Source organism: Schistocerca piceifrons, chromosome 1 (assembly GCF_021461385.2).
Source record: "Schistocerca piceifrons isolate TAMUIC-IGC-003096 chromosome 1, iqSchPice1.1, whole genome shotgun sequence".
Taxonomy (NCBI): Eukaryota; Metazoa; Arthropoda; class Insecta; order Orthoptera; family Acrididae; genus Schistocerca; species Schistocerca piceifrons.
Window position 1 is genome coordinate 321,918,008 of NC_060138.1, and position 72,025 is coordinate 321,990,032.

At 42.1% G+C, this 72,025-nt stretch overlaps 1 protein-coding gene across 1 annotated transcript; it reads left to right on the top strand.

Annotated features, from left to right (window-relative positions):
• The first annotated feature begins 26,022 nt into the window (after positions 1 to 26,022).
• On the top strand, positions 26,023 to 60,474 carry LOC124717436 (lazarillo protein-like). Its single transcript, XM_047244250.1, has 6 exons — positions 26,023 to 26,130; positions 31,496 to 31,627; positions 42,225 to 42,358; positions 52,457 to 52,545; positions 53,330 to 53,419; positions 60,347 to 60,474. Exons 2-6 carry the CDS (start codon positions 31,502 to 31,504, stop codon positions 60,472 to 60,474), a joined length of 567 nt encoding a protein of 188 aa, XP_047100206.1. The 5' UTR covers positions 26,023 to 26,130; positions 31,496 to 31,501.
• The last annotated feature ends 11,551 nt before the right edge of the window (positions 60,475 to 72,025 follow it).

The following is a 72,025-nucleotide window of genomic DNA, read 5'->3' on the forward strand; positions in this document are numbered from 1 at the left end:
ATGCACGCTCCAAGGAATAATAGGGCTTGAAACAACTTTGCACTGATAATCATCGTATATTAAAGTTTAGGAATCGGTAAGATAAGAAGAGATATTTCGAGATATGTACTGAGTTATATAACTTATAAAAAATTCTGAAAATATCGCGGAGAGACCGCTGCAAGAGACATTACACAGTGTGAATGGCAGTTCACGGTGCCACTAGAGAACGTCACAAGCTGTGGCTTTACATTAGTTATATGTGTGACGACGGCTTAGGAGTGTAAAGTGGTACGCACTTACGTAAGATGTAAGGTTAAACACACAACTGTTAAAGAGCTGTATGGAAATGGACAACAATGCTTTCGTGGATTCGTTATTATGCAAACGTGTATTAACTGCGCTCCATATCAGAAGCAGGAAACTTCCGCCGACGAATAGGAGTGTTACGTTTAATCTCCGTAACGAGCAGCAAACACAGCAGTGCAGTTACTTGACATTTGTGGTCAAACATTGAATGAAACAATTACGGATGACACGTTGTACACAAGAATAGCTTGATTCCACCAAGGTGATTTGTGTATGTCTAGTTGTCCTCAAGGGGAAGGGCGGGATGGGGGGGGGGGGGGAGGGAAGGCTTGTTTCCCCCTCTCTATCTGGAGTCAGGAGTACGGAGTTTTTTATTCACTACAGAATTCTCTTATCTGTACGCTTTATTCTCTGGGACGTAATAACTTTTTATCACCAACAAAATTTCTTTCTTGGGACAGGACAACGTAGCACGCCTCGAAACTGACCCACTCATAAGAAAAAAGGCCGACTTGGAGTTTCGCACCCCCATCCCACAAATAAAGTGTTCTGCGAACGCCCATGTCTGTAAGGAGAATTAACCTCAGTTTCTCAAGAAAATCGGCACGAGTGACGGGCTGCATGGGAACCTGGAAGCATGTGAGGATCAAAAGTCTGCGGAGGGAGGCAGAAACATCAATGACAGTTAACGCCCAAAAAAGAAATGCGGATACTTACGTAAATTTCTCGAGTAAAAATGAAATATTATTTCCAATTAAATTAATTTCTAAAATTATGGACACTGATATGGTAATTTCAATAGGGACGCATAAATTACTGAAGAGTACCTGCAGTATTGAAACGTTGTTTACGGACAACAGAACTGAAGGATAATGTAAGAAGACAGTCATAATACAAGAGAAAGATTAAGAAAACAGAAAAAGGAAAGGTACCAGCAAAAGAATTTTACCTCTTACAGTACCAGGGAATACAAAGCCAGGAGCTTTTTTTAATTTTTTAATTCGCTCCTATTGACCTAGTTCGACAAGTCGGAAGTGGTTCTGAGGAACGCCAAGCCTACACGCGGATCACTACCTTTCGAAGATCAAAATTAGACTGTTTCCAAGAAATACCATGAAGGTTTCCCCCAGAAAAAATGATAAACTCGACCGAGACAAGCTAAAGAGCAACCAAGAGTTCACCCACAAGTTGGGATTGTTTAAATCCGGGGAACTGAAGATAACTACGAGAGGCTATATACTCAGAGCAGCTAAGGAGGCTGCCCCAGTCACGAAATCAAGGAAGCATGCAGCAGTACTGCTAAGACATGTTGCTTGGCAGAAATGGAATTACCAGAACAATGAAGCTAACGAGGGTCAGCTTCCGAAATGCAAGAAAATCTGCATGAAAAACCATCCGCTAGGCGAAGCGTGCGTTTCGTAACAATCAGTTGCTGCAGACTGAGCAGGACATCCAAAAAAATAGCACACGTAACTTCTATAAAACCTGTAAACACAATTGCGAACAAATACAAGTCTCCGAGCCTTCAGTTCAAAGACTCCAAGGGGAAATTAGCCCACAGTGACGAAGATAATTTCCGGATTCTAGGAAGCTATTTTGGATTTCTCGTCAACTCCGAAGGTCCACATCCGTTTATGAACACAATCCTAACAACCACCCAGATTCGTCTCCACCTAAGAAGGAGGAAATCAGGAAGATCATACTAGCATTGAAGAACAACAACGCACAGATGAAGATCAGACAATTGCTGAACTGCGGTAGCATGCGGGTGATAAAGCAATCGATGAACTTATTGCAGTTATTCAAGAGATTAGGGAAAGCGAAAAAGTTCCAAATGGGTGAACCTCTGCTGTAATTCATCCACTACACAAGAGAAGGGACGGTACAGATATGAGCAACTATCATGACATCTCTCTCTTGCCAAGAAATTACAAGATCCTCCAAAAAACTCACAGAATAGCGTGGAGCAATAAATCTATTCAGAACTAGGGGAGTACCATGTGGGTTCCTGCAAGGGACGATCGTATACTGAACTAATAGTGAATCTGAAGTCCATTCGCTCACGTCTGAAACTCAGGGAATTCGTAAGGATTAATTAGGTAACTGTTCAAAGTGTATGCATCGTCTCCAAGCGTTCAAATCTTGTCTTCAGTAAAGTGGTCAAACGTTTCATTAGTCATATGGTGGTAGTCTTTTGAATTTATTTAAATGGTCTCTTAAGGGTTGGCAAGTTTCTAAAAACTTCCCCGCAGATCCACCTCATTAAACTGGTGCACCCACGCCTTTTCTCCAAGTCTGTAAGTAGGGTGAACGTTCTTCTGCAGCCCTGACTAGCATTCCTCCGCTCATCAGCCACATTGATTGAACTCTCGTTCAGATTTAAATCAGCATGGAATGACGTTCCTGACTGTGTCATCCAAGCACAGTTTGGCTCAGTGGCTAGGCTGCCAAAGGTGGCAGACTTGTGTATAGAATTTTACACTCTGTAAAATACCCTCATACCACACATATTTAATCACGTATTTTTCTTACTGCTGTATCTGCACAGTAAGTGTACTTTCGTTATTTGCTATCCTTTTTGGTGATGAACTTCAATTATCAGCATGTAGTTTTATTAGAGATATTAGATATTTTTCTTTGTTGTTTAGCCGCTGAGAATTTTCCAGAGTTCACTTCCACTTTCTCGTGAGGAAAACAGGTCATTGGGCATTCGTGCTAGCCAAATTTATGTAAGTTTGATCTGAGAATGAGCCTTCACTCATGACGAGTTATGCACACTGGGCCACACATTTGCTTCGTGAGCAATCTTTTTTGTAGACAACCTGCAAATCCCCACATTTAGGGATGACTGGCGCGCTGATTCATTAGTAAATGGATTGTGGAGAAAATCAGCTATGATCTTACTAACGGGATCGTTCTATTGTGTCCCTGATGCGATTTAACTCTAGATTACTATACACTCGTAAAATTTACGATTGCAGTTGGTACCATTTCGCGGTTCCCGCCTATCAGGTATCATCGGTATAAAGTGTAAAACAGGACATTTTGTTCTTATGTTGTATGTAACATGCCATTGGAAACCTATAATTGTAATTAAGTTGTTCATAAACTGTAAATTATGCGTTCTTTGAATAAAATACGTAGTAGTAAAATTTACGATGGTTTAGTAACAATGTAACGTTTCCGCTCTGTTAGTGTTCTAGGGTTCTATAAACAACAAAAATTAAGTCCGGATGCCCAAAAGGGGATTTGAATTCTGCTTTATGAGTCCGCTGCTTTTTTCTCTGTAGAAGAGCAAATGACACATAGAAGTTCCAGTGAAAATAATTAATACGAAGAAAATGACCATGACATGTGCGAGTGGGATCCGTTCTCTCGGTTCCATATGAACTTAATTGTGTGTAAGTTAGTTCATCTAGCGGTTTTGGTGAGCGAGTTTGCGAGTACCTAAATACGTGACATACATGACTGTATCTTTTGATTGCATTGACTTAGTAGCTTATATTTCTCACGTCGCCAATGAACCGCAGGTCTACGTATTGACATTAGTTTCAGCTCGATACCTCTACTCTTTCCTGACAAGACGGCAGGCAGACAGACAGACATCAAATGGCGGAAAATATTTTTATGTGACATAATTACAACTATCCAGTTTTCCGACTTTTTGCCTTACTTGCATTGCAAACCTTTCTTTCTGAAATTTTCCTGTTCTTATGTCAACGGGAAGCACGTTTTAGGTTTTGATGAGTTAATTTGCGATTACCAAAATCTGTGACATAAATCGCGGTGTCTGTCGTTTATAACGATTTAGAAGCTTAAATTTTTTACTCTGGCAGGGGACCCTAGTGTCTAACATAGATTTCAGCTCTTTCCTGAGAAAAGGGATTCTTACCAGACAGATAACAAAGTGATCCCATAGTGGATCTGTTTTTACCTACTGATGTCCAAATTCCCAAAAAAATAATAAAAAAACAACACCAAGTTTTTTCGTGGTTCAATTGCGAAGATGTACCGGGCAGATCGTAAAGCATTTATTACCGGTAGACGGTTGAAGCATAGAGCTATGTGGTTAAAAGTACGTAGCAAGTTCTAAACAATTTGAAAGGAGCGAAATACTGTACTTTAAATGCTTGGCGATCCTGCAGACGGGTCTGCTTAATTCCAAGACCTACTATATAAACCGCGATCTAATCACTTTTCACAATCATCCTTCATTCCCTTTATGTCCTTTTTCTTTTATGTAAACTTTCTACGGCGGTCAACGATCTCAAAAACGAAGAACGAAGATATTACCACTAGCGGAAAGAATGGAAGAGTTGAATGAAGAAGCTGCTCGATTTGGAAGCAGCGTGGAAGCACCGTTAATTTGCGTACATAGTTGCTTGACAGTTCACACAGCGAACGTTTTTTTTAAAATGAAACTGATTGTATTTGTTCAGGTCACTGATGAATCCGCACAAACCGTTTCGCAACTTTTAAGGTGCATCTTCTGGTGCAAATATAAATGCTATGTCATAGGTTAGATTGCCGCAGTGTAACAATTGGTGTGGTTAGGTAAAGTTTTTATCACTCCTCATTTGATAAAAAACCATCGTCAGTTGATAGAACACCATCGTCAATGTTGGATATCTTGTCAGCGTTAAGTCGCGAACTGTACAGTTTCAGATTAAACCATGCTACCATCGGCCTATGTCAAAGGAGAAAAATGCGACAACATAGTAGCTGACAACATAAGCTACGCGTATCCCGTGTGTTGTCGTAGCGTGTGCTGTGGCACCCGCCCTGATTCAAGGTTACCAGTTACAAATTTTATCATAAAAACCTTCGAGTTCAAGCTTGATATCCATTGTCATACCGTAAAACTGTGTAACACAATGAAGTTTATATTTTCACTAATATGAAATAACTGCTCTCTCACTACATTAAAATTCTGTCGATTTGACAAATACGCTACTGTAAGCGGAAACTAAGGTTAGGCACATTTTGACGCGATTAGCAGAAGAGGTGCCAAACTTAAACAATTGTAGCTAACCGGTTGCTGAGAATTCGCTGTTGTCATAATAACTAGTTATCACTACTGGCAGGTATTTTAAAAACTTCCAATCCTGTGCAACATTGTTTACAAAAGTGAGCACTGACCATGTCATGCTCGTCCCATCAGGGAAAAACCGACTTATTTATTTATTTATTTAAGTACTTTTCGTTCTTTACCCTTAAAAATACAAAGGACGGTTCGATTTATGATCAACTGCAGACTCAGGATCTTTCTAGCCTAATACCCGCTAATTGTTAGAGGGCTGCAGGAAGACCCAGTCCGGATTATAAAGGGAGTCCATAAATGTTTACCCTGGTTTCAAAATAAATATTATTTATATTTATGATACTAACGTTTCTTTGTTATTAAAGGTCTACTAGGGAACTTATGAAGCTTCTGTACAGCTATAATTAAATAATTAGTCTCTTTCAAATGTTAGTAAGACAACGGTGAAGTTAAACAACGATGTTGGTGTGTTCACATCGACATTCTATAGACTCAAAAGATTCTTCTTGTTTTGATATACTTCACTAATCCTTTCAGTAATCACAATTATGCTCTGGAACAGCTATTGGCCAATGTGCAGCATCATTCGATGAAGAGGAGTCGAAGATGGATGCATTAGAAATACGTTCGTTCTCAGTAATGTTGTCATCATTACTGTCTTCATCATCACTTACGTCAAAGTCTTCGGTAAAATCACATATAGTAGACTTTTCACCTGTGTGTGTAGTCTCCAGGAGACAGATTCAATGGTTAGATCATTCTTTCCTTTGCCATATTTAATTTCTCTACTAGCGGAAAGATACTTGGATAAAGATTCAGCGAGAGTTTCACACTTCAGTTTTTCTTTTCTTAGCTTTCTTTTCTGAGAGCCAGGTGGGTGAATTCTTTTCACTACAAAAATATTCATGTGACAGACCATGGCCTACTCGTCCATTAACAATCATTTGTTGTGTCTCCTTTTAGCCTATAGGCTCATAGTATAGAGTAGATAAGTACGATAGAAATCATAAAAGCTCACGGGAGCAAGATATTTGGATTTAGAAGGCAGTGAATTGTTGATCAACGGGACTTGTGTGTTACGACGGGTCCTATATTTCATTTACAAGCAACAATAACGGAAGTTAATCTATTGAATGTAACACAGCAGCAGCTATATAGACCAGACGAATCCCTAGAAATGTTTTCCAAACAAAACTTTACCTTCCTAACCGACACCTGGGAACCAAACCCGTACCTTCACTAAGCTGGATGATAGCAACTCGGGACGGGCAAATCACTGCAGAGTAATTGCTGTAGCAGGCGCAACAGTATCGGGAGGGTAGGCATCAGACAACTCTGACCTTGAGTGTCAAAGTTCGTATCGCCATAGTGACACTGACTTTGCTCTGCTTAGCTTTTCCGTGTCTGAAATTGCAAGCCTTGCAGAAACCGAATCCAGGGGTAATTCGAATTCCCGTAGGCTGCATTTCTGAATGAGGAATGAAAAATAGAATTTGAAGTTGGAGATTAATACAGTTCTTTTATGGTAGTTAAGAACAGCCAATGAAGTAGTATGTACTTATTTTACAGACGGGTGGAATAGCCTTGCAGAAACCGAATCCAGGGGTAATTCGAATTCCCGTAGGCTGCATTTCTGAATGAGGAATGAAAAATAGAATTTGAAGTTGGAGATTAATGCAGTTATTTTATGGTAGTTAAGAACAGCCAATGAAGTAGTATGTACTTATTTTACAGACGGGTGGAATATTTGTCTCTGAAAAAATTGGTATTCGGATTGAAAATAAAGAAATCGTTTCTTAAAAATCTGACTGCGAGTTTAAAAATATTGTCTAACAACTTCTAAAAACTACTCTGCAATCCTCCTGTAGGCAACGGACCACTTATCTCCTCCTTCTGCTGCAACTGCATGATCAGCAACGTGCTAAAATATTTCAAAAGCAATACTGCGATCCTTGCAGAGTGCAATGCATGAACTAATTGCAACAACTATATCCATATTTTCTTATTTGATAGAGAAATTAGATGACCAAGAGGGGTTAGGTCAACTAGCCTTAAATGGTGTAAAAGATGAAAGGAACTAATTAAGACTTTAATTTACTATATTTGCAAAATAGATTTTTAGACACTAACCATCTTCACACAGCCTTCAATTATTCCACAACGTCTGTACTCAATAAATATATTTCAGGCCACAACGAAGGTATGAGTATTACTCTGAATGTATGCATACACAAGACTGACAAAATTCCTCTAGTGTACAAGCAACCAACAAACTACGTGTAGCAAAAAGGCAAACTACCAAAAATCCTCAATTAATACCAAACTCTCCTCTGCGCTACTTGCACGATCGCGGCAGGTTGCGAGCTCTCGCAGCTTCTCTCCACGGCATGCTGCGTCCGACCACTCCCGACAACTCCTCGCTCACTACTACACGCGAAAATAATATCTCAGACTCAGAGTTTGTGTATGCACACACCAGAATCACAGAAGTCCAACTTTCATAACGCCCACCATAACTTTTTGGGATGAATCTTGCCTAACATGTTGCCGAGGAGCAAACGAAAATTCAAACGTAACAAAATTGAGAAAGATAGAGTCATATCGTATCTAAAAGTGGTAGACTACACAAGCATAAGTTATAATATAATAGGAAATTGATAATCTGTTCAATGTAGTTAAGAAAAAAATAATATATAAGTAGAGGCAAAGGTGGAAAAATGGGCCCCTGCTGGTATTATGGGCCCCCTACATATTTGCAAGTACAGGCCATGAATTCTAGCGGAGAGCACATGAACTACTAGAACTAGTTGCCAAATTTCAGTGTAGAGTGCGCAGACGTAGTAGCTGTCATGGTTTGTGAGTAGTCGTGCTGTGAATTTTTTCGCTGTCATCAAAAGTTTGAAAGATTTGTTTTTACTTGAATAAAACTCAAATTTGTAACATGTTATTAGTAAAACTAAGGTAAGGTACGTATTTGGCTTGTTGTTGGGATTCCGTTTTACATTAATTAACGTCGGTTGCGAACCAAACTAACCGTAGGCAAAATCGTTTTTCCCAAGATGTCGAGGGTGGATATATGGACCCCTTTTGCTGCTGGTATTATGGACCCCGTAAAATCAATCAGATTTTATGGGACCATTTACAAATATTGCTACTCTTTATGTTTCAGATGCCTCGAAGACATCTTGTGCCACCAAAAAAATCGAAACGGCAATCGTGGGACAAAGCAAATATGTCAAATGCTATTGTAGCTATTAAAGAGAAAAAAAATGGGGTTGAAAAAAGCGGTTAAAGTGTACTCTGTCACTCGTTCTACGCTCCAAAGGCTTTCACGAATCGATAAACCGGTCGAAGAAATAGTTAATATTAAACTGGGCCGTCCACCGGTTTTACCACAGGGACTTGAGGACGAACTGGTTAAATATCTTCTCATTATGGAATCCAAATTCTACAGCCTTACCAGAAATGACGTCAGGCGCATGGCCTACCAGCTTTGCACGAGAAATAAAATCCCTCATCCATTTGTAAAGGGCGAAGTTTGTGGTCGAACTTGGTTTGACCATTTTATGTCACGACACAACAATATTCTGTCTATTTTGAAGCCATCCACAACTTCGATTTCACGTGCTAATGAGTTTAATAAACAAGTTGTCGACAATTTCTTCAGTTTACTTGAAGCTGCGTTCAGTAACTACAAATATCCAGCAGACAGAGTTTTTAATGTAGACGAGTCAAAAAAATGGCTCTGAGCACTATGGGACTTAACTGCTGAGGTCATCAGTCCCCTAGAACGTAGAACTACTTAAACCTAACTAACCTAAGGACATCACACACATCCATGCCCGAGGCAGGATTCGAATCTGCGACCGTAGCGGTCGCGCGGTTCCAGACTGTAGCGCCTAGAACCACTCGACCACCCCAGCCGGCAGACGAGTCAGGTTTAGTGTCGTTCAAAGAAAAATTTCTCGTGTCATCGGCCTGAGGGGAAAAAGGCAAGTTGGTGCATTGTCTGCAGCTGAAAGAGGATCATTGTAACGTGTAAAAAGATGCTTGTGAATAGACTAGGCATTGGCTGTGAAAATCATCCCACTAGTAGACTAATTAACAATGTTCAGAGTGAATCTTTCTTTCATTATACACAAAAATTAAATAAAGTTATTTTTGAAATTTTTGTTTCTTTTTATTTCAAACTACCTTGGGGCCCATATTACCAGCACAAATTCGTGACCCAACAAAATGCAGACTATCAGGAAAATAAAATTTTGTTTTAACTATTAAAAAGTTAAACCAAAACATGTCGTAACTATTTGCAGGACATACTAGAGAAATGCTTTATGTTAATTTCAGGTGATTATACTAAAAATAAAAGGTGTTACACAAAAAAACAAAGTGGGGCCCATTTATCCACCTTTACCTCTATCATTTGTGCATGTAAGCACCCATCTCCAGCTGACATTGATAGTACTTAATTTGACAGGATAACAAAGTGTTATTTATAGTTAACCAAGAGTGTAAAAAATTGTCTTTCAGTTGTGTGGATACAAATATTACATATAACTGCAAATAGTGCAAGGAGAGAGAAGATATAAGGTATAGAAGTATCATTGTGCTAGTGAGCACTTAAATCTGCCTGACATTCGTAGTAGTTCATTTGTCAACACAACAAAATGTAATTTACAATTATTTAACAGAGTAAAAATCATCTGTCAACAGAAAACCAGGTAAAGGAATACATGTTTTAGGTACAGCAGACACAGGGACAAATCGCACTACGTCCACTGACAGCCACACCAAAATGTTAATATTTTCATTTGACGACACACAAGTCTGAGGTGTAAGCAGACTCAGGGATTCATTACATACAATATGTCCACTTACTGCCACACCAAAATGTTAATATATTCATCTGACGACACATAGGTTTGAGGTGTAAGCAGACTCAGGGACTCATTACACACAATGTGTCCACTGACAACAAAAACCAAATGTTTGTGTAGGTCACTCCTTTTCATTTAAGATAAGGATACAGTGCAAAATCAGTAATAATTGTACAAGGCACAAGTACGCCTTGTTGAGTATCAAAGAATTCATAAAGATCATAAAAGCATTGACGTCATATCCCTTTGAGAAAACAGGTTCTCATAATTGACATAGAAGATCAAAATTCTCGTATATAACGCAGTAACAGAAACAAATCATAGTGAATTAATGAATCATAGTAAGTTATATGCATCTGAATATAAAAGTCAACATTATTGTGAATAAGTACATAAGTTCAGTGCTCAGTAAACGACTCAATATATGTATGGGCACAGACAATTACTTAAGTGTGGCAAGTTCCTAGAAGTACACTTGTAAAGATGAAGTTTAGGCCAATCACAAAGTCGCAAACTTGATCTATACAATTTATTATTCTGATTTTCAGTACACAGCGTACCACATAGTATATGTTTTGATCCAGAACATACAAAATGTGTGACTTATCACTTCACTGAATGACCTGTAGTTTGTTCAGAGACATTAATGATGACATGCCTAAAAATGTTACAATTAATCATAGATCCAAGAGTTGATATATACATGGAAGTTACATGTCATTTAAGTTTTCACACAAAAGAAAATTAGCCTTACTCAAAGATACATTTACATGTACAGTAAAAATTACAGGTCAATAATCAAAATATGGAGTTCATGTAATACAATTTCTGTGGGAATTATTTAAGAAAGAATGTACGTGAGTATACATGCAATTCCCTCTCATACAGTATATGTGACTTGAGCGCCAGACAGTGTAAGTTAGTAATGAATGTTATTTCTTATGACTTTTTATTCAGTTTAGTTCTCACAATTTATTATACAGGGTGAGTCACCTAACGTTACCGCTGGATATATTTCGTAAACCACATCAAATACTGACGAACCGATTCCACAGACCGAACGTGAGGAGAGGGGCTAGTGTAATTGTTTAATACAAACCACACAAAAATGCACGGAAGTATGTTTTTTAACACAAACCTACGTTTTTTTAAATGGAACCACGTTAGTTTTGCTAGCACATCTGAACATATAAACAAATACGTAATCATTGCCATTTGTTGCATTGTAAAATGTTAATTACATCCGGAGATATTGTAACCTAAAGTTGACGCTTGAAACCTCCGACGTTCAGTTGCGTGTTGTAACAAACACGGGCCACGGTCGGCGAGCAGCATCTGCAGGGACATGTCCCTCTGGAAACGCGTCGACGTATGTGGTATCAGCATGATGGTGCACCTGCACATTCCGCAATTAACACTAGGCTGACCCTTGACAGGATGTTCGACGGGCGTTTCATAGGACATGGAGGACGCATAAATTGGCCAGCCCGTTCTCCTGATCTTACACCTCTGGACTTCTTTCTGTGGGGTACGTTAAAGGAGAATGTGTACCGTGATGTGCCTACAACCCCAGAGGATATGAAACAACGTATTGTGGCAGCCTGCGGCGACATTACACCATATTTACTGCGGCGTGTACGACATTCATTACGCCAGAGATTGCAATAGTGTGCAGCAAATGATGGCCACCACATTGAACATCTATTGGCCTGACATGTCGGGACACACTCTATTCCACTCCATAATTGAAAACGGAAACCACGTGTGTATGTGTACCTCACTCCTCATGGTAATGTACATGTGCGTCAGTGAAAAAGACCAATAAAAAGGTGTTAGCATGTGGACGTAATGTGCTGTTCCAGTCTCTTCTGTACCTAACGTCCATCACCGTTCCTTTTGGATCCCTACGTAATTCGGTGCTCTCCGATACACACGATCGAACAGCGAAGGAATGGTACTCAAGCGTCAGCTTTAGGTTACAATATCTCCGGATGTAATTAACATTTTTCAAAGCAACATACGGCACTGATTACGTATTTGTTTATATGTTCAGATGTGCTAACAAAACTAACGTGGTTCCATTTTTAAAAAAACGTTGGTTTGTGTTAAAAAACATACTTCTGTGCATTTTTTATGGTTTGTATTAAGCAATTACACTAGCCCCTCTCCTCACGTTCGGTCTGTGGAATCTATTCGTCAGTATTTGATGTGGTTTACGAAATATATCCAGCGTAACTCACCCTGTTCAGTCACTGAGTAATGAACGTGTAACACAGTATATGTCAGAGATGTTGGGTCAAATACCGCTCTGTGTATGCATCTACGCTCGTGTCCAGCGTTGATCGCTGGCACCACTGTTGATAGCTAACGTGTACGGAATTTAAGCCTTAGTGAATCTCAAATTTATTTGAAGTATATATGGATGTAGTACAATAACACAGTTCGCTGGGACGTGCCCTTACTAGTACCCTAATAATAATCCATGTGAGAGCTAATAGTAGAAAGTAGGCCGTCTGTAGGTCACGCAGCTCCTACTAATTCCGCTTGGCGGACAAGTATTGAGCGTGGAGGATTATCAATCGAGCACCTCCCTTGGCAGTTCCCACTGCCGACAACGGTGTCGAATATCGATTTTGGTGTTAAAGCTGTTCATGTTGGTGATGATGATTGTTTTCATTAGTGAAGTGATAACTGTTACTAATGACGCCAATGCAGACAAGAGAAAACGTCAAATTTTTATTGACTACATTACAAAGATATGTCTTCTTCTGTTACTTCGCCATTCATTTCCACATCCTCAAGATCTAGCTTCTTTTCTCGAGCCGACGCGGAACTTGTCTTCATATCTATCTATGAAAGTGAATACAAGTGATTGTTAAAATGTGGATATCGGTTTAAATTACGGTACATTACAATAGTACATACAGTGCCTTGTAAAACTGTAGAACAAGAGCAAAAAAAAAATAATTTGTTATGCCTAATACCTGAGCACTGAGCTGGCATGGAGGACACACTTCCCGAAAACAATGGAAACCCCTTCATCCTCTTTTCACAACACAAAACAAATGGCGACCACTTACTTTTCAAGTTATGCATACGATTACTAGTACCTTTCTTTTCGACTACTGTGTTATGGAATATATTTAAGTACTGCGACAATTAACAGTAATCCCCCGCCGCTATAACTGCTCTAATCACATTATTCGTCTTTATTTCTGTATGTTAAAACGTTGATATCTTCGTCTCTCTGCAAACCATCAATGTTATGACGTCACATTCACACACACTGCTATTTAAAACTGTTTTGTTTAAGGAAGAAGTCTTATAAAATGGTTCAAATGGCTCTAAGCACTATGGGACTTAACATGAGGTCACCAGTCCCCTAGACTTAGAACTACTTAAACCTAACTAACCTAAGGACATCACACACACCCATGCCCGAGGCAGCATTCGAACCTGCAACCGTAGCAGCAACGCGGTTCCGGACTGAAGCGCCTAGGACCGCTCGTCCACAGCGGCCGGCGAAGAAGTCTTATAGTGGTGCGAAAGGTCTACTAAAGATACTGCTCACGCTATGCTTGCACGTCTCCTGCTAGAGTTTTGCTGTGCTCTGTGGGATGTTTACCAGGTAGTATTGACAGAGCACATCGAAAAAGTTCAAAGAAGGGTAGCTCGTTTTGTATCATTGCGAAATAGGGGAGAGAGTGCGTGATAAGTGAGTTGGGATGGCAAACATTAAAACAAAGACGTTTTTCGTTGGAGCGAGATCTTTTCACGAGGTTTCAATCACCAACTTTCTGCTCTACATATGTAGAAACTATCATCGTAATGAAATAAGAGTCCACACGGAAAGATTTAAGTGTTCATTTTTCTTGTGCGCTATTCGTGAGTGGAACGGTAGATAATAGCTTAAAGGTCGTTCGATGGACCCTCTGTCAGGCACTTAATTGTGAACTGCAACGTAGTCCTCTAGATGTGGATGTTATTGCAATAACTACTCACTGATCAGAGTATTTGTAGAAATCAGCTACATTGTGGTACATTACAGCAGGAGGTGGAGTGCCTTGCGTATTGCTAAATTGCGGAGACATGGCCGTCTGCCTTGTGGCGATCGTGGCATCTGTGTGCGTTTTGTGCCAGGCAGGTGAAACACGAAGACTTATTGAGTGGCAGTGCCAATTGGCCGCACGGAGGGCCACCTCGCATTACCTTAAAAGAAGTTGCGTGCGTCTTAGTCTCACAGGTCTGTGCTTAATAATTAATTATTATTGGAACACATCGGAACAATTCTCTCTCGTTAAGGGTTTTTGACCGCTAGAAGCTGACGGTTACAGCTCTGGTAGGATTTCCAGTATACTATGTCTATCGGCAGATCAGAGAGGGCTGTACTGTTCTGCAGCAATATACATTACGAATGTAATTTTCACCTAAAAAGAAACATTGAATTTTATTGTTCGACAACAACGATTCATTCTAACATAATAGAACGTGACATTTCTATCATATAAAAAATCATATTAGCTACGATCACACCACTAACGTGCCAATAACTTCACATTTAACTCGCAGTCACACGTTCATATTGGTCAACACACATTTTCAGTTGTAGCACAGAGAGTGAGGAATACCCCTCGTCCTCAGTATTATAGAATATTACATTCCGCCGACAAGTCCTTAACCCACTTCACCTTCTCACAGCCCTTCATGAAGACGCGTGGCTCTGTTGAAATTACTATCTCCAATGACATATCAGATGAGTCAATACTGTGCTGGTGGTGATTTTCCGTTAATCATTTTGCAACTTACATCCAACTCATAGTAGGGCTCCGTCAGCTATAGCAAAGAATACTAGAAAAACCACATGACTTGGAGTGTCATCCAACATCCGAAATGCTAGCTCCTTAGTGACAAATCGATTGTCTGCAGTGTGGATTCCTTGACATTCAAAGAATAAGTCGTAAACGACTCTAACTGCGACACTGGCTTCCAGACTAGCACCGATGACGCTGCTATCAGCGCTTAGACTAAGTCTGATGTGATTTATAGCTGGGAAATTGGATATGTCTAGATCCTATGCAGGAGTGGACCAACAGAAGTCATAGATACGTAAACACCTCTTCCTCCATTTGGACTATAAAACCAGTGGAACGCATTTCCCCCTGTCGCCCTCATCCCCACCATCACTCAAGAATTGCTAGTATTGCAAGAAATACGTAAATTTACATTTGGCCCTCCAGTTAACATATACCACAAATTCAGATTCTATGCATTTGATAATTTTATAGAACCAATGTTCACTAACTGATTACTACAATCAACAAAGTGTGTGTAAATGCCAATAATAACAGTTTTTACAAAATTTTCGCTGCATTCTGTACCAGTTACCAGCCTATGGTGGCGTAAATTATAATGCAGACTCCAACATAGATGAATAGGGGTACAGGCAACAGCCATGCAGCATCTCAGTAGTAGCATTGTTCAAACTACACATACTGTATGTTTAAACTGCAAGTGTGTATGTCTTACTACTAATAAAACAGTAGTTGATTTGTTAGCTGCTGACACATGGGTTCGTTGCTAAGCAGAAAACCTGGGTGGGAGGAAATAACAGAGGTTGATCCACAACCAATGCCTTGTACCACTGTATTTCACAAACAGCTTTCTTCTATAAACCTTGAATTGAACTTGTCTTGCATTGAGACCAACAGTACGAATATATACATCGGAATACCATTCATAAACTCAGCCTCCATGAATCTGATGGGGCTCGACACTTACACACTTTGGTACAGGGGGAATATGGACATTGATACATTGCTCCACTTGGTCTATATCTGCACTGTTGCTGCGTAAAATCTCAAGAAAGTCACAGTATGACCCTGTTATGTATGAGCACCAACCAATCAGTCCATCTATAGCATTTGTTAAAGCACAGTAGTGATCATATTAATTCACAACAGCTGAATGTTTTAGGTGTATGTTTGTGCTCCATGAGGTTAATTCCGGCATTTCATACCTGTATGTATCATCTAAAGACACCTTCCACCCTAAAATTTGAACATGAGTAGGAGTATGAGATGAGTCATACTTGTCTGTCATCTTGTGCTTTACATACCCCATAATACTGGACATACAGTCCGCTCATACCACTGAATGTTGTGCATTTCCTACTTTTGTGACTACTTCAAAGTCATTGTCATGTGCCAGCCCCACATTCATGTGTCTACAGCCATTGGCAGTCACATTGTATGTAGTGAGGAATAACAGTATTCTGGTGGGTCCTGGCTGTTGTGGTGGAGCTATGGTATAGTCAGACAGCACCAGGTCCATAAGAAATTCTGTGGATAGTAACTGATGCTGTGGTTCAGGGAGGAACATCTGAGCGTCTTCACCCAGCATTGGATCAGGGTTCTGTTGTTGCTGCTGCTGGGCTGCTGCTGCTGCAGCAATTGTGTTACTGCATAGTTGAAGGACACTAGGTCAGGAAGACATCTCACGGACAGTGGCTGCTGCTGTGATGTGTGCACACCTCATCTGTAACAACAATATTAAGACCCTAACATACACATATAGTAATAAAAATAATAAGAGACAGTATGTCAAAACACATACTGATAGCCTTCCCCTTCCCAGCTGAGCCATGCTGCTAGTGGTGCTCCATGCTGGACAGTCAACATACACACAATCAAATTGTTATAAAAAATATTGTTCGACTGAACGTGCATGCAACTGGCTGGTGGGAAACTGCATGGCATACAGTTGACCAGTTATTGGTATGGGGTCCCTGGGGACAAGGGCTGGGTGCATGGGGAGCTGGACTAAGGAGGGCAGTGTGGGCATGGGGTGGCCTTGATAATAAGAAAGTGCTGATGCTAATATCATGAAAAGAGAAACTGCTGAAAACCAGGTGTCACGACCCTGAAGGTAAAAAAGTACTGAAGTTGATGTCAGCAGTGGTGTTCTTTGTTCCAGAACTTACCTTGCCTGCCTACTTTTGTTACTGGTTTACCTTCGGCCTGCTATCGTTGCTCCATGTTCCTACTGCATTTCAACGATTTTATAGGATTATAGTCTCTGGGGATGGATACTTTTATATCCCTCACCAATCGCCTCATCTTAGACTGACATAAAACAACTTCAGTAGCAGTACTGGTCCATACTTTCATCTCAAATTGAGTCATGTTTCTTAATAAGGTGACCATAAATATCCTCATCGAAGTCATCTTCTACTTTCACCTTATCATTTTCTGTGGCCTACGCTATTCAGACGTTATTGTGTTACTATTCGAGCTTCCTAGAAACAAAATATCTGACAAGCATTGTTTGCAGGTGTAAATTGTTCTTGTCGAAGTAATTATAGAGTTACCACCTATGTATTCACTCTTCCACAATTGGATCGCAACCTTGCAAGCTAATGGTTGGTGTCACTGAACACGCTCATCTATGCAAGGGCTGGGTGCCTATTTTTCGTCATAGTTGGAGACCTGGCTGGCCTCCATAAATCTCACCTTCATGCACCGCTGGCCTTGTGATGTTCGGTTTGGTATTTCTAAAAAATAAATGACAATGACCTATAGCTATCAAGCCTAAATGTATAGACACGTAAACACAAGGCAGAGAGCCATGTTACTTATGAATATGACCATCTGCAGCTGGTGGACTGGTCTCATTCAGCTTTTGCTCAATTATAATCATATGCACTACCAACAGACTGCACTCGGTCATAACACGTGTAATACTGTCATGTGTGAGTCTGACTTGTATCATTCAGATATCCTGGAAAGAAAGAATAGACCGTAACCATTCTATGCAGGCATAAATAATTTTCTCAGCACATGTACGTAAGAGTGGTACTTACGAGAACAGTGATCATTGGTCATCATCCAGACAAGGGCGTCTACGCCCCTCATCACCATCTCCAGATACGTCTTCACACGTGCGTATCATTGCTGATAGTCGGCCAAATACTGATGTGAATCAAACTTGAGCAATGTGTCGTATATATGTATATATATATAGGGTGAGTCATATACGATGTAACACCCCTTTTACATCGCGAACGGTTCCACACATCGAAAAGAAGCTTTCCGCAATTGATAATATACTGAGGGACATAATGTATTATATTGACAGTCCTGTCAACTCTGGTACCAACCGAGATACCGAAAGTGTTTCCCATATGGGACCGTATACTTCCCTAAACTACGTTCTGTAGCTGTTGGAGAGACAACTACAATGATACAGGGTATGTTAATATTGTCGTCGAAACCTTTCACAACAGAGTCAGAGATGTATGCTAAAACTTGAAGGCAATGCGGCCAAAGTCTGCTATTGCGGTGTAAAAACCGCCAAGCACAGCTCTCATGCCAGGCTCCATCGTTGTATTCAGCAAGACAGATAAAGACAAGATAAAAATCATTTCTTACACGTCATATATACAGGGTCAGCTATGATTTTTGTGCATGTAACTATGGAACTACGGCATATACTAGCTTCTGGTGCATCAAATGTTTAAAATGTGTGTAGGTTCCTGGTTTTTGTGGAAATATCTGGAGTCTCATTAAGCAGTTTCCCGTCGAAACCCACGTCTTTGATGCTTACTTTGCCGAAACAAAAGTGTTGGTCGTTCATACGTCCTAGTGATAAACAACCCTTCCATGGAACAAAATAACCTACTGTATTAACTTTCTCAGATTAAAAAAAAAATACCTGAACTGTCTTTGCCTGGAGACGCCTGAACTCTTCTTAATGGTCCAAAGCCTAATGTCAGACAAATGTGTATCTGTAAATACTACTCGAAGCCGTAATTAGACGAAATATACTTCCAATAATGTAAACAGCTTATACGGAATGGCTGACGACATGTCACCAACATAATAGATACTTTTCTTAACGAAAAGTAGTTTTACAGTTTATTAAACATGTGCTCAAATTGCTTGCCATCGATTGCAAGGCGCATTTATTATCGCCATTGGAGAGATAGATGAACAGATGAAAGTACATTGGATGATATGCCACTACACGCTCTGACGATTCGACTGCGCATATCACCTGCCGTAGTCGGTGCATCATGATAGACTACATCTTTCAGTGCTCTCCAAAGAAAGGAAAAAGAGAAGTCAAAGCATGGGACCAGGCCGACCACTGTACTGAAGCATTCCGAGCTATCCAACGGTTTGCAAAACTTTCATTGACTTTTTGCGTTGAAGCATGGGAAGAGTGAGATGGACAGCTATCATTTTGGAACTACACACACAGACGCTTATCCAGCGACACCTCTTCTAGAAGAACATGTACAATGTTCGTTAGAAAGGTGAGTGCGTATTTCCATCTAACAAATCTGAAATGATGGGAGGCTCCAAAGTTGAATTTCATATGATGTCGCACCACACGTTTGCGCTCCACTGTCTTTGTTATTGTTCCTGCCGAAGTCAGCATGGATTTTCAGCTGCCCGGTAGCGCATGTTATGTAAATTTCCAGTAGCACGGTTCGTAAAAGTTGCATTGTCGGTAAAGAGCACAGGTAGCAAAAACGTCAAAAAATGGTTCAAATGGCTCTGAGCACTATGGGACTTAACATCTATGGTCATCAGTCCCCTAGAATTAGAACTACTTAAACCTAACTAACCTAAGGACATCACACACATCCATGCCCGAGGCAGGATTCAAACCTGCGACCGTAGCAGTCGCGCGGCTCCGGACTGAGCGCCTAGAACCGCTAGACCACCGCGGCCGGCAGCAAAAACGTCGTGTCGTCTTTCAGGTGCTGGAGAGAAAGTTGATAAAATTCTATACGAGGTCTGAAATCACGTGCTCCGACTATATGACGTAAGGACAGATGATAAGGATGCAATTTACACTGACGGAAAAAATCGCAACACCAAGAAGGAGTTGTGCGACGTGAGCGAAAGTTGGTAAGCGTGTATCTACATCTGAAAGATGATGTCTCTTTAAATTTCGCATAAGAGTGATGCTAGTAGCGTCACTATAGGGATACAAATAAGATTTGCTACAAATACTAAGTGTGTAACGGATGTCAGCGTTAGTTACCATTGAGATTCGACATGGTGACTTGATCGTAATCAATAATGGCTTTAAGGCTCGACTCCGTTATAAGCACCTCACTAAGTTTGAATCAGCTCGTGTTCAAATGGTTCAAATGGCTCTGAGCACTATGGGACTTAACTTCTGTGGTCATCAGTCCCCTAGAACTTAGAACTACTTAAACCTAACTAACCTAAGGACATCACACACATCCATGCCCGAGGCAGAATTCGAACCTGCGACCGTAGCAGTCGCGCGGTTCCGGACTGAGTGCCTTAACCGCGAGACCACCGCGGCCGGCAGCTCGTGTAATAGGGCTACGAGAAGCTGGATGTTCCTTCTGTGATACTGCAGAACGAGTTGGCAGCAATGTAATCACTGTACATGATTGCTGTCAGTGATGATCACGAAGATGCACAGTCGCTAGAAGACCGGGCTGAGGGGGGTCACGTGACACTACCGAGAGGGAAGACCATCGCGTTCGGCTTATGGCTATGGCGCATCATGGCAATTTGAGCATCAGTTGGTACCAAAGCAACACAACGAGCTGTTACAAATCGGTTACTTCAAGGACAGCTCCGAGCCCGACGCCCTGAAGTAGCGTTCATCCACTGTCCCAAAACGACTGCTATTTGAGATTTCAGCGTTCTTAAGAGAGAGCTGATTTTAGGGGAAGGTGGAGTTCTATTGTATTTTCTGATGAAAGATGTTTGTGCTTCGGTACCAGTGATAGCTATCTGTCGGTTGGAAGGAGGCCTATTAATGGCCTGCAACCAACTTGTATCTGTGCTAGACATCCTGGACCTACACCTGGAGTCATGATTTGGGGTGTGATTTCGTATGACACCAGGAATACTATCGTGGTTATCTCACGCACTCTGACTATAAATTTGTACGTCATTCTGGTGATTTTATTTGCTGTGCTCATTTTCCTGAATAGCATTCCAGGGGGTGTTTTCCAAAGGTCTGCCCCAAAGGAGCACATAAGGGACATCACTGGACGACAACTCCAGCGTCATCCACAAACAGTGTTAACCATTCCTATATTGACCCAAAAAGTGCATCTGGCATGGAACTCCATCCCACAAACTGACATCCGGCGCCTGTACAACACGGTACCTGCACGCCTGCGCGCTTGTATTAAACATTCTGGTGCTTGCACCAGTTATTAAAATACCAGCGTTATCCCTTTACAACAGCTTATCTCATGCTTGCATTAACCTGTGACCTTGCAATGTTAATCACTTAAGTATGTTACCTAGACAAGCGTAATCCCGAAATTTCACCCCTATGCATTCGATGATGTGTTTTTTCCGTCCGGTGTATGTCACTAGATGGTGTGAATTACATTCGTCTGGCCAGTCCCATATTCCCTGGTCATACGTCTCAAGCGTACATGCGGATTGTTAAGTTTCACAACCAGAAGAGCTACTTCAAGTTCACTGGAAATTGCAGACTCCGTCTGCTGTAGCGATGAACTAAGATTAGTTAACTTTCGAGGAGGATGTTCCATACATGAATAGGCAGGGAAGTTCTTGTGTGACAACGGAAAGGCGAAGGTGTACAGACAAATACAAATGGAATGCCGTTGACGATACGAAGCAGGTGTCCACTCTGACGAGTATCTCGAATGTCAGTACTGGCGACGAGCTGGGGATGCGGGGCGTCCAGGAACGGCTGTCGGACGGCTGTGACGTAGTATAGAAAAGACGCGAGACGTCATTGTCGGTTGGGTGGTAGCAGCAGCGGCAGGCTTCAGGTTCGCGGCGTAGGCTCGAGCGCCGCTTGCGATCTGTCGGAATTCCGGAACTGAATTGGCCGTCGAGATAACTTTTTTACTTTTATTTCACATTTCAGTTCTCTCCCTTACTCTAGAGCGTGCTGAGATTGTCCTTTGTTAACCTCTGCGTCTAAGATGACATTATTCATCTGTTAATTTTATGGTGTTTACAATGCGTGCTCTTTATCCGTTTTAGTACAATGATTGATAATAAAGGAGATTTTTGTTTTAATTAAAAAGGAAAATGGGATATTTTCGTTGTTTCACCAATCTAGCGACAAGGGTTCTTTGGGAAACTTGGTGAGGTATTGTCGGTCGCTGCATACTGCTCATTTCGTACGGCTTTTCCAGGATAGTTTGCAGTAGTGCTCCGGCGTACGCCTACCGTCGTCACATTATCCACCGCAATGCCTTCTGTATTCTTTATATGGTCTGCATAATCGTTGGAGTTTTGAGCATTTTCATGGTAGATGACCTCTGTGGTCTGAAACGACTTGCGGGTCGTTCTTCACCGATGTGCTCGACTGTGATCTGCTCTGTTGGTCTCCGCTGTTTGCACACGGCAGTTGGTCACCATTTTCTCCTTCTTGTCTGTGGATGGCTCAGTCTCTTTGTATCAGGGAGAACGACTTTCCGTTTGGGAGGCCGCCAAGGTGAATGTGTATGTCTCTGGATTCCCTTTGTGACCGTCAGTGGTACGCTACTCTCAACAGAAGGCAAGGCGCCTGCATTTCGTTACGGAGCGCCACGTTCAAGCTCGACTCTGCCTCTTGTAGCGCAGCTTCGGTACCGGCGCGCTGTCTTTCCCCCCGTTCTTGCACTATCGTGTGCCCCCTTGGTGACTTCCACTTCGTGTTGTGTTGGTGCTGACGACGTCCGTTCTGCATCTCGCGGCCGGCTCTACCCACAACCACTTCCACTGGCGTTGGGGATGGCTGTCGGTGCGGGAGAGTGCGGCAGGGCGGATTGCTCTCTCATTATCCTTTAAACAATCTGCTCACCTACCTGGATAGGTTTCAGGTTGTCGGTCCCCTTCACTCAGCGATGATAGATACTGGTTCAACAGACAAAATCAATGTTGACGAAGAGTTGAGTGAAAACCTACCACATAAAGACCGCATTACTCCAGTCCATAGGTAGTAGCTGAAAGTTAGTTAAACCATCGAACGTTCGGGATTCTTGCATGAGTCATTTGAAAACAGTAAAACATTTCCTTATAGTTGGTTTATTGTCTTTAAAACAAGAAAAGTGGCTATCAAGTCCGTATTTAGTATCCCGAAATCAATTATGCAATGATACTGACTGTCTGTGTAACAAGCTCTCACCCAAAAGCAACAAGAAGATATTTTAAACGTGCTGAACACTCACTGACCCACGACTACTTGCGAGTTAACACAGTAAGTCGTTCAGAAGGCTTCTTGTAAAGAACTGCTCACCATAATGTCTCGTTATCTGCACGAAATACGCCACGCTGAGTTTATGGACGACGTGAAATGTTCACACGCAAATATCTCCTTAAATAAGCCACTCACAGAGCTCAAACTTTCTCAAAATTCTCAACACTGTAGCCGCTTTTCAGCAACTACACGAGAACCGATCAAACGCGACAATTTGTTCATTCTGGAACAAATTTGATCAGCGTGATTTAACATAGGTTTTTACCAGAGGACTGCTCCCGAGCGACTCTATCGACTCGGAGATCTGAGGCACAAAGCCCTACCCAAATGCGCGGGAAATACGGAATTCCTATTGACACCATTCAGATTATCTCGAATATTTGTAATGTCAGCTAATTAGGTTACCACAAGTAAGACTACGAATCTCTTAATTCCAAAAATTAAAAAAACTTTAACGGAAACAAAGTACGATTTCTCTCCTCAAAATAAATTGGTAATAAATCTAATATTCAACACCCCTTCCAGCTGCCTTTACAAAATCCAGCTCACTCGGACATACGTCACAAATTCCCCTATTGCACAGCAACTTTCTCACGCATACATTTACATAGCTTTAATAAAATATCACATTTTCATTTTACGTATGAACTCCGTTTACCCACTCGGTCTCTTCAAACACTCAAACAACCAAAACACAATGAAATAATAACTTTCCAAAGTATTTAGAATTGCGTCAGAAATCTGTGGTAATGAAAGCAAAGAAAATTCCCCAAAAATAGGCTATGCGAACCTATCTTCTTGGCTGTAGTTCCATTAGATACTGTAGATGAATACATTACAGCTCCTAACTCAGTTTCACAATGCCAGCAAGGGTATTATGTGTTGTAGCTAATAATTTGTATCTCAGAAAGTATTGAAGTTACAGATTTGAAATTTTAACAGTATGGTTACATTATCCATAAAATTTGATGTACTAAGTGTGAAAAAGATCGTTTAATATGTAACAGTACTTCTGCAGATACATTAGAGTGTATTTGTAACGTAGTTTTCATTTAGTCGGTTAAATTATTCCCTTTTCGTAAGAATATCAATTTCGAGCAGTAGCAGTAGGCAGCTGTCATTCCGCGTTTACTCGGTTTCAACACGGCATCGAGCGCAATGTTTGTACTCATACATATCAAAGGAGCCGCCCTCTGCTTTCCTTTCTGTATTACTGCCTATTCTGTGATCTCACAGACCGATAATACGTAACAAAAAATCTACTTCCAGAATAAAATTTTCACTGTGCAACGGAGTGTGCGCTGATATGGAACTTCCTAGCATATTAAAACTGTGTGCCGGACCGAGACTCGAACTCGGGACCTTGGCCTTTTGCGGGCAACTAGCACTCCTAGAAGAAACGATATCCTTTCTTCCAGGAGTGCTAGTTCTGTAAGGTTTGCAGAAGAGCTTCTGTGAAGTTTGGAAGGTAGGAAACGAGGTACTGGCAGGATTGAAGCTGTGAGGACGGGTCCTGAGTCGTGTTCGGGTAGCTCAGATGGTAGAGCACTTATCCGTGAAAGGCAAAAGTCCCGAGTTCGAGTCTCGGTTCGGCACACAGTTTTAACCTGCCAGGAAGTTTCAAAAAAGCTACTTACAGGAAAGCAACTAATACGCTGACAGTGAGTTGTTGACCTGCCATTCGGAACCCAACTGAAGATTTCTCTGCTTCTCTCTTCCCTCATGCGCCATGCAGCGCTGTTAGCATTGTTAACGTCAGCTATGACGGTAGCATTCAGAGGGTTTAGAAAAAAGAGAAATCCTCAGGGTAAACGGATTCTTGATTACCGTGCCGCAGCGAACCACCGTTTCGTGTAGGATGGGGGGAATCACAGCGGTAATGACCACTACTGTATCACGGTTACAATAACAACAAAAAATGGTTCAAATGGCTCTGAGCACTATGGGACTTAACTTCTGAGGTCATCAGTCCCCTAGAACTTAGAACTACTTAAACCTAACTAACCTAAGAACAGCACACACATCCATGCCCGAGGCAGGATTTGAACCTGCGACCGTAGCGATCGCTCGATTCCAGACTGTAGCGCCTAGAACCGCTCGGCCACCCCTGCCGGCACTTAGTTATTCTGATGCAGGATGGTTACATACAGTCTCCGGCGGTGGGCTCGACTTCAGTCCGCCAGCAATAATGGAGGGTGAATCTTAGACAATGGCAGACACTCGTGCTGGCGAAACGTCAGAAAAATAGTTAAACAAACGCCGGCGGAAGAACCCGAGACAAACGCCAACAGACAAAGTGTCTCCCTAAACCATTCGCAGTACATGTCTGCACATTTTTCCCCGAGTATTAACCTGTCCCTCTTCGTCACTTTGTACAACCCAAGCGTTAATTTATGAGATGATTATTATGCATCCTTCAGAGTAACACCACTTTCCTCAAAGCTTGAGGAATTCACTAATACTCCTTCTCGGAATTTATTTACACTACTTCGCAATACACAGCACAATGACCTAGTTCTCACATACTCATTTGCGAGACAGGAAAGATAAAAACCGCCAACGCTGTATCCGTGTTTTAGGAGAAGGCAGGCAGAAGCTAAGATAAGTCACTGCGAGAAATTGTAGCATTCTTCACCGACTCTGTCTCCTAGACACTGCCTGGCTGGAGTATACTGGTCAGTGGCGTCCATCCGTAAATCAAAGGTAAGAGCTTGTCAGCTGAACTGGACGCTCATGCAACATTCGTCGCTTGGTGTTTTCAATTATTATCGTTTTAGAAATCGGATTATGAGCCTTTGTATACCTGTGTAAACTTAGAAACGTGTAACGACTTGTGTCATAGGTGAAACTAGAGAGTCGGAAAAATAAATTTAACTTTGTCATTTTGGCATTCTTCCTCATCATCAAGAACGAACAGGAACTGCAAAATTCTTCCTTTTCAGTCATTGTACGAAAAAAAGACATAATAATCAGTACAATTATTACTCTCAATTATTAAAAATATTTTGACACAGAGGCCAATGGCAACTAACACAAATTTCCATTATCAAGACACAGAGGCAGTTAAGATTTAAAGAAACTCAGTTCATTTGTAAATATCACGAGTTCCATGATGAATATAAAACTCTGCAACTGAAGTGTTAATAATGTCCTCAAAACAGTAAATATATATTCAAATATATGGTTCAAATGGCTCTGAGCACTATGGGACTCAACTGCTACGGTCATTAGTCCCCTAGAACTTAGAACTAGTTAAACCTAACTAACCTAAGGACATCACAAACATCCATGCCCGAGGCAGGATTCGAACCTGCGACCGTAGCGGTCTTGCGGTTCCAGACTGCAGCGCCTTTAACCGCACGGCCACTTCGGCCGGCAAATATATATTGTACAGCACTGAAATACTTACAGCTCGTAATACTGACAAAGGCTGTGCAGAACACAACCTCATGTCTCACAGCACAAAAGCAGTAGAAAATGCAGAAAACTGTTTATGGTGGTCTCTACAGGATTCTAAAGTCAGTCACTAGATGGAAACACCGACCAGAAAACACTGTGTTTTTGTAGCTGCACTATTACCCAGGTAATACACTCTCTCGCACCATAAAATTACGAAATCTGATAATGCACGATATTTACTGAATGTTTTCTTAAACTTGTCAGATATGGTGCTTTACTGGCATACAACGTCGTTGTTGCTTCTGTTTATTTTTCTTCTTTACTTGTCAGTGGAAGATATTAAATGAGAATCGACAAACACAACTGAAGTAAACAATGTGGTGGTTAGTTGAAAGGGAAACAGGAAACAGATATTCTGCTAAGGCAACTATGGGGCATTAACCTAGTGGTATTCGCTAATTACTAACATGTCAACTGATGTATAGAAGATGTTGAAACAATTGGAATTAGAAAGGTGTGTGATAGAGCGACCTGCCATGAGCGAAGCAGTGACGGAACTATTCTTCTGGTTTCCACTAAGACCCTCCCCCACCCCTTTCTCTCCCTGTCGAGAACGTTGACCTTGTCACTGTGGGGTGACTTGCGTGCCTCAAAGGTACCATAGGTCCAACCAGACAGGAGTGCTATCTGTGGAGAGGCCATACTAGCATCATTCCTGAAGAGGGGTGGTAGCATTTGACAGTAGCATTTTGGGTAGCTACAGAGCCAACAGCCTGGATGCCCGGATGAATAACGAATCAGACTTTGTAACGTTAGCCATTATGACATTTCTGTGATAGTACTGTAGGACGACTGAAAGCAAGGTAAAACTACAGCCATTATGTCTCTTTATGTTATGCAGCTTCTCCTGGGTAAAATATTTCTTAGGTAAAGTATTTCTCCATTCAGATCTCCAGTGGTTTCCGCTCAGGAGTCAGTAATTATGAGAAAAAGCTAATTTATCGTTCTACAGATTGGAGTGTAAAATATTAGAGCCCTTCATCGTATAGGTAGGATTCAGAGTTTTAAAATGGAATTGGACAGGTTGGAGTTCGATATAGCGATAATTATTGACGTGCAGTGGCAGGAAGAAGTGAAAATCAAGTCAGGCTAGTACAGGGTTATCAACACACTTCAAATAGACGTAATGCACGAGGAATATTAAACAAGAAAATTGTAATTGTAAAGCGATTACACCGTTATAAACAATTTAGTAGTGGTATTATGATAGTAAAGACAGATACGAAGCCACGCTCGAGCACAACAATACAAATACATCTGTATGTACCTACTAGCTTCTCATGCAATGAAGAAACTGCAGATATATATGATCAGATGAAAGAAATTGTACAGTTCCAGAAAGAAAAGGAAAATTTAATTCAGATGTCAGACTGGAATTCGCTAATGGTCAAAGGAAGAGAAAGAAAAATAATAGGTTAATTTAAGTGCGAGATAAGCCATCGCAAAGGTCATACGTCGGTACATTGATAACAGGTGTAACCAGCAGAATGATGAATGCAAACGCCGGCCGCAGTGGCCGAGCGGTTCTATTCGCTTCAGTCTGGAACCGTGCGACCGATACGGACGCAGGTTCGAATCTTGCCTCGGGCATGGATGTGCGTGATGTCCTTGGGTTAGTTAGGTTTAAGTAGTTGTAAATCTAGGGGACTGATGACCTCAGATGTTAAGTCCCATAGTGCTTAGAGACATTTGAACCATTTTTGAACAGGACCTCGTTCAAACTCATGAGGTGTTGATAATGGCTTCTTTGTTGCCTTAAAGACATACTAAATCAACTCTCCATGTCCAGTCTCAAACTGGGAACTAGCGCTCACGATCGTTACATCGTGTATTTGAATCAAACCTGATTTGCATCCTCATAGTGGCGCTACCTGCGCTATTCTTGTGCGACTGGCGTGCAATTGGAACAGCTCTCGTCTTTCAGATGTAGAAACACGCTAACCAACTTCCGTCTACGTAGCACATCTCCTCCTTGGTGTTACCTTTTTTTCCATCACTACATAAAAGCGTGAAGAATTGTAATAATTGTAGCAACAACGTTTCTACCAATATATCAAAACTGTAACTGTAGAAACCTACAATGCAGGTTTGGGACTCAGTAGCAGTAAATTATATGACCAGAGATCGGCACTATGCAATTTCAGTGTGTTGCGTGAACTCCTTTCAAATTAACAGCGTACTGGTAAATGTAGACCAGAGGTGGCATGAACGGAAAGAAATGATATCGACAGCAGTTAAGAGATTAATAAAAAATAAAATGACAAACGACGAAGCGGATCGTCCTTGGTACACAAAACGGGTCAGAACGCTGTTGCAGAAAAAACGAATAAGCATGCCAAATGTAAACATACACAAAATCTCCAAAATTGGCGCTCTTTTACAGAAGCTCGAAATTTAGAGCGGACTTCAATGCGAGATGCTTGTAATAGTTTCCACAGTGAAACTTTGTCTAGAAACTTGGCAGAAAATCCAGAGAGATTCTGGTTGTATGCTAGCGGCAAGACACAATCAATGCCTTCCTTGCGCAATAGCAATGAAAATACTATCCTGACAGTGCTGCTAAAGCAGAGTTACTAAACACAGCCTTCCGAAATTCCTAATTCATTCGCCAAAGAAGACGAGGTAAATATTCCAGAATTCGAATCAACAACAGCTGCCAACAGGAATAACTTAGAAGCAGGTATCCTCGGAGTGATCAAGCCATTTAAATCTATTGATGAAAGCAAGTCTTCAGGTCCAGACTATGTACCAATTAGGTTCCTTTCAGAGTATGCTGGTGCAGTAGCTCCATACTTAACAGTCATATACAGCTTCCCGTTCGACGAAAGATCCGTACCCAAAGACTGGAAAGTTGCACCAATAATAAAGAAAGAGAATACGAGCAATCCACTAAATTACAGGCCCGTGTCATTAACGTCAATATGCAGCAGGATTCTGGAACCTATATCGTGTTCGAACGTTATGAATTACCTCGAAGAGGACGGTCTATTGATACATTGTCATCACGGATTTAGAAGACATCGTTCTTGTGAAAAACCATTAGCTCTTTACCCACACGAAGTGTTGAGTGCTATCGAAAAGGGATTTCAAATTCCTTCCGTGTTTCTAGATTTCCAGAAGCTTTTTGACGCAGGACCTCACAAGCGGCTTGTAGTCAATTTGCGTGCTTATGGAATATCGTCTCAATTATGCGACTGGAATCGTGATTTCGTCGCAGCGAGGTCACAATTCGTAGCAACTGGCTGAAAGTCATCGAGTAAAACAGAAGTGATTTCTGGCATTCCCCAAAGCTGTGTTATAGGCTCTGTGCTAGTCCGTATCTATATTAACGATTCAGGAGACAATCTGAGCAGCTTTCTTAGATTGTGTGCAGATGATGGTGTCATTTATCGTCTAGTAAAGTCATCAGAAGTTCAAAACAAATTGCAAAACGGTTTAGAAAAAACTATTTGTATGGTGCGAAAAATGGCAGTTTACCCTAAATAATGACAAGTCTGAGGTCATCCAAATGAGTGCTGAAGGGAAACCGTTAAACTTCGGTTACACGATAAATCAGTCAAATCTAAAGGCCTTAAATTCGACTTAATACCTAGAAATTACCATTACGAACTACGTAAACTGGAAAGAACACATAGAAAATGTTGTGGGGAAGACGAACGAAAGACTGTGTTTTATTGGGAGAAAGCTCAGAAGATAAAGCAGACCAACTGAGGAGACTGCCTACACTACGCGTGTTCGTCCTCTTTTGTAGTACTTTTGCGCGGTGTGGGGTCGTTACCAGATAGGATTAACGGAGAACATTGTGAAAGTTCAAAGAAGAGCAGCACGTTTTGTGTTATCGAAAGATAGGGGAGAGGATGCAACTGAAATGACACAGGATTTGGGGTGGATGTCATTAAAACAAAGGCGTTTTCCGTTGTGGCGGAATCTTCTCACAAAAATTCAGTGACAAAATGCGAAAATATTTTGTTGACGCCGAACTACTTAAGGTGAAACGATGATCACAAAAAATTAGGGAAATCAGTGCCCTCACGGAAAAATATGGGTGTCGCTTTTTCGGCGCACTGTTGGAGACTGGAATAGTACAGAATTATTGTGAAGGTGGTTCGCTAACCCTCTGCCAGCAATTAAAGCGTGATTATCAGATTATCCATGTAGATGTAGAAGTAGACAACCTCGTACTTCTGAAGGCGTTTGGTGAAATTATGTTTAAGAGAGGATTTCTCTAAGAAAAGGCTCACAAAATAAGAAACAAAGCCACATTAAGAAAAATATGTGTAGAAGAAAGTCTGCAGAAAAATCTGCTGCATGCAGGTAAAGGTTGGTAGACTTTTGAGAAGCTAATGTGATAACTTAGTGAGCGGAAGAAGGACGAATTACAGTACAAAATGACGTTAATGTTGAGCATAGTGAAACCTTTTGAATACTTTTGTTTTTTTCCTCTGAGTTCTAGTATTGTTTTCTGTTTACATGAGATTGTCTTTTGTAGCTATTAATTTCTGTATTTTCTTTACGTAAACTTCCGACTAAAATGTAACGAATTAACCATAAACTCACACACCGAAATAAATTCTCCACTGTGATGGTGACCTGATGTTTACTGTTGTAGGCGGCCATGACTTCGAGAACAACGTCAGTACTGCTGTTGCTTGTGGTGGTAGCACCTCCAGCGCTGAGTCAACTACTAGGAGTTGGGTCCTGTCCCGACGTCGTTCAGTTGAGCAAAATCGACTCGACTTCTGTGAGTATTACGGAAGTTCTCTGGCTGCGAGTGTTCAGTGGTACCTCTGTCTAGCTAACTTATCCCGTTTCACAGTAAAGACACCAGAATGTACTGCTCTTCAAACTGTAAACCGTTGCTTACTATCAGACACGCCGTATATGCCCAGTCTTCCATTCAGCAGGCCATACTAAACAGTTGAAAAATGTGTTACAGCAGTGGGAACTGGATTAGAGATACTTACTATGTCATCGCTCTTCATGTAGCCATGGTAAATGGAATATTTCGGTGTATTAGCAACACCGACTCAAAGGAAGGCCTCGGCGCTTGTTCTTGACGTCACGTCAGCTAGGCACGGCGAACGCCAGGTCTGTTGCAGGCATACTCATAATGGTGGTGTCTCCCTCTCTGACACAGGAAAATATTAAACTATTGGCGGTAGTTGACCAACACACATTGTTCTGAGAGATTTCTGCAATCAATTAATTGTGCAATTCATTACACTTCTTAACAAATAGTGTAGTTCTGAACTTAAATTTCCACCTGTTTTAAGAATTGACATACAAAAACAACTTCATGGTCCAGCAGGAACAGAATTTGTGTTTCTTTACCTTATTTGTACTGGGTTGCTTTTACAAGACACTGTGAACATATTGGTGCTCTTCTTTAAGTATCTTGGTTGACTATGGGGTGAGGAGCACTGAATGTTAATGAAATATCTTGCGATTGTACACTTTGGGGGAGGGGATGGGGGACAGAAGAAGAGGCAAAAGAGAGATACTTGTTTTATCAAATAAATTTTTTTTATCTTATAAAGTTTCTCCTTTCAGTTGCAAGAGGGGAATATTTATCTTTTCTAATGTGCATGTTTAAAAAAGTTTCAGCTCAGCAGTATTGTCCATGTATGAAGCTATTTTGTTTCCTGTTTAGAATTCCTTTCGTTGAAAACGACTGTAATCTAATGACTGGCAACAGTTGGACATTTACACATGTAAATTAATTCACATGTCCGGTGACGATGTCAAACGAAAATACACTCCTGGAAATGGAAAAAAGAACACATTGACTCCGGTGTGTCAGACCCACCATACTTGCTCCGGACACTGCCAGAGGGCTGTATAAGCAATGATCACACGCACGGCACAGCGGACACACCAGGAACCGCGGTGTTGGCCGTCGAATGGCGCTAGCTGCGCAGCATTTGTGCACCGCCGCCGTCAGTGTCAGCCAGTTTGCCGTGGCATACGGAGCTCCATCGCAGTCTTTAACACTGGTAGCATGCCGCGACATCGTGGACGTGAACCGTATGTGCAGTTGACGGGCTTTGAGCGAGGGCGTATAGTGGGCATGCGGGAGGCCGGGTGGACGTACCGCCGAATTGCTCAACACGTGGGGCGTGAGGTCTCCACAGTACATCGATGTTGTCGCCAGTGGTCGGCGGAAGGTGCACGTGCCCGTCGACCTGGGACCGGACCGCAGCGACGAACGGATGCACGCCAAGACCGTAGGATCCTACGCAGTGCCGTAGGGGACCGCACCGCCACTTCCCAGCAAATTAGGGACACTGTTGCTCCTGGGGTATCGGCGAGGACCATTCGCAACCGTCTCCATGAAACTGGGCTACGGTCCCGCACACCGTTAGGCCGTCTTCCGCTCACGCCCCAACATCGTGCAGCCCGCCTCCAGTGGTGTCGCGACAGGCGTGAATGGAGGGACGAATGGAGACGTGTCGTCTTCAGCGATGAGAGTCGCTTCTGCCTTGGTGCCAATGATGGTCGTATGCGTGTTTGGCGCCGTGCAGGTGAGCGCCACAATCAGGACTGCATACGACCGAGGCACACAGGGCCAACACCCGGCATCATGGTGTGGGGAGCGATCTCCTACACTGGCCGTACACCACTGGTGATCGTCGAGGGGACACTGAATAGTGCACGGTACATCCAAACCGTCATCGAACCCATCGTTCTACCATTCCTAGACCGGCAAGGGAACTTGCTGTTCCAACAGGACAATGCACGTCCGCATGTATCCCGTGCCACCCAACGTGCTCTAGAAGGTGTAAGTCAACTACCCTGGCCAGCAAGATCTCCGGATCGGTCCCCCATTGAGCATGTTTGGGACTGGATGAAGCGTCGTCTCACGCGGTCTGCACGTCCAGCACGAACGCTGGTCCAACTGAGGCGCCAGGTGGAAATGGCATGGCAAGCCGTTCCACAGGACTACTTCCAGCATCTCTACGATCGTCTCCATGGGAGAATAGCAGCCTGCATTGCTGCGAAAGGTGGATATACACTGTACTAGTGCCGACATTGTGCATGCTCTGTTGCCTGTGTCTATGTGCCTGTGGTTCTGTCAGTGTGATCATGTGATGTATCTGACCCCAGGAATGTGTCAATAAAGTTTCCCCTTCCTGGGACAATGAAATCACGGTGTTCTTATTTCAATTTCCAGGAGTGTAAATAAATAAATAAAAGAAACGAGTTAATTGGGGTAAGTTTCGATAGCAAAATGGATCAAGTAAATATAGTTACTTGAATGTAAAATTTCCGAAGCTTGCAATGGAGCAAAGCATCCTCTCATATTGATCTACGTTTGTTGCTACAGGATTCAGTAATACAGAACTATGATCTTCATTTGTAGCTTTACGATGGTAAGAAAATCTTTCATCTAAATAAAACTGCAGAATCCAAAACAATACCAAACATTTCGTCAAAAAATAAGAGATTTATAGTGATAAACACGCCCAGGCGTTTCTGCCTGCAACAGACCTGGCGCTCGTCGTGCCTAGCTGACGTGACGTCAGCAACAAGCGCCGAGGCCTTCCTTTGAGTCGGTGTTGGTATTAGACGGATGAAACTTCCTGGCGTATGTTAACAGCAGTGGAAACTACACTCCTGGAAATTGAAATAAGAACACCGTGAATTCATTGTCCCAGGAAGGGGAAACTTTATTGACACATTCCTGGGGTCAGATACATCACATGATCACACTGACAGAACCACAGGCACATAGACACAGGCAACAGAGCATGCACAATGTCGGCACTAGTACAGTGTATATCCACCTTTCGCAGCAATGCAGGCTGCTATTCTCCCATGGAGACGATCGTAGAGATGCTGGATGTAGTCCTGCGGAACGGCTTGCCATGCCATTTCCACCTGGCGCCTCAGTTGGACCAGCGTTCGTGCTGGACGTGCAGACCGCGTGAGACGACGCTTCATCCAGTCCCAAACATGCTCAATGGGGGACAGATCCGGAGATCTTGCTGGCCAGGGTAGTTGACTTACACCTTCTAGAGCACGTTGGGTGGCACGGGATACATGCGGACGTGCATTGTCCTGTTGGAACAGCAAGTTCCCTTGCCGGTCTAGGAATGGTAGAACGATGGGTTCGATGACGGTTTGGATGTACCGTGCACTATTCAGTGTCCCCTCGACGATCACCAGTGGTGTACGGCCAGTGTAGGAGATCGCTCCCCACACCATGATGCCGGGTGTTGGCCCTGTGTGCCTCGGTCGTATGCAGTCCTGATTGTGGCGCTCACCTGCACGGCGCCAAACACGCATACGACCATCATTGGCACCAAGGCAGAAGCGACTCTCATCGCTGAAGACGACACGTCTCCATTCGTCCCTCCATTCACGCCTGTCGCGACACCACTGGAGGCGGGCTGCACGATGTTGGGGCGTGAGCGGAAGACGGCCTAACGGTGTGCGGGACCGTAGCCCAGCTTCATGGAGACGGTTGCGAATGGTCCTCGCCGATACCCCAGGAGCAACAGTGTCCCTAATTTGCTGGGAAGTGGCGGTGCGGTCCCCTACGGCACTGCGTAGGATCCTACGGTCTTGGCGTGCATCCGTGCGTTGCTGCGGTCCGGTCCCAGGTCGACGGGCACGTGGACCTTCCGCCGACCACTGGCGACAACATCGATGTACTGTGGAGACCTCACGCCCCACGTGTTGAGCAATTCGGCGGCACGTCCACCCGGCCTCCCGCATGCCCACTATACGCCCTCGCTCAAAGTCCGTCAACTGCACATACGGTTCACGTCCACGCTGTCGCGGCATGCTACCAGTGTTAAAGACTGCGATGGAGCTCCGTATGCCACGGCAAACTGGCTGACACTGACGGCGGCGGTGCACAAATGCTGCGCAGCTAGCGCCATTCGACGGCCAACACCGCGGTTCCTGGTGTGTCCGCTGTGCCGTGGGTGTGATCATTGCTTGTACAGCCGTCTCGCAGTGTCCCGAGCAAGTATGGTGGGTCTGACACACGGGTGTCAATGTGTTCTTTTTTCCATTTCCAGGAGTGTAGATTAAACATGTCTGTGATGACACTTTTCATATAACCAGAGTGAATGGAATATTTCGGTGCAATAATAATTGGAACTTCGGTATGTCAGACCGGTGCTCGATCCTGTAACGTTGCCTTTCGCTGCCAATGCTCTTACCAACATTATTTACATCTAAACACATTTAGATTTAGGTCGTTTTTCAAATTAAGGGTTACAAATATTATGTAAAACCAACAGGAACACTAGTTAGTAGCTAGCAGTTGTGACATTATCCTGCAAGAACTGGAGGTACAACAAACTGAATTAGGTGAAACACTGAAAGAGTCAACCCTAGTAGTCTTCCTTCTGAACAATTTCTGTGAAACTAACTGTGGTCTGTCCTGACAACTCCATGATATTTCAATAGCAAACTTGATTGTTGCTTTCCTTGTCAGAAGACCCGCCAATACACACTTCAAATCTTGACAAACCACCCGGGATATAGGTGAAACTGACTGTTTAGCTCCATGTATAAATTCTCATTCGGCGAGCTGTGGTACCCAGTATTTTTCAAGATTCCGAAATCTAATTTATTCATTACAATAACAAATGATTCAGGACATAAAGATATTTTGGGAACCGTTTATTTGATTTTTCATTGTGGGCGTATGTATTGTTAAAACGCCTGTAATAAAGCTACTCAAAGTTCTACAGCAATGATCAGAACGTGTATGTAATAAAGAGAAGTATTGTTTTTGTGAGCAAACGCCCGAATACTTAGATGATGAGAGAAATTTCTGAAACCAACTACCACACGAGAACATCCTGAAAGGCAATTGTCCTAACACCCACGCATCAAACTTAAACCACCTCTAGAAGTCTCGTGGTAAACATAACGACTAAAACTCAATTCTGCCGCAACCAAATGTACACTACTAAAATTCAATATTCTATACAGAGATCTAACGAAGGGTTCCCATCATTTCCACCATCGTGTACCAGTCATAATACATTCAACTGGACACCTACAGCAGCTACACATAACTCAAAACTTGAACGCAAATTATACGCCACATAAGACATTCAGCTACACTCAAACGCCAAAGAAACCGTAGTAGGCAAGCGTATTCTAATACAAAGATATGTTAACAGGCAGATGACGACTCTGCGGTCGGCAACGCCTATATGAGACAACAAGTCTCTGAGGCAATTGTTAGATCGGTTACTGCTGCTACAATTGCATGTTATCAAGACTTAAGTCAGTTTCAGCGTGGTGTTATAGTCGGCGCATGAGCGATCGGACGCAGCATCTCCGAGATAGCGATGAAATGGAGATTTTCCCGTACGGCCATTTCACGAGTGTACCATGAATACGACGAATGCTGTAAAATATCAAATTTCCGACATCGCCGCGGCCGGAAAAGATCCTGCAAAAGCGGGGCCAACGACGACGGAAGAGAATCGTCCAATGTGAGAAAACTGCAACTCTTCTGCAAATTCTGCATATTTCAAGGCTGGGCCATCAACAAGCGTCAGCGTGCGGAGTATTTAACGAAACATCATCAATATGGGCTTTCGGAGCTGAAGGACGAGTCTCGTTTCATGTTGTATCGAGCCGATGGACGTGTACGAGTATGGAGACAACATCATGAATCCGTGGTCCCTGCATGTCAGAAGGGGACTATTGAAGCTGGTGGAAGTTCTGTAATCGCGTGGGGTGTGTGTGCAATTAGAATGATATGGGCCCTTTGATATGTCTAGATATGGCTCTGACAGGTGACACGTGTGTAAGCATCCTGTCTCATCACCTGCATCCATTCATGTGCATTGTGCTTTCCGACGTACTTGGGCTATTCCAGCAGGACAATACGACACCGCAAATGTTCAGAACTGCTACAGAGTGGCTCCACAAACACTCTTCTGAGTTTAAACACTTCCACTGGCCACCGAATTCCCTAGACATGAACATTATTGAGCATATCTGGGATGCCTTGCAACGTGCTGTTCAGAAGATATCACTACCCCCTCGTACTCTCACGGATTTATGGACAGCCCTGCAGGATTCATGGCGTCATTTCCCTCCAGCTCTACTTCAGACATTAGTCGAGTCCATGCCACGTCTTGTTGCGGGACTTTTGCGTGCTCGCAGGGGCCCTACACGATATTAGGTAGGTGTACCAGTTTCTTTGGCTCTTCAGTGTATATGCCAACAGACCGACGTATTGCGTTACATACACATCATTCAGGACGCCTAGTCACAGCTTTACTTCTGTCAATACCGCTGTCTTACTTTCGAAACTCTACAGAAGTTCTCCTGCATCACTTACTGGGCTAGCTCTCCTAGAAGCACTTTCTCTCAGGACAGCTAGTCCACCAAGGTATGCAGAACTTCCGTGGAGTTTGGAAAGTACGAGGTGCATTCAAGTTCTAAGGCCTCCGATTTTTTTCTAATTAACTACTCACCCGAAATCGATGAAACTGTCGTTACTTCTCGACGTAATCGCCCTGCAGACGTACACATTTTTCACAACGCTGACGCCATGATTCCATGGCAGCGGCGAAGGCTTCTTTAGGAGTCTGTTTTGACCACTGGAAAATCGCTGAGGCAATAGCAGCATGGCTGGTGAATGTGCGGCCACGGAGAGTGTCTTTCATTGTTGGAAAAAGCCAAAAGTCACTAGGAGACAGGTCAGGTGAGCAGGGAGCATGAGGAGTCAGTTCAAAGTTGTTATCACGAAGAAACTGTTGCATAACGTTAGCTCGATATGCGGGTGCGTTGCCTTGGTGAAACAGCACACGCGCAGCCCTTCCCAAACGTTTTTGTTGCAGTGCAGGAAGGAATTTGTTCTTCAAAACATTTTCGTAGGATGCACCTGTTACCGTAGTGCCCTTTGGAACGCAATGGGTAAGGATTACGCCCTCGCTGTCCCAGAACATGGACACCATCATTTTTTCAGCACTGGCGGTTACTTGAAATTTTTTTGGTGGCGGTGAATCTGTGTGCTTCCATTGAGCTGACTGGCGCTTTGTTTCTGGATTGGAAAATGGCATCCACGTCTCATCCATTGTCACAACCAACGAAAAGAAAGTCCCGTTCATGCTGTCGTTGAGCGTCAACATTGCTTGGCAACATGCCACTCAGGCAGCCGTGTGGTCGTCCGTCAGCATTCGTGGCACCCACCTGGATGACACTTTTCGCATTTTCAGGTCGTCATGCAGGATTGTGTGCACAGAACCCAAAGAAATGCCAACTCTGGAGGCGATCTGTTCAACAGTCATTCGGCGATCCCCCAAAACAATTCTCTCCACTTTCTCGATCATGTCGTCAGACCGGCTTGTGTGAGCCCGAGGTTGTTTCGGTTTGTTGTCACACGATGTTCTGCCTTCATTAAACTGTCGCACCCACGAACGCACTTTCGACACATCCATAACTCCATCACCACATGTCTCCTTCAACTGTCGATGAATTTCAATTGGTTTCACACCACGTAAATTCAGAAAACGAATGATTGCACGCTGTTCAAGTAAGGAAAACGTCGCCATTTTAAGTATTTAAAACAGTTCTCATTCTCGCCGCTGGCGGTAAAATTCCATCTGCCGTACGGTGCTGCCATCTCTGGGACGTATTGACAATGAACGCGGCCTCATTTTAAAACAATGCGCATGTTTCTATCTCTTTCCAGGCCAGAGAAAAAAAATCGAAGGCCTTAGAACTTGAATGCACCTCGTAAGACAGCTGTACTGACAGAAGTAAAGCTGCGAGTGGGCGTCCAGAGTCGTGATTGGGTAACCAAGTTAGTAAGAGCATGACCTGAAAAACGCAAGGTCCCGGATTCGAGTACCAGTCTGACATTCCACGTTACCACGTTAGTCTGCCAAGAAGTTGCACAATAGCACGTATACACAACTGCAGAGTGCAAGATTCACTCACAGTCACGTCTCGTATTTGTAAATATTGTGTGATTTGCTCTATGGGACAAACTGTTAATAGCTGCTACAATATGGTATGTTTATGCCAGTAGGTAAAGATCCCTCAGTACTAGTAATAACTTATTTCCCGGCGCAGCGAACGTAAGACCTGGCCAGGATTGGAGCAATGTCATGATAACGACCCAGACACAGGGAGAGGACGATGGGTCTGATCTGTGCATACTCCAATGTTCTCGCAAGTGGAGCGCTGCTACTCGGCTATACGAGATGCGTTCAAGTTATGGCACCTTTTTTTTACTGGTCTGTGCATAGGAACATGCGTGCACTCGCCTTGTTCTCTAGCGGGAGCTACGAGAGTTATGAATGTCTTTGATACTTAAAATGGTGGCGTTTTCATTTCATGTACAGTGGGTAATAATTCGTCTCTTGCATTTGCGTGGTGTGATACTGACTGAAATTAATTTACAGCTGAGCGAGACGCGTGGTGATACATGTCATGGATATGTCTAAAGTGCACTCGTGGGTGCTTCTCTCCAAAGATGGTAGAACATGAGTGAGAACAAACGAAGACAATCTCGGCCCGCGGTTGGACTACATGATCGAGCGAGTGGAGGAAGTTGATTTAGTGAATTTCCGAATGAGTGTGGAACAAGTCACTTCCAAAGTTGGATCCTGCGCACGCAATCCTGCATGAAGACCAGAAAAAGTGAAAACTATCCTCCAGGTGGTTTCTGCGAATGCTGGTGTATGACCAAAAGGCTGCACACGTGCTATGTTGCCAGGCAATGTTGTTGTACGATGACGGCATGAATGAGACTTTAATTTCGTTCAAATGGCTCTGAGCACTATGGGACTTAACTTCTGAGGTCATCAGTCCCCTAGAGCTTAGAACTACTTAAACCTAAATAACCTAAGGACATCACACACATCCATGCCCGAGGCAGGATTCGTACCTGCGACCGTAAGGGTCGCGCGGTTCCAGACTATAGCGCCTAGAACCGCTCGGCCACCTCGGCCGGCTTTATTTTCGTCGATTGCGATAATTGATAAGGCATGGAAGCCGATTTTCAATCCTGAAACGAAGCGTCAGTCAATTCAATGGAAGCACTTATCCTAACTGCCATAAAAAACAATAAGTGACATTGCTGAAAAAAGGATGGTGACCATTTTCTGAGACAGCGATGGAGTTATCTTTACTTATTGCTTTCCAAAGGGCGTTATGGTGGCAGTTGAATACTGCCAAGATGGTTTGAAGAACAAGCTAAGAGTTGCGTGAGCAACGGCCGGAAAAGGCTACCCGTATTCTCTTTCATCAATGCAATGCACCAGAGCATTGTCCGAACGCGGCACTGTGGTTTCCTTTGACAATATTTTTGAAGAACTTTCTCGTGCTTTCTGCTCACCTAACATGGCTCCTAGCGAGTTTCAGCTGTTTTCAATGACGAAACACGCTCTCCATGGTCGCACATTCACTAGTCATGCTGCTTTTGCATCAGCGGCTGTCCTGTTTGTCGAGCCAGACTCCAAAACAAGCATTCAGAGGAGCCATGAAATTATGGCGTTGACGTTTGAAATGTAGTGTAAGTCTCCTGGGAGATTACGCCAAGAAGTAACACAAGCTTCACAGCTTACGTGTGATTAGTTTGAGAAAAAAAAGTCGGGAGTGTTCATAACTTGAATGCATCTCGTATAGAGTTAGTACTAGGCAGCACTTCTGTTTGGTAATGCTCCTCGGACACAATTGCTATGACATATACTCGCAGAAAAATTTGTCTGAATAAATCAATGGCTGCTTTGATTCTGATGCTTCATTTCCTCATAAAATTCTGATGTATCTTTTTTTTTGTGTAAATTCTTCGCCTCTTCCTTATTCTTGCACTCTCTAAAACTAAATCCCATACACAGAACAATTTTTCTCAGAGCTTCCTTGCTAGCCTCGAGTACCGTTTCTGTGGACAAAGTCTGCCAAGTTTTCGCAAAATTTGCCTTTCTTTACATTGTGAATAACAGCGCAGAAATTACTGCCTAATATCATACTTAACTCATATAGTCAATGGATATTTGTTGTGTGCACTTCGCTTCTTCTTTGGGATGGATACTTGAATCCAACTCCTCTCTCTCTCATATTGTGTTCCTCCTGCCTGTTTTGCAATTTCTCAGCTCTAAAATTTAATGACGTTAGCAGCAAGTTCTAGCGGCCGCTCATGAAGTCGTTTTCAGCGACAGCTTGGCAGCATGAACTACTTTGAACAGGAACGCAGCTGGACCTAATCGTAAGATCAAGAGACTTCTCACCACCGCCACGTCTATGGTTCGCTTTGTCGTGTAACATACCACAGTTCCCTTGACAGATCTTACATTGTTTGCAGTCATTTTCAGATATTTACACCACACTCTTGCTGCCGTTGTTGACAGATGCTGGGCACGTGGTACGAGTACATGCGCTACTTCAATAACATCGAGCTGTTTAGCAAGTGCGTCACTGCAACGTTAGAACGCGCCGCCGACAACAGCACCATCCAAATCACCGCCTCCATGCTCAACTATGCGTAAGCATTTCCCCCTTCTTATCTGTCTCTTCTCATTACGAGCTCTGAACAAATCAGGCGGAGTGTTACATAAATATCTGTATAAGTATTTCTAAAATATTGTTGCCTAATAATTGTAGCTTAACAAGGACAAAATCATTTCTGATCTTCTACGGCTATTATTTGTTTAATCATGAACCAGCTTTCACTTCCAGCTTCAAAGGAGTTCATCAGGTGACCAATGAATATCGCAAACACAAATAAAATTATGTGTGATTTACGTAGCTATTACTGATAAAAAGAGTTAGAATAAGGGAAGTATTATATTGTTTTTAATTATACATCGCTACAGTTGATAAACAGGTTAAAATAGTTCCTCTGAAATCTACAAAATTTGCGAATCCGAAACTTAATTTAACAGTGAGAATTATGAAACTGTATTTGATAATTTGATGCACTAGCTTAGTTTTACATGAGAAAACACTGATTATTTTTTCTCTGTGTTGAGTTACAGTAAAGCAATAGAAAAATTCACTTTATTATTATGATTTTTTAACTGTAGTGATTTCCTTTGTAACACAAAAAAGTAATACTTTCCTTCGTTAGCAATCTGTCGCTAATATCTGCGTAAGTCAGAGGTCCTTTTATCTGTGTTTGCGACATTTAAATCTTACCCAATGATGACCGGCGAAGTCGAAAACAGGTTTGTGATTAAAAAAATAATATTTTCAGGACATTAAGAGTGTTTTACTTTTTACAAAACTGTAGAAGCCCTCGTGGCAACTTGTTAATGTCTCAGGGATCTTCGGTCAACACTTGTTTAACCCTTTTCCTGACATTTCGCCAGCAAAAATGGCTGTCTCTGTTACTGGTGGTGGACTGGAACCCTTGCTGAGAACTGTACTCAGGCAGGCAGTTTGTGAAGCCAGGTCGTCGCTGGTCACAGCGGCGCTTGTATTACGCTGCTTCGGCGCTGACAGCGGTTGTGGCGTTTTTGCTACTGGCGTGTTGCTGATGTTTATTGGGGGCCGAGTTTTCCCGCTGGGGGTTTGTCTCGCAGCTCCTCTCCCGAGCTAGCCCCAGCACACTTTCCGGCTCGCATGTGCCTTCTTCCACTGCCTCCTGGATGTTGGCCACCGTTGGGTCAGCGATCGGAGACAACATCTGCAAAACATGTTCCGCCAACGCTTGAGGGCTTTTCCTTGGTTAATGCTACTGATTATTCCATTCCTACCTGCATTGTCATAATAATTCCAATGCCAAAGAAAGCAGGTGTTGACAGATGTGAAAATTACCGAACTATCAGTTTAATAAGTCACAGCTGCAAAATACTAACGCGAATTCTTTATAGACGAATGGAAAAACTGGTAGAAACCGATCTCGGGGAAGATCAGTTTGGATTCCGTAGAAATATTGGATCACGTGAGGCAATACTGACCCTACGACTTATCTTAGAAGAAAGATTAAGGAAAGGCAAACCTACGTTTCTAGCATTTGTAGACTTAGAGAAAGCTTTTGACAATGTTGACTGGAATACTCTCTTTCAAATTCTAAAGGTGGCAGGGGTAAAATACAGGGAGCGAAAGGCTATTTACAATTTGTACAGAAACCAGATGGCAGTTATAAGAGTCGAGGGGCACGAAAGGGAAGCAGTGGTTGGGAAGGGAGTGAGGCAGGGTTGTAGCCCCTCCCTGATGCTATTCAATCTGCATATTGAGCAAGCAGTAAAGGAAACGAAAGAAAAGTTCGGAGTAGGTATTAAAATTCATGGAGAAGAAATAAAAACTTTGAGGTTCGCCGATGACGTTGTAGTTCTGTCAAAGACAGTAAAGGACTTGTAAGAGCAGTTGAACGGAATGGACAGTGTCTTGAAAGGAGGGTATAAGACGAACATCAACAAAAGCAAAACGAGGATAATGCAATGTAGTCGAATTAAGTCGGGTGACGCTGAGGAAATTAGATTAGGAAATGAGACACTTAAAGTAGTAAAGGAGTTTTGCTATTTGGGGAGCAAAACAACTGATGATGGTCGAAGTAGAGAGGATGTAAAATGTAGACTGGCAATGGCAAGGAAAGCGTTTCTCAAGAAGAGAAGTTTGTTAACATCGAGTATTGATTTAAGTGTCAGGAAGTCGTTTCTGAAAGTATTTGTATGGAGTTAGCCGTGTATGGAAGTCAAACATGGACGATAAATAGTTTAGACAAGAAGACATAGAAGCTTTCGAAATGTGGTGCTACAGACGAATGCTGAAGATTAGATGGGTAGATCACGTAACTAATGAGGAGGTATTGAATGGAATTGGGGAGAAGAGGAGTTTGTGGCACAACTTGACTAGAAGTAGGGATCGGTTGGTAGGACATATTCTGAGGCATCAAGGGATCACCAATTTAGTACTGGACGGCAGTGTGGAGAGTAAAAATCGTAGAGGGAGACCAAGAGATGAATACTCTAAGCAGATTCAGAAGGATGTAGTCTGCGGTAGGTACTGGGAGATGAAGAGGCTTGCACAAGATAGAGTAGCATGGAGTCTCAGGACTGAAGACCACAACAACAACAACCTTCATTGTCCATTTGCAGCAGTACAGAACGCAGTATCTGTTCATTGTAAGCTTTACTTCTTTTATGTTGAATTACTTGTCATGTTTGTGACTTGTATAGGAAATGAAACAACAAATTTACTGTTATCAGTCACTGGTTATTTATTTACATAAGGCATTTCGTAGGTTTAAATCTTTATATATATTAATATGTATTAGGCATTGAGCATGGGACTAAAAAGACATGCTGTAAGAAAAAAAGAATATTATGGAAATTCAGCAGAAACCTTGGGAACTGGACGGAAAACATGTATCACGTCCCCGGCAATGGAAACGGATGAAGGATCTGACAACAGCATCATGGAATGTGAGGACAATGCTTCAGCCTGGAAAAATGAAAGAAATAGCCAGTGAAATTTTTAAATTTAATTATGATGTCATAGGGCTACAGGAAATAAGACGGCAAGGAAATTGACAGATAGATGAAGTGGAGTACTCATTGGTACATAGTGGACCAGAAGAAAGAACAGGCCACTTCGGAACAGGGTTTATAAAAACTAGGAAAGTTAGGAAAAGCCTATAAGGATTTTAACCCATGGACGAAAGGATGTGCAGGGTCAGACTAAGAGGTAAATTTAGGAATATATCAATAGTAAATGCACATGGACTAACAGAGAAGAAACAGGATGTAAGAAAACAACAGTTCTATGAACACTTGGAAAAAGCATGCTGTGGAGTGGCTAAATAAGACTTGGTGTTAGTAGTACGAGATTTTGATGCAAAAGTATGGAGGAATGAACATTAATATAGTTTCTGGAAATATTCATCAAATGAGGAAAACAACGAGAACTGAGACTTACTACGCCAATTCTCAGCAAGGAATAACATAATTGTTAAAAGTACCTGCTTCCTACACAAAAGGGTCCATCTGGGTACTTGGAATCTGCAGTCAATGGAGTGGTCAATCAGATTAACAATATTTTTAGTGATTTCACACCACTCGACGTCAGCTATAGCTGCATGGAGCTGCAGAGGACCAAACTGTGACTCAGACCACTATTTGATAAACAAAAAATGGAAACAGAAGAGAAAAGAAGACGAACTGGAATTTTGACAAACAGAAAATTCCTGATGAAGTAAAAAAGTGCAAAGTAGCACTAATTAGAAAGTTGAAAAATTAAAAGACTGCGGAAGAAGTAGACGAAAGGTGGAGCAGGACTGTAAAGGCCATTAAAGATATTGCAGAAGAAATAATAGCCATAAGAAGGGACTGAAGAACTCAGGAATGATTTGACGAAGATTGCAGATCACCAATAGAGGAAAAGGACAGGGCAAGGATGGAAGTGCTGCACAGAGAAACCAAAAATAATGTGAAACAACATAGAGAATTAAGGAGAAGAGCTAACAGACTATGCAAGAGAAAGAAAATAGAGTGGACTAAGGAGAAATGTCAAGAACTGGGAGAGTTAAAGGAACAATGTGAAATAAAAAAGTTCAATTATACTGCAGGCAAAATAAAAGAGCAGATCCCAGCCAAATATAATGGCATGCTCCAGTAAAGATAGGAAAATGATAAGGGAGGAAGAACACCTAGTGGGAAGACGGGCACAGTATTTCAAAGATACACTAAATACCAGCCTAGAAGATGAAGAGACAACTGCACAGGAGGAAAGAGTAGTGCTAGAAGTAGACAATGTTGCCAATGGGGCAAGAAATCCTACACTACAATAGGTCTCTCAGGCTGCGTACAAGACCAAAAACAGTCGAGATCTTGGGAAAAAAAAGGTTCAAATGGCTCTGAGCACTATGGGACTTAACATCTTAGGTCATCAGTCCCCTAGAACGTAGAACTACTTAAATCTAACTAACCTAAGGACATCACACACATCCATGCCCGAGGCAGGATTCGAACCTGCGACCGTAGCAGCCCCGCGGTTCCGGACTACAGCGCTAGAACCGCACAGCCACCGCGGCCGGCTCTTGGGAAAGACAGCACAAGTCCCGCATTTATAAAAACTGGTGGAGAGGCTGTAATAAAGGAAATGCACACATTAATGTCAGATATGTGGGAAAAGGAAACTATGCTGGGTAAATGCTAAAGTGGAGTAATAATCCCCATTTATAAGAAACCGGACAGAACAGCACGTGAAAACTGAAGAGGTATGACACTCCTAAGCAGAGTTTATAAGATCTTCACAAGTATATTAAATAAAAGGATACAGAAGTTCACAGAAGACATATTAGGGGAATATAGGTGTCGCTTTCAACCAGATAGAGGAATAACTGATCAAATATCTGTGATAAGATAAATTATGGGATATTTCTATGAATGTGATATAGAGCTGCATTTCCTATTCATCGAATTTAAACAAGCCTTTGACAGGATAAACCGACAAGGACTACACAGAGTACTGGAAAAAGTTGGCATATGTGCTAAACTAATAAGGCGAATCAAAATGACAGTGACAGAGGCAAGAGCAAAAGCAAAGGTCTTTAGCAAAACAAGTGAAAGCTTTCACATTGATAAATCAGCAAAAGATGTACCATATTTATGAAAACTATCCAGATACGTGTATTCGCTGATGACATTGATATATTAGGAAAAAATATAAGTACACTACAAGAAACATACTGGGTAGCAGAAGCATTAAAAATTGGTCTCATGGTAAATGAGTACAAAACAAAACATATGGTAACGTCACAATCTGAGACCAGAATAGCCCCTAAAGACCTAAGCATCAATAGGAAATGCCTCAAAGGCGTGTTCTCTTTTAACTACTTGGGAGCCTTAATAACAAATGATAACAGTATTGGAAAGGCTGTAATGGAAAGAATACAAGCAGAAAACAGAGCTTAATTGGTAAATATGCAGCTCTTCATAAATAGCCTTGTTACAAGAGAAACAAAACTAGAAATATATAACTCCCTAGTCCGCCCAGTTATCACATGTGGGTCAGAGGTACGGACGTTAACAGAACATGACAAAAGTGCGCTAAGAATCTTTGAGCGGAAAATACTACGCTAAATCTATGGCCCAATAATGAAGGAAGAAGGCTGCATAATACGCTACTTGCCTTTCGCGGGCAAGTGCTCTACCAAAGGTCCCGAGTTCGAGTCTCGGTCCGGCACACAGTTTTAATCTGCCAGGAAGTTTCATATCAGCGCACGCTCCACATTTCATTCTAGAAACATCCCCCAGGCTGTGCCTAAGCCATGTCTCCGCAATATCCTTTCTTCCGGGAGTACTAGTTCTGCAAGGTTCGCAGGAGAGCTTCTGTAAAGTTTGGAGGGTAGGAGACGAGGTACTGGCGGAATTAAAGCTGTGAGGACGGGGCGTGAGTCGTGCTTGGGTAGCTCAGTCGGTAGAGCACTTGCCCGCGAAAGGCAAAGGTGCCGCTGGGAGAGCGGTGTGCTGACCACATGCCCCTTCATACCCGCATTTATTGACGCCTGCGGGCTGAGTATGGTCGGCACCGTTGGGCCTTCATGGTCTGTTCGCGAAGAGTTTAGTTTTAGTCAGTCAATCGATAGTGAGTTCAGGTAGTATCGATCCCTGAAACAAAAGAAAATAGAGGTGACCATTGATTGGAAGAAAGCACAGGTTACACCAGTCTACGAAAAGGATAAGGTGGACCACAGAACTACAGAACTACCATCCTACCTCATAGACACCTAGCTATTGTGGAATTCTAGAACATATTCTGAGACCAGAAATAATGATTCACACGAAATGAGTGATCTCCTCCAAGCCAACCAGCCAAGGTTCCAAAACTATTTATCTAATGAAACCGAACTTGCGCTTTTCTCACATGAAATTCTAAAGTCCAATATCAAGGTAATCAGGTGGAATCAGTATTTCGTGAGCTTTGAAAATCATTTGGCATGGTGCTACACTAATCATTAGTAAGAAAAGTACGACTGTATGGGACATCAAACAAAATTTGTGACAGGACTGGGGATTTATTCGTAGGGAGGATGCAATTTGTTGTCTTTAATGGAGAGTCATCGACAGAATTATCACTAACTTTAATATGGCCCAGGGGAATGTAACACGGCCCTTATCGTTCATGCTGTATAATAATGACTCTATGGACTGTATCAATAGCAACCTCAGAGTTTTCGCGGAAAACGCAGTCGTCTGTAACGAACTATGTCTGAAAATAAGTTGCAGAAATAATCAGCCAGATCTTGATAATATTTCAGAAGATTGAAAAGGTTGGTAGCTGCCTAGTAATGTACATCTATGTGGAATTATACAATTCACAAAACGAACAACATCGCTTTGGTTCACTCTGAGACGCCTGAACACTTCTCTTGCTGATAGCCCTCCCTGTCACGAAGCAACAATGCGGACGCGATGGAACAGCGGTATTGACCGTCTAGGCATGGTTGAACTACAGACAACACGAATCGTGTACCTGCTTCCTGATGGAGTAAATGCCGGCCGCTGTGGCCGAACGGTTTTAGGCGCTTTAGTCCGGAACCCCAGCGACTGCTACGGTCGCAGGTTCGAATCCTGCCTGGGGCATGGATGTGTGTGATGTCATTAGGTTAGTTAGGTTTAAGTAGTTCTAAGTCTAGGGGATGGCTACAATATCAGTTACTCACAATCAGAATCAGTCAATTCATACAAATGCCTCAGTGCAACAAATTGTTGGGATATGAAATTGAATCATCATGTAAGTTAGGTAAGGCAAGTGGCAGACTTCGGTCCACAGGCAGGATACTTGGTAAATGCAGTTAGTCTACAAAGAGCTCTGCTAACAAATCACTTGTGCATTCCACATAAGAGTCTTGCTGAAGTGTGTGGCACCTATAACAGATAGAAGAAACAGAGAATATTTAACACATAGAAAGAAAGGCAGCTAGAATAGTTACAGATTTGTTTGACTGATAGGAGAGATCCACGAAAATATTGAAAAACCTTAAGTGGCAAACTCTTGAAGACAGACACAAATTATTCGCAGAAAGCTCACTTACAGAATTCCGAAGACCAGTATTCAGTGAGTAGTCTAGAGATCTTCCTCGGGTTTTTGAGTGCCGCTCTCATAGTGGGAAGAAAGACCAAATTAGATAAATTTCATTATGCACAGAGGCTTTTAAGCAGTCATTGTCTCTGTGCTCCATACGCGACGGAAGTACTCGAGCATGCGGTATTATGTTAATTAATCTGTGTCTTGCACTTCACAGTGATTTCCAGAGTATGTATTAGAAGCAGTTGTAGAATCAATACTATACTGTGATTTTAGCTAACTTAAAATATGTGATACCAAATTATATCCAACAAAAAGAGGAATAAAATGGGGAAAAGTGACTCGCCCAGATCTGGTCAAATGCCACTGTAATTTTGTACACATACGCAGCATTGATGGTGTGTAAACATGAATTACCAAAAAGGCCATGTATTTCAGGTAATTCCCAGCAGATCACTTACGTAATTATTCAGAGATGTTTTTTGACCAATAAATAGAAAATTGTTTATGTATTCCAAAAACAGACGTAATTTTTCATAAACACAATTACGTGGTAGAAAAAAATCAAATATTCATTGCCTTAAGCACGTGAAAAATTTATAAATCTCAAAAACTATATTTTTCAGTCATTTAAAGCAAACTACGTTATTAAATTTATCTTTTCATTTTTGCAAACTTTAAAAAATAGGGCTCTGCTTAAATTACACACAACTTAAAAACAGAAAAGGAATTCGACTCATTGCCGTTTCTGGAGCATTCGAGAATGCTATGTTCAAACGTGTAGGTGAAATTGCGCGCTACAGTCGGCACTCGATGTTCGAAAATCGTTGAAACGGCATCTACTATATAACTTGTGCACGAAGTGATTTGTCTTCGGCTCAAGTAGTAATAGGCAACATGTATGAGAAAGTATTGCTTCGTGTGTTTATATCCACATTCTGTGATTTGTAGTTAACATGAAAAAAGCAGCAATTATAAACATGTTCTCTTTAGTAATAAAAGAATTTCCTTTCTGAAATGTTGGTTTGCTAACAAGAACCACAAATGTGTAATAAATTAGAAAATATTGTGATCAAACGAAATTTGGAACTATTTCACCCCTAAACAATGAAGAAAAGCGCCTCGAATCTGAAACTGTTAAACAGATGAGTACAACATCATGCCTACGGAATTATTTTATTATGAACATTATGCAATGTCTACCTTTCCGATAATATTAGAAATGTACTGTAGTAGCAGTATCCATTGTAAGAACAGTACATATTTTAATTTCAAATCTACAAAAGTGTTTATTTCATAAAAGTTGTAGGAGAGCGAGACATACATTGCATATTAAAAACCCTGACGACTTCCATGGTGTAACAAGAATTATTGATATCTTAAAAAATATCTCGAATCCGTCAATCGATATTTAGAAAATATCATTATCCGCCCTCCATACATCGTTAGGAAGTATCAATATATCGAAAGAAATAATACCAACATATCTGCCTTTACTAATATCGGCTGCACGTTGTAAATATACTGCCGGTTTTAATGTTGTGTATTTAAGTAATGATTCAGTATTACGTATTCCGCACCTCAAGAAGTGAGCATCCTGCCTCAGAGCAAGAGCTGACAGTAAAACACATAATTTCAAAACGTGTAAGTTAATATTGGGGCTTTGTGTAGATGAAAAGCTTGTATTCCAATACTGTTTTGGTCGACTGTTGTCTTGTTAATTAACAATTGTTTACATGGTGCACTGTCATGCAGTATTTTATTCCAGTGAACCTCTCACACCTTATTTTATTCATTTGTAATTGGATACATGTCGGAATAATGCTTTTTTCACGCTGATGTATGAAAATTGCGTGATGAACCTAGAAGCTGCAATTTCTATTGGTAGCGTCGAGCAGCGATTACGTCAGCGTTTCCCCCCACACGTCTCCACCCGGCACGGAGACCAGTCTTGTCGTTTAGATTCTTGTTCATCATTTTTAGCAACTGTTTTTGAAGAATGGCATTGTGAAGAAGTAGCACACTTGTTTTTAACGTAACTGGTGTGCTACTTCTTCACATCGAAAATCTTGTTAGTACATTCACCGCCGCCCCCCCCCCCTTCCCCCGTCCCAGTGAAATATGACTACTACCTTTGTGCCACCCATGCTTGTTTCACACATCAAAGAGACAGACTGTACGTGATGAAAGGTCAAAATGTAGTAAGAATCTCACACAAAGTGAAAGTAAAATTATGTTCTGCTATGATTTTAAAAAAAATACCAAATATTTACTGAAAATTGCAAATAAATATAATATAAAATAAAAATATCGGCACTAGATAAACCCATTTTGATGTCGACATATCAATATCAATCAATATCTCGGGGGTCGATATGCTGTATTGAAAGACTTTAAGTTCTTAAAATTTGTCATATTTCATTGCCCGAATTACGTAACAGCTCGATTACAATAAAAGTAGAGTAAGAATCAATAACTGATTAAAATTTTGGTGAAATTGTTCAGAAACGCTCATAGACATTTCTGTATGTATTACTTATGTAAAATGTATACTGGTAGGGCTTTTAAATTCGACTATGCCATGTTTCTCTGTTACTATTGTTCTCAGGTTTTGGCAGCAGGATACCATCAAAGGTACTGCGATAGAGTTCGGCGGTGATGGCAGCGGACGCTTCACCGTCACCTACCCTGAGCTAAGTAAGTGGGAGCCACACTTGTTGGACGATTGACAGCGATTTGCACCATACTGACACGTAAGAGGTCTCCGCCAGTTTAGTTCAATGACAGGCTATTACACTAAAATGCGCTACTATCTACGAATGCACTCAGGATGCACGGAAACTTTTCAAAAGAATATTTCAAGTGACAAGGAGCGCAGTCATTTTACGCGAACAGCCCAAAGAAAAAATATTGCTACTTACCGTCTGATCAGTGTCAAACAACTAGCTGCTAATCCATGTGTGAAAGAAAAATGAAGGAAAGGTATTAATTTTTATAGTTGAAATAATCGATAATTATCAAAGATTCCCTATATCAACATGATTACTATACGACAAATATGTCTCTCCGAAACATAGTGAAGCACATTCTCTTCCACGTTGTCTACTGCTTGATAGTTGTAAATTAAGTCTAAAACGGGAACTTGTTGACAGTCATCTTTCATTTACATGTCTTGGCGTACCCTGAGGAAACGTTGAGTGACAGTAATTTGGGATGCTGTTGGCGGGCGTTTCGTCATAGTTCCCTGCAAAGGCAAGGAAATTTGGCCTATCATATGCAGAAAATAGTGAGCACAGGGAATGACGCACAATTTTGGATGAGACGGCACTGAAGCAAAATAAACTCTCTCTTGGAGGTTACGACTACACTCCGGAAATCACAGAACAAGGGAGATCCCAACGTATTCCCCATCAGTACTGTTTTTCTTGTGACTTTTATGACGCATGAAGAAACACCTGTTCATAATAAATTTCATTTGCAGATTTTGCTGGTGCAGTGATGATTCTCGAATCGGATTATGACGCCTACGCTGTTTTATGGTCGTGCAACAAAATCGGACTTCTCCACAACAGTAAGTAGTTATTTATTTGTCATATGTTCCACTCAACCAGACGATAGAAGTATACTGAATACACCAACAGCACACACTGACGTAGAAAATAATCCCAACACCAAGACAGAATTATGCGATATAAACAGAAGATGGTAGGCGTGTTTCTACATCTGAAAGAGGATGTCTATTCAAATTTCTCGCCAGTCGTATAAGACTAACGCTAGTAGCGTCATTACGATGACGAAAAGAAGGTTTGCTTTAAATGCACGCTGTAACGGTCGTGAGCGTTAGTTACCTTTGAGATTGGACGTGATGAGCTGACGTTAGTTAGGATGCCTTCAGGGCGACAAAGACGCCGTTATCAACGCCTCGCTGAGATTGAACGAGGTCGTGTAACAGGACTAGGAGAAGCTGCATCTTCCCTCTGCAATATTGCAGAAGACATGGCAGAAATGTAGACCCTGCACATGATTTTGGGCAGCGGCGCTCACGAGAATATGTGGTCGCAAGAAGCCCACGTCCCGAACAACCACGTGGCACAAACGGGAGGGAAAACCATGGTGTTCCGCTTATGGCTCTCGTAAATCGTACTGCATCTGCAGCAGCAATTTGAACAAGAATTGGCACCATAGTGACACAAAGAACTGTTGCAAATCTGTTACTTCAAGGACAGCACCGAGCCAGATGCGCCTAGCGTGGATTCTGCTGACCCAAAAACACCGCCATTTGCGACTTCAGTTGTGCCAAGCAAGAGCTAATTGGAGGACACGGAGGAGGTCTCTTGTTTTTTCCGATGAAAGCCGGTTCAGCATTGGAGCCAGTAATGGCCGTTTGTTGGTTCTACGGAGGCCAGTTTAGGGCCTACAACCAATCCCTCTGCATGTTAGAGACTCTGGACCTACACCTGGAGTTACGGTCTGGAGTTGTGATTTCGTATGACAGCAGGAGCACTCACGTGATTATCCCACGCATCCGGACTGCAAATTTGTACGTCAGTCTGATGATTCGACCTAATGTGCTGCCATCCAAGAATAGCGTTCCAGGGAGTGTTTTAGAACAGCTGTTGCAGTTCGACATATTCTGCAGAGTGTTGACACATTGCCTTGACGTGCTCGATCACCCGATCTGTCTCCATCGACCAAATATGGGACGTCAGCGGACGATAACTTCAGCGCCATCTACAAACAACACTAACCGTCCTCGAATTGTCCTACGAAGTACAACAGGCATGCAAACCCATCCCACGAACTGACATCCGGCACCCGTACAACACAATTCAATATTTGGGAGGTTAAAAATGTTCAAATGTGTGTGAAATCTTATGGGACTTAAGTGATAAGGTCATCAGTCCCTAAGCTTGCACACTACTTAACCTAAATTATCCGAAGGACAAACACACACATCCATGCCCGAGGGAGGTCTCGAACCTGCACCGGGATCAGCCACACAGTCCATGACTGCAGCGCCCGAGACCGCTCGGCTAATCCCGCGCGGCATTTGGGAGGTTAGACCAGTTTGTAATACACCAGCATAACACATTTGCCATGGCTTATCTCGCGCTTACATTAACCTGTGATCTTGCAATGTTATTGAACTAAACATGTTCACGAAATTTCATTATTATACACCAATTTTTTTTGCAGATTTGATTTTTTTCCGTTAGTGTATAAATCACATAAATTTTAATCAAAATATCCACGTGTGTACTGCCGGTCTACAGTGTCCAACGGGCACAATATTTCGGCGATCATACATGTCGCCATCATCAGGTGAACTGACGGACTGGGCTCCTGTGAAAGTGCCGGCACGGAGATCCGTACGCTATGGCTGCTCAGAGTGAACTGGGTTCGATCGCGGCGGCGGCCGATTTAAATACCCTCCGCCCGCGGCGCGCTCCATGCGCTGTCCGCGCCCCGCGCCACGGTCGCGCGGTGGAACAGATTGCGACGGCGTCTGAGATGACGTCGATGTGATGACTCTGTCCGCCGTGGTCGTCACAACTATACGTTTGCTCGATTTACTCTTGATTAACCCAGTCGCTGGTTCCCAAGCCTTGCTAAGATTATAGCCACAGTCACGGTTTATGAGGTCGTCATTGGTGCGAATTTCGATGGCCTCTCTAACAACGCTGTCCCAGTATCTCGACGTCTGTACCAGAATCCTCGTGCGTTCATACTCCATAGCGTGATTTTCCGACAAACAATGTTCAGCGGACGCCGACTTGCTCGGATACATCAGTCGAGTGTGCCTCTGGTGTTCACGGCATCGATCCTCGACGGTACGCATCGTCTGACCAATATACGACTTACCACACTGACACGGAATCTGGTACACGCCGGCCTTCCTCAAACCGAGGTCATCTTTGGCGCTCCCCACCAGTGCACACTCTTCAAAACGCGGGCGATTTTCCCCGAGAGTGCGCCTGTATATGGAATAAAGGCAGTGCCTACCTCCTCCCTCGTGATTTCATCCATCTCCACAGGTTGTGCTCTAGTGGTTGGGCGGAAAGCACGTTGAATCTGCCACTCTGAGTACCCATTTTTTCGAAATACAGTTCTCAGGTGTTCCAATTCCTGTGGTAGACTCTCTGCGTCAGAGATAGTGCGCGCCCTATGTACTAGAGTTTTAAGTACCCCATTCCTCTGTGAAGGGTGGTGGCAGCTGTCTGCGTGTAAATTTTGGTCGTATTATTAAAAGACATGTAACTGGAATAAGCATTTGTACTACTTCCGCCAATTAAAGGGGGGAATATTTTCATTAACACTACTCCGAAAGACCACAAAACAGGCAGTATGTTGAAATTATCCATCGGTACTGATGCAGTCTTCGTTGTGAAGACTGCTTTCGCGTATCTCTATTCTAGTCTACCCTGTTGAAGCTGCTTTACCTCTGCACTACTATTGGAATCTGCATGAATGTGAACCTTCTTACTGTAGTCAATCCTTTCTCTAAAAGTTTCACCCCCAGTTCTTTACTCCAGTGCCCAATCGACTTGATCTGTCAACTGATCCCTTCTTTATGTCAAACTTTGCCACACATTTCTCTTCTCACCAGTTCGATTAAGTAATTCTTCATTAATCCTGTCCACCCACATAATCCGTAACAGTCTCCTGAAACGTCACATTTCAAAAGTTTCTGTTCTCTTCATGTCTATACTGTTTGATGTCCTCGTTTCACTCAATACGAGGCTACACTACAGACCAATATTTACAGGAAAGACTTCCTACAATTTAAATTTATATTAGAAGAAACGAACTATTTTGGACCAGTAGCAGAACGCATCTACTAGGTACTTTTAGTGTATTATTTCCCAGTCTATATCTATCAGCGACACATGTTTTAATTCGACTGCATTCCATCACCATAGTTTGATTTTTATTGGCGTTCATCTTATAACTTCATTTCGTGACACTATGAATTTCATTCAACAATTTTTCAAAGTTCTTTACTACCTCTGCCAAAAATGTAGTATCAACAGGAAATCTTCTTACTGAACTTTAATACCAGTTCCAAATTTCTCTTTTGCCTCATTTACTGTTTGTCCCATGTCTCCTCTCTTCTCGACTACTGCTTCCCTTACATGTGTATCGACTTTTATAAGTGCACTCTGGTTTTTGTGTCGCATACAACCTTTAAGTCATGTGTTTAACCCTGCTGCCTTAAGAACTTTTTTTAAAAAAAAATGTGGCTTTAAGCATATGCAATAGGATCAATATTGCCTCACGTATTTCTGCATTTCTGCAGAATCCAAACTTATGTTCCCTGCATCAGTTTCAATCAGTTTTCCGACATACAGTCTAAGACATAAAAGAAGCACTACGAAGGAATTATGATAATGGGACAAATCGGAAGATGTGTCGCACATGTACAGAGAAACAAATGATACATGTCAGTCTACCTCTGGTTCTTAAGCAAGCACTAACTCAGGTTTGCGTTGACTGGCAGAGCTGTTGGACGTCCTCATGAGTGATATTGCACCAAATTCTGTCCAACCGGAGCCTTAGATTGTCAAAGTTCCGAACTGGTTGAAGGGCTCTTCCTATAATGCTCCAATCGTTCTCAATTGGGAGAGACCCTGTGACCTTGCTCACCATGGTAGAGTTTGGCAGGCATGAAGGCAAGCAGTAGAAATTCTCACCGTGTGCGGGCAGGCGTTATCTTGCTGAAATGTACGCCCAGGTTGAATAAGGCCCAGAGTTGGATAAACGCTTTAGTGACTTGTTCAGTTTCTGATTCTCTTAAATAAATCATCCAATTTTTCTGAAATTGTAATCATTTGTTTCTCCGCACTTGCACATCAGATCTACAGATTTCCGTCCCATTCGGATGATTCCTTCGTTGGGAATCTTTGTTTATATTGTGATAAGTGTAGTTCGTTTAGTATTTTGTAACCATGGCTTATAGCATTAATTGTTCTGTAATGTTCCTGTTAGCTATAAATATAGCGTATGTTTTTGAGTGGAGTCTGCCTTTAACGAAACACAATTTTCTTTTTTGTCCCAGACATATTTCACTGGAGTTGCAGTAGCATCAGTGTTTTTTTTATTATTATTGCTGTTAAATATAAGGGATGTTCTTTACTGTTTAAATACATATAAATATTAATTTCAGGTTTTTGAAGAGCAGATAAAATTATATATTCATACCTTCTTACCACATGGTGTGGTTTTCCTGCTGTATTACGTTTTTACAGTGATTGTTTTTCTTTACAGTTTGTCACCTGCAACTATATACCACTTAATGTAGGCTAAGCATTTATGCAAAAATTACGATTTATAAACTGTTATGGCTATGCCTGAGATTAATAATTCATGTGAAAGGTTGAGTGTGTGTATCTATTTACGTTATGTTTCACTTATGGTTCTATTTATTGATTTGTCACTGTCACCATCACTGTCACTGTCACTGTTTACCAGCTGTAATAAAAATATGGCGGACAGTGAAACAGTAGAAGGTGTGAAAACAAGACGACAGACAGTGGAACAGTTGAAGATGTCACTGGCGGTTGTTTTGAATTTCTCAGAGAGGCGTGTGAGTGTGTGTGTGTGTGTGTGTGGAGAGAGAGAGAGAGAGAGAGAGAGAGAGAGAGAGAGAGAGAGAGAGAGAGATAGATAGAGATAGAGATAGAGATAGAGATAGAGATAGAGAGAGAGAGTAGGTTTCAGGATTTATCATTATTATTATAATTATATTATAATTATATTTATGTATTTTTAGTTTTGTGTGTGTGTGTGGGGGGGGGGGGAGGAGATCTTCAGGTTGTTGTTATCTAATAATTCTTTGAGGGTAGAGAACAGAGTTCCATTGCAGAGAGCTATGTATTCATTTATTACTTGCTTTCCTTCAACTATGGGTTTTTATATTTAATAATGTTCTTCAGTTACTAGTTTTGTGGGTTGCTGTTGCTGCATTTGAAAACAAAAGCTAGTAATTGAAGAAAATTATCAAATACAAAAAGCCATAGTTGAAGGAAATCAAGAAATAAACGAATACATAGCTCTCTGCAACAGAACTCTGTTTTCTGCCTTCAAGGAATTATTAGATAATACCAAATTGTAGAACTCTTCCTACCCCCCCCCCTAACCCCCCCCTCCCACAACACAGACACATACATACTTACATACAAACACACATAAAACTAAAAATAAATATATATAATTACAATAATTATGATAAGTCCTCAACCCCCCCCCTCTCTCTCTCTCTCTCTCTCTCTCTCTCTGTCTCACTCTTCACATACACACACACACACACACACACACAACACACACCTTTGAGAAACTCGAAACAAACACCAATGACATTGTCAACTGTTCCACTGTCTGCCACGCCTTTTACTGGGTGTGTGTGTTGCCCTTAGCGTAAGTTAGTTTAAGTTAGATGAGGTAGTGTGTAAGCCTAGGAGCCAATGACCTCAGCAGTTTGGTCCTATAGGAACTTATCACTAATTTCCAAAAAAATTTTAATGTCTCTATAGTATGGTATCCTTGGAACTCATCATTTTGACGGAAGAGAAAGTAATCACAGTAGGACAAAAGCGAAAACAGGATATTATAAAATTGCTAAAATCCTGGTGGGCAAGAAAACTGACTTGCGTGATGGTAATCTTTGTTGAATCTTGGTCCCTTAATCTCTAACGTTGAGACTATTTACAGCCCAATATCTCAAGCCATTATTTCAGTAAGCAATTATTTCAGCTGGACAAGAAAGACATAAATGTTTATTTTAGTACAATGTGGTTTCATATAATGATAAATGATGTGTTTTGATATCCAAAGAAGAAACCGTTATTTTCTTCACTTCGTTTACCCAGTGGGGTTAGTTTTTTGTGAAAACCTCTTTTTCCGTAAACTTGGCAGCTCTTGAGTAATGGGTTTTTTGATCATCTTATGAATTATATAGTCTTCTATATTCGAGACATTAGAACTAACTTAAGATTAAATAACAATAAATTATTTGTAATACCTAAAATTTAAAATCACCATTATGATCAGGTTACGATATCATTGTAATATCACTAAGTGCTAAAGATTAATAACTTGCTAGTTTTTGGCATAAGACCCTTCTAGGACAATGATAATAACATAAATACCAAGATACCAATATAGAACAATATGAGTTTGTAGTATAAGATTACATCAAAAGAATCCGTAACTTAAATGAGGGAAATTGCTTGTGGCTCTGACGCTATAGAACTGTATTGCGCAGGGTTTCATTTCAGATTTTCTGGTGAAACGTAGTGGAAAAGAAGTTGGTTGGATGTACTTCGACTTCTTTGTCTACTTTGTTGTCAGCGTTTCTGTTTCGATTGGTCTAGATCTACAATAAACTCTATATATTAACAACGAAGCAATGTCACGAACATAGCCCTCGTTAGTAGTTACTATATTAAAGAAATAGAATTCCGTGTTACATGAACCAATATAGATGTTTCTCCTGTTTCAGAATACTCATGGATTTTAACGCGCCAGAAGAAACCAAGCAGAGAGACAGTAAAGAAGATAGAGGCCGTTCTGAGAGCCAACGGTCTGACAACGCGGCCCTACATAAAGACCGCGCAGAATTGCGACTAACTTGTGTTGGAATAGTTGCTAATGGCTCTAGTTTCATATGTGGTCTTTCTCGCATATTTAATTGGGTATTTTAGATATCTCAGAGCTATGCAAGCTTGAGAACAAGTTTGGGTTGACCGATTTCTAAGAAATTTCATTTCAGAATGAGAAATAATAAAAAAAGTTACCCATTTCTGTATCTACTGAAGTATTATAATTTATTTAGTAAACACAGTCGTCGTCACGTATGGGTTGTTACCTTTTTATTTGTGGACGACCGCTTTCGATCTGCTACAGAGATCAGCATCAGATCTACATTTCTCGGTGACTGTAGGAATCCCTGGCGGCGTGGAGCAGGCCCGCCCGTGCTGGAGTTGAGAACACAGCTGCTTTTCTGAGAATTCGCGTACTCTGATAATTGAAGCTGTGGTCTATTGGAGAAAACGAGTATTTCAAGGTTAGCTTTGAAAACCGGATGTACAGCAACAAGGAGCACAGGTAAAGTAGCTAACTGTGTTTTGTGCTCAGGGAGATAATTTTGAAGGTTAACAGTGGTATTTTGTTAGTATCCGAGTTTACTTTGAAGAATTTTTGTATGCATAGTTGTAACTAAAATTATTTCAGCACCACAGATTAGATACAGGGCAATATAGAAATGTTTATGATTATAGTACTGTTGATGATCTCTGGGAATCAGTATGGTGTGATGCCCACACGTACCATAGAGCCTATAAACATCGTTGTAGCAATTCTATGAGGACATGGATGCTTTCATGTGAAAACTGCCACTTTGCGGTTCCTATGCAAGGCCGTAAAACCCCAGCAGTGTTTACTGGAGGACATGATGACTATTTTACTTCAAACCTGTAAGGTTCGTGTCTGATCAACAAGAACTGTGTAAGCAGTAAATAACTATGGTTTAATGTTACAATCTTATCACAGAAATACACGCATTTTCACAGTTTACAATGCGACAATGTTAGAACAGTTGTCAAACGAATGCATCTCGGCCTTCATAAAGTGAAATAATCCTAAACTCTACAATGGCAAATTTTAACTAGAAGTTTCGTTACAAAATTATTCTTATGACTTGATCGTGATGTTGGCCAGTACTACGATAAAGCATCTGATTCCGGTTCAAAAGTTCGGATGACAATGAAGTCTATGTAGGATGGTTAGATTTGTGGCAAGTTGAGCAAAAGATTACCCAAATGGTTCAAATGGCTCTAAGCAATATGGGACTTAACATCTGAGGTCAGCAGTCCCATAGGCTTAGGACTACTTAAGCCTAACTAAGCTAAGGACATCACACACATCCATGCCCAAGGCAGGATTCGAACCTTCGACTGTAGCAGCAGTGTGGTTCCGGACTGAAGCACCTAGAACTGCTCGGCCACAGCGGCCGGCAAAAATTACTCAAGGTTGCTCGAGTTTACAGTGGACGCAAGCGGATGACCCAACAAGATGACACCTCTGCGTGCGGTACTTACTTTAGCTGCGATGAGCTGTTGTCTGCATGGCTGCTCTCGCCCACTGAAATTCATATAACATCTAATTAAGCCTTTGCTGATTTTTTTCCACAGAAATTTTCCCTATGTTTCTCATGATACGAGAATAAATGCACTCAACCCCAGTCTTGGAATATGGCGATGTGCATGCATATGGTTGGAGCAGCATGCATATTAAAATGCCCTCTAAGTCCTCACAAGGACAATTAACTATCTGGCTGGTTCGTTTCTCCACAGTGGGAGCTCAACAATGCTACAGCTAATATCTAGCAGTGAACGCATTGTTCACTCAAATTTCTCCTCTGCACCGTACAGAGCATTATGCGCTCCATTCTGCACTTGACGCCAGTTCAGAGAAAAGTCCACGAAAATTTCGCTCTCGTCTTTCTTGTAGCCAAACTCTCTCCCCACCTTCGTTCTTTCGATGTCCACATCAAGGCTTCTTTCGACCAATAGGAGCGTTGCTCTTATTTTGTGGAAACTCTCTCTACCAATCAGAAGGGACCTACCATTGAACTGCGTTGAAATCTTGGCGCTTTACTCTTTCTTAGTTCGTTTCCGCCAATCAGACGTTTTGTGCCCGCTTACATGTGTACGATTTGCTGTTCACATGATCAACTGCGTCACTGATTTTGTTTGCATCCATTTGGAACTCTGAAACGCAGTTTTCTAAAGCTTCTTTCTGTCCTACTTCTGGTGGCCCAGTACTCGCTCTGCAGTATGCGTCAACTGTCTGGTCGCTGACCCCCGCCGTGGGATGCCCCCCTTAAGTGCTTTCCATAGTGCCTCCCAGGATGCGGCCTCTCATCTGCCCACACTGGCTTCCACACTAAACGTTTCCTCTCGCTGCTTGTTTCACCTTCTGCTCGTTGACATTCATTATATAGGAGTGGTGTGTTAATACTGTCGATTGAGTGTCATCCCTTTTGCATTGCATACTTATAGCCAAATCTGCTCATTACTGCCATAGTAAGTTACAAATCATATTCACCTTCCTGTTACGATGTATAAAACTCTTATCTAAGGTGAGAAATTGTCCTTCATTTATCCTGATCCCTTACAAACCGTCCATGAGGTATGTTATGTCGAGACCATGTCGTATGTGTAGGACACAAAAGCAGAGTAACCTGTACTATTTCTACACTGTAATGACTAGACCACGGATTTTTAGGTCGTAAAAAAGTGTGTTTTAGGCACCTAAAATAGGCTCCTTCAGTAGTTCATTTAGGCTATATAAAACCTAAAATAGGCTCTAATAAAAATGATGCAGAGAAAATAAAAATAAAATAAAATACACAGTGTTGACAGTATGAACATCTTATGAGTCATTAAAACAAGGAGAATGAATATTTACACAGTTACAGAGCACAGCAATCTACAGCATTAATGTTGAACATAACTCCAAATATTTTTGAGTTCCTGCAAGATAAAGATCTCCGTAAAAACGATGTGGCAATGGTTTAATTAGTACGTTCGTAGTTTCACATATTCTGACCATAGTTGGCTTCACAATAAATAACCAAAATCTTTTCTAGGTTTTCTAGTGAAAAACTGTGGCGCTTGTCAGTCAGAATCAATTTATACGCTGAAAAAGAACGTTCTACATCAACAGATGTGACAGGGCCGTACTTCATTTTCGGCACATGTTGGACAGGAATGCAGCCAGGAGTGCTGGATTTTCCACTAAGTATGTCGGCAGCTGCACACAACTCCTTCACGCCAGTGTTCTTCTGCACAACCGTTTGCATTTTTGCCCGTACATTTTCCCCTACTTCACCTGGCGCTTCATTAATTTTCATTTTGACTTATTCAAGCAAAGAAATATTGTCGTAGATAGGTCTCCCTGAGCCTTCTAATTGTGAAATTATTCTTGCCATAAATGTGTAGTGGGCCCTAATGTAAGATAAGTTCCGTTTTAAAGAAGAATCATTGAGTAACTCCATTGCTGCAGTTACGGATGCAGCATTCTCCGGTATATTTTCAACCACCTTCTGGACAGCTGAGAGATGCGTGCTATAGTATTCTGCTGCTATCAGCCACGTGCCCCAGCGGGTGGCAACAGGCTCTGGCGGCAATGGGACATCTGGAATTGTTCTTTGCGTGCCTGTACTCTCGATCGTGCCTTAGCAAAAATTTTCTTCACCATAGATATTACTTTATTTACTTTAGGAAATTGTAGCCTTACTTGCTCTGCTATGCGGTTGATCCCATGCACTGGACAAGTTACGTGCAGCATCAATGGGTAGAATACTTTTAACAGTTGAAACGCTGCTGTTATACATGCAGCGGCATCAGTGACGGTCAGAAGCACCTTATTCTCATCCACTCCGTTTGGGTATAGCACCTTAAGCCCATTGTTCACAAACTGTGCTATTGTTTGTTGGTTCGTTTTTGCAAGCAGTTTTGAGTAAATCACATGAGCCTTGGATGGAGCATCTGGATCTAGCTTGCCAATAATCAGGTTTCCAATGTAACGGCCAAGACTGTCAGTAGTTTCATCCACAGAAATCCATATACAAGATTCTCCAACATCTTCTCGGATTCTGTGCAGTGCAGCATTGTAAGCTGAATCCACATAATTCTTACGTAAAGTTGACTCTGCAGGGATAGACTGATCGCAGTACTTCTCAAGAAAACCTCTGAAAATAGGGTTTTCTAGTTTCCGAAAGGGGATGTTTGCTGCCACAAGTGCATGACACAAATCACTGCAGAACTTGTTTTTTTCGGAGGATTCGCCAGATTTATTGGTTAAAAGAGTTTGCTTCATTTTGACTTTCGTTGAACATTGGCTTTATGTGCGATTCCATCTGCATGCTGAGTTAAGTGAGATTTCTTAACACTCGAAACCTAATACGAGAGAAAAGGGAAATGCAGATAGAATCGCATATAAAGAGTGTTTCGTACTACTGAAGGATAGCGATAAAAAGGAATCCTAAGTGACAGGAAAATAAGAAGTCTAAGAAAAACATCAACTAACCACCTTGTTGCATGCTTGTCAGAAAATAATTTTCCCATCTGTTGTATAATGCGGAAAATCTTGCAGCCACTGCCTTATATGAGTAGACTTTGAACTAGCTGTTTTCGGCATGGCGTAGTATTCTCACACAGAAACTAGAATTTATTTTGCACTTAGAACGTCAGTAACACTTAACACGTCGGTCACTACACAATGTACTGATTTGTTTTCGCTGGGAAAAAGTGAACGATGACCTGTTTTTTTTTTCTTTTACTGCGGTGCATGGGAGCGGTAGGGGAAGTACCGTACTCGTTGCTGGACATATGGCACCTGACAGATGGCCGCCCCCTCTGAACAAGCGAATGGAATCTACCGGTGCTTCAGATGAAAACATCTCACTACTGGCAAATTATTTTTCGAAGCGGAAAATTCACGTATAATAGCTTTCACGAAACAGCGCAGTCTGATAGGACTGCCTGTAGACAGCAGCGAGAAAATGCGCGAAGGGCAGTAATTTAGCTATAGAGGGCGTTTACGATTGTGATTTGTTACTCCGTGCTCAGCTTAAGGCCTATGAAACCGTTTCTTTGCGAAAATACACAGCTGGCCAGAATCCTACGGACGAAATATTTTGAAATATAACATTTAGTACTCCCACGTTCGATTCTAATGCGTAACTCAAATCGTTGACCGGTTCCCATTCGCTCACCGAAGTTCAGCACTGTCGCGCTCGGCGCGTACTTGGATGGATGATCATTCAACCGTGCCGAGTGCTGTTGGTAGTAAGGCAAGCAAAGGAATTGGAAACAGTCTCTAACGACCTTCGCCTTCGACGAGACGTAAAGCCCTAAGTTTACTTCGTTTTTCTAATCTTTGAAAACACAAGAACTCTATGTCAGATAAACGAAATAGGTACTTTTTAGGATTTTGACGCCGAAATAGGCAAAATTAGGCGTCAACGTCGAAATACGCAATTTTAGGTCCTATAGAACTAACGGTATTCAGTTTAGTTAGTCACGAAACGCATAAGTACCAACTTATATGCAAACTGGAGCTCAGGAAAAAAAATAGGTTTTAACCTAAAGATCCGTGATCTATTTTTTACATATGAATAATAAAATACCTATAAAGAGTATTTGGTATTAACAGGGATAGCGATATAAAAAAATAAAAAAAAGACCGAAGTGTTAGGCAAATACGAAGCATGAGCGCATATCAACTAGCCACCTTGCTGCACGCTGGGCAGAAAATAATTTTTTTCCATCTGTCGTATAGTGTGGAAAAACTTGGAGCCACTGTCTTATATGATGAAATAGGCACTTTTTAGGATATTAAAACCGAAATAGGCAAAAATAGGCACTAACGTCGAAATAGGCTTTTTTAGGTCCTGTAGAATTAACGCTATTGAGTGTAAATAGTCATGAAAGGCATAAGTACAAATTTTTATGCAAATAGGAAGTCAGGAACAAAATAGGTTTTTACCTAAAATCCGCGGTCTAGTAATGACCACATCCATGTGGCGTCTATAGTCGCCTGTATTCAGCCAGTTGCCATGTGAATGGTGAACCGTCAGACTCACAGGGAGAATGACGTATTTCTTTTTGTTTAACACCACGCCACTAGTCCGATTATTCACCTGTGATTTGTTCTGCTGGTGTTCCATTGCTTTAGCTGCTCACTACAATGGAGAGATCATCAGCATAATTGCACCGGACAGTTTATGCGGCAAAGTCGTAGATTCCTGAAGATAGTCTTGCAGGTTCTTCAGTATGTGCTCTGCATACATAACTTATAGTGAGGCCGACAAAGGACATCTCTGTCTTAGTCCCCGTAGGAGCTCAATGTGGAGCTGTGAAGGTGTGACCTATTTTTATGTTAAATCTAGCACTGTGCATACAATTTGTTACTGCGATCGTAAATTCTTTATTAAATCCCATTTTATCTATGAAGTGAGAAAGGCATTGTAACTGAGTCTATCGTACACTATTTGGAAATTTGAAAAGGCAACAGCCAGATATATGTAAGCTTTTCTTGTTGAAAGATGCCTGTTTCATTCCCGCTTTATATAACTGTAATTCGTAGTAGCTTGCCAGTCTGAATTCGTCTAGCGGACTAGTCTCCTTTTTTTTATATTTCAATGTCAGGAGAAGGACTGCATAAGGAGTCATTTTTTATCTGTTACTGTTTTTGGGTTTCACATCAACAACCTGTTTAACCCTTTGACGTAATCACTACCATGAACAAATTCAGTAATGGGTGGATGTGAGGGTTATTGGATGCACATATGTACCAGTACAGATCTTTTTTCTCTTTGTAGAATCTTACGAACATTTTGTTGAACCTTTTTCAAACGTCGGTAGTGGGTTGATATGGCCGAGGACAACGAACATCTTCGGTGGGTCAAGCAAGCCATCAAACAAAGCAGTACAAATTTCAGTTTTGATTGGGATTCGTTAAATATTCCAATGTAGGTAATCTTCGCCCTTACTTCAATTAATAATCAAGAGAATTAGTGCTCTCTGGTATCGTAAATCCATAAGCGCTTCTTCCACTGAGTGGAAGGAATACCTAGATATATATTAAAATTCATGTGTGACAAATTTTGGCAGTCTTAGCGTATTATTGGCAAGTTGACTTTGAAGTTAGTGTCTACTCACAACAGACCATACAGCCGTATCATATTCCATCTCCTGCACGAAAAGAATTGTAAGTATTAGACCTTTATCAGCATGGTGGACTTAGCTTCTTTTGAGATAGTGCATGCTGGTACAAAAGTCCTGTGCAAGCTTCTCCTGTAACATTTTTTCCTGGTGCTGTGAGTGCCATGTGTTGCTGTGTGCAGAGGTTTATTACCTTCCCAATAGCAAAGTATCCAAATCCAATTGTCTTATAGCAAAGGTCACTTGCTGATATTAAATGTAAAGTATGTTTTAAGGGGAAATGGGCCCACCTGTTAAGAAACCATATCAGTAAGATCGTTTCTTGATATACTATGTGCAAGTCGCGTAGAAAGGTCTGTCTAGCCAATAAATGTTTATATCATGGAAAATAATTCATCCATAATTTTCCTCCCATGCAATGCCACCACTTTTCCTATATCCCCTGTGAAATCACTGATTAAAATATTCGTGCCTGAGGAATGAATAACAAATATTTAACGAAATGAATTCCCTCGATCGTCGTGCTGAAGTATCAATATAAATTTCCGTTACGTTTTTCAAATAATTAAAAAAAATGGTTCAAATGGCTCTGAGCACTATGGGACTTAACATCTGTGGTCATCAGTCCCCTAGAACTTAGAACTACTTAAACCTAACTAACCTAAGGACTTCACACACATCCGTGCCCGAGGCAGGATTCGAACCTGCGACCGTAGCAGTCGCGCGGTTCCGGACTGAGCACCTAGAACCGCTAGACCACCGCGGCCGGCTCAAGTAATTCCTTGGGTCGAATATAAGTAAACTTTCATAGAGCCTTCATATGTCACTGCACACGGCGGAACTGGGATACAGTATGGCTTTTCCTACTGTAAATAAGAATTGTACTAGTTTCCGAAAGTCCGTGGCACATGGCAGAAAGTGTGATCCGAGAAATAACAAATCTTACGTGAATAATAATTAGGAAAAGAAGCAGAGGGATTTAACAAGATACGGACACCTTTTAACGTGAGGTGGACAGGGTCCCGATATTCCGCTAAACTGCTGTCATTTTACGTCCAGAGACTGTTGACTTTTGATAGGATCGTAAGATTTCTTGTAACGCCATTTTAAGCGCACGTTTCTTGTTATTGTAAGTAATTTCAAATAAGTGTTGAGCAGGGCCATGGGCCAGATATTTGAAGAGCAAGTGAATTTGATATTTTCTGGAGTTAAAATTACGGCTGCTCAGGTGAATTCAGACGCTGGCATTATCCCTTGCAGAATTTCGTTGCATGTGGGCTCCACTGTGTCAGACAGAAAATGCCAAATTTTAAAGCAAAACTGTACAGGCGGTCCTTTGAGTAGCGTAACATATTTTGAGCAGTTTTTCTCTTGAAAATGAATCCATTAATTCGACATTTTGCTCCCTCGAAATCGCACTCGGTTTGTCTACCTTTCCCATCCATTTCCCAGGACCCATGCGGTCATTAAGTTTGTTGGAGTAAAACTTGAGAAAATATTACTTTATGGCTGGATTGATGCTAGTTACCTTATTTACATAACGAATGCACAGTTAACCTTCTCTATACTCTGCCAAATCAGTAGTTTTCGTTGCCAAGGACACCTGACATAGGCCAATGGCTCAAACGGCTCTGAGCACTATGGGACTTAACATCTGAGGTCATCAGTTCCCTAGAACTTAGAACTACGTAAACCTAACCAACCTAAGGACATCACACACATCCATGCCCGAGGCAGGATTCGAACCTGCGACCGTAGCGGTGGCGCGCATAGGCCAATGTTTTAACCTTTTCTACGATTTTCTTCCTATGAGACGCGCCGTCGCGAAATTTTAGAACTTCTCGTTTGTACGTCCTTTCCGGCACTCTCTGGTTTATTATTAATTTTAATGGATCTTCTCGTGTTTGGTACCTTACATTCACGTACTTCATATCACCGCGCTTTGAATGTTGGTTTAGATCTGGCTCTTGTGCAGCTGCTTTATTTTCAAGCGACTGTGCACGTCGAACTAATTGCTCGTGGCTAAGAGGCATTGTTTCTCCAGAGAAACTAGCCGAATTTCTTGTTGTCTTATCTCCCTGATCATTCGATTCAGACGTAATTTCACATTCATAGAATGGGGTTTCTTCTGCCAATGGTCTCACACTCGGTTCCATCGTTGCAGCATCAGAACACATGGAAATCTGAGGTTAATTTTCATAATCTCTTCCTCCAGCCGTGATTTCCCACTCGCTTCGCTGGCTGGTGTCGACTCGGAGGGTTCTATGCTGCTGTTTGTCCTTGGGGACAAAATACATGCATGTGAGGATATGGGCTGATGATTCTTACCTTGTGCCTATGTTTGAGAGGGCTCGATCAGATACCTCTTATATACACTGTTGCTTGTGTGCCACTAGTCTCTCAAAAGGAATGTGTCGCTTACATGGATACGTTTTCTTTCCTTTTCTTTATTATGTTACAAATAATTCGACACCTCAATCGCTTCCACACCCTTGTTACATCATGCGGTGCGTGACTGAAAGGAGTGAATGTGAGTTTTCGCGAGAATATCCAGTAACTGTATGCTACTCTTGTCCCATCTGTTTCTCCAGTTTTGCCAACAGCTTTAGGCGAAGCAGAAAGGCAGAGAGGTCAAGCTTGGCAATAAGGGTCCATAAGAGAAGAGGAATTCACCTACAGCGTCTGTCACAATGAAGATCTTTACGAACACCAGGGAGACATTGTCATGTTTGTAAGGAAACGCTGACTGTCCCTCTAAGGACATAATACTTGCATGAATCTCAAAAGGCTCACTAACAGGATCTTCACCGTGGTAGGTAGAGGGAAGGCCTCCAAGAACAAGTGAATCACGTCAGTAAAGTTGATTCTGGAACAGCTGGAGAACCAACTGGCGAAAACGTAGGACATACTGTGGCTCTGGCAAGCTATCAGACAGGGAATTTCCCCATGATGCTTAACAGTAACAAGATCACAAGGACTAAGTGGGTGAACAGAGGGATAACGTTCACTCACAGGTAGAATATGAAGTACTGGAAGAAGAAGAAAAAGAGTAAGCCGGCCGGAGTGGCCGTGCGGTTCTAGGCGCTACAGTCTGGAACCGCGAGACCGCTACGGTCGCAGGTTCGAATCCTGCCTCGGGCATGGATGTGTTTGTTGTCCTTGGGTTAGTTAGGTTTAAGTAGTTCTAAGTTCTAGGGGACTGATGACCTCAGAAGTTAAGTCCCATAGCGCTCAGAGCCATTTGAACCATTTTGAAAAAGAGTAAAATCCTACTGAAGAGTAGTATTAGCCCCATGGTCCTCAGTAGAGGCCAAACGACAAAAAAGAAGAAGTGGTAATATCTTTATACATCCACTGTGACCAGAAACCGCCGTCCGGGGTGGCCGAGCGGTTCTAGGCGCTACAGTCTGGAACCGCGCGACCGCTACGGTCGCAGGTTCGAACCCTGCCTCGGACATGGATGTGTGTGATGTCCTTAGATTAGTTAGGTTTAAGTAGTTCTAAGTCTAGGGGACTGATGACCTCAGAAGTTAAGTCCCATAGTGCTCAGAGCCATTTTTTATTCTTTTTACCAGAAACGCAAGGAGGGTTTAACAGCAGTGTAAATGCATTAGATCCTGCGAGTGCCACGCCGCTAGTAAAACAGCTACTATGCGCCAAAATGCATGCTAGAAGAGTCGTCGGCTGACGGGAAAACGGCCACCCCCACAGCCATCCAGGCACGACACTGGCTCACTGTTCATGCACGAGGACCTCAGCTCATGTTCTCACATGATTCTACGTATTGACAGCATAAAACTGGCTCTTCGACAGCCATACACCGGTCCACACCAGGTTGTCAGTACAGGCAGGACATATAGCGAAAATCTGGTACGCAGTGTAGCTGTTTTACTAACGGCGTAGCAGAGTCGGAGCACCTAATCCATTTACACTGCGGCTGAAGTGTTGACTTCCACTAGCACACACACACACATGGTAGGTGGGTCACTACATCAGCCCCCTCCCCCACCCCCACCCCCCACCTCGAGTGGGAGCGGAACGCCATCCAGAAAACTCTCTGGGAAGTGCACATGATTCCCATATTTCCTGGTGCGTTATGTTGCAGGAGCTGCTAGCATAGTCGGTTCGGGTCAGCAGGTCGTTTCTGCTGCTTGGGTCGGCGCTGGAACAGACGGTGGGTGGGACAGTAGTTGTCTGTTCGCTGGGGGGGGTTCTCTAGAAAAACGTAGGCGGCTTGACTCTGACGATAATGACAGTAGTGCGTTTCCCACTCAGGAGACTTATCCAGTGTGCAATCTCCTATACGAGCACTTGGTCTAGACCAGTGTAGGGCGGTCAGAGATCCATTTTATGCTGTCACTAAGTAGCATCATGTGAGAGCACGAGCTGAGGTCCTTGTGCACCAACAGTGCCTGGATGGCTGTGGGGGAGGGGGGGTGGGGGGGGGG

What these genes read in the sequence shown, in the direction of transcription:
- LOC124717436 (XM_047244250.1), top strand. Translation starts at nt 31,502, where the DNA reads ATGACTTCGAGAACAACGTCAGTACTGCTGTTGCTTGTGGTGGTAGCA. An exon ending in GCAAAATCGACTCGACTTCT is followed by an intron (nt 31,628 to 42,224) that starts GTGAGTATTACG and finishes CGTTGTTGACAG; the next exon opens with ATGCTGGGCACGTGGTACGA. An exon ending in AATCGGACTTCTCCACAACA is followed by an intron (nt 53,420 to 60,346) that starts GTAAGTAGTTAT and finishes CTCCTGTTTCAG; the next exon opens with AATACTCATGGATTTTAACG.